Below are 71,248 nucleotides of genomic sequence, written 5' to 3' on the forward strand. Positions count from 1 at the left end.
TTTGAGCAGTCAGAGTATGTGCAGAAAGGGAGCTACTGCAAGGACTATGTCTTTTGTTCATGGCCCTCCCAGAAACTGGTTGCTCAAGTCTCAGGAAACTGAAATTAAGGCCTGCTCTCTGAGAGAAGACTGAGCAGCCTGTTATGGCATCTGCTTGGTCCTTTCACTCACAGAGTTGGAAGTAGGGAGCTATGCTTAGAAACATCTTTGAAGCCAGGCAGTGGTGCTGCATGCCTTTAATCCCAGCACTTGGGAGGCAGAGCCATGTGAATCTCTGTGAGACCAGACCTGGTCTACAAAGCAAATTCCAGGACAGGCACCAAAACTGCACAGAAATTCTGTCTCAAAAACAAAACAAAACAAAACAAAACAAAACAAAAAAAACAACCAAATAAATAAATAAAAAATAAAAATCTATGAGCTTCAACATGCTTTTTGTGCACCCATGGAAAACAGGTTTCCAAACTTGGAGAGGAACTTCTAGTACCATATAGAGGTTCAGTATTTTGCATTTAATTTTTACATGTAAGACCATGTAAAGATAGGTAATTTTGTGAGGGGTTATAAAAGGCAGCTCATGCATTGGGTAGCACTCCACTACTAAGATGTGATATAGATGAGTAGAGTTGGTGATTTAAAAGATTTATTAATGCTCAGGAGATAGTAAGTCTCACAAAATAGAATTTATTGGAGGGAAGACTCCCTCTAAAATACCCCGAAGATAAATATATACTAGGCAGGCCTGATAGAGAGTAGGGCAGTAGGATACACATTTGTTCATCAGAATTATCCAGACTTTTGGCTCCAAAACGTCACAAAGGGGCTACTGCTGATACATAACCAGTCACTACACCCAAACCTTTATCAAAGAATGAGATTATAATAACCTGCTTATTGAGGCATTATAGTGTCACAAACAATGGTAAGGCTTGGTGTGTCATTAAGTTCCAGTTTTTTTCTTAAGAAAAGCATATTTCTGCCAGATGGGCAATATGACACCAGGTGACAATTATTTGAAAAGAAAAACCCTGTTGTGTTAAGGACTGGCCTGATCAAGCAAGGCTTTCATTTAGGCCCTCAGTCAAGGAGGAGGAACATTCTTGGGAGAGCTAGTTACAGCAAGGGGCCTAGGTCTTGGGAACTTTCCATAAGTGCCTGATTTATTGACAATAAAACAGAGCTCCATCCCTAAGGTCAGGAATATGTTTGGGTGAACTGATAATGGTCTAGAACCAGGGCTTTTATGGTGGAGTTGCTTCAGATCTCACAGGGAACTATGGTTATCAATCCCAAGAGCACGGGTGGGCTTACTCAGTAATATTCTTGAGATTCCCTGTGTTCCCTTTTATGGCATTGTTTGATTAGCCTCCTCCTGAGTCTGAACCATTGTATGATAGTTTCTGCTGACCTCATAGAAGTCATCCATTCCCTTACATTCCCCCCCTAGAAGTAGTATACAAGATGATATTCTTCTAAGAAGCTTATATGACATGCAACATAGCTCATGCAAGACCTCCCCAACCTAGCCCTTATCTTTTCTTCCTTCCACTTTTCCCATCTATCTCATTCCCTGTCAGGTTCAACCCAGCACAATATCACTAAAGAATGACCTGCTATCTCAGGTATCTTGCATATTGAAGAAACAGTTCTGGGAATATATTTGCTGTCTAACTCACCCATTTGCCCAAATGACTAGACCTGTAAGTTGCCTGTCTCTATTTAAATTGTTCAAAGTACAACCCGGAGCATGAAGCTAAAAGACACAAGGATGACAGCATATGTTGAATGCAAAATATGTCAGGGCTGTCTTCTCTTTGAGCATTTTCCAGAGATGGATGCATACTATTATTAAAGGTATATTTCTTTATTAATATCCTAAGTGTGATTTCTCTTTGGGAAGCCATACTAATTCTAGGACAGCTACATTTCCACCCTATTAAAAAATGTTTCTGAGACAAGCTTTCTTACACTGGCTCTGGTGGCCTTGCTTCTATTCTGTTGCTCTTCAGGCAATGATCTAGCTGTCTTCTATACTATACCTTCAATATCTTAAATTAAATGACTGTACCACCTCAGAGTTTAAAATTATCCATTTGAGTCATGTAGTTGACTATTCAATGCAGTCACAGGAAAAGGTTTCACAAATAGAGCATTGCTTTTGACTTCAGACCAAATAGAAGGAATTGTGTACACTGCAGGGGGAAGCAGGGTAGGCAATCAGCTACTGGGGTCACTATTATGAAAAAGGACCTGACTGTGGTAGCAGGAGTTATTTTATAATTTCCAAGCATGTTTTAATTCATGTCACATGAATGATCACAGACCAGATAGTATGGGTATAGAGTTTGGGAAGGTTATCTTGAGCCACTGAATATTGAATTTGCAATTAGGTAAGTCTCCTATTCAGATATGTTCAGTCCTGCTTGACATAGTTATGTCAGCTCAAGGTTTGAGAAACAGGCCATTGACTGTAACTCTATGTGTCAAGTTATAGATCTCAGCAGCCAACATATGCATATGGGCAACATCAATCTATTGCATATTAATAACATTCCCTTTAATGGGAAGGGCCTATTGTTTTTCAAAATCAATATAGCTAAATTTTTTATCTTAAAAATACATTATTTTTATTATTTTAAAGGTCACTTATTGGTATCATTTTTAATACTTTTTTTAGTGCATTACTGCTCTCATTTCTATTTGTTTCTTTTCTCCAATGTCTCTAGGTAATCAATACCTTTATTCCCTTTCTGTCAAGTGATGTTGATTGTTGATTTCTGTGTAGAGCAATGTCTCCTATAGTTTAGGCTTATCTCATTCTATGTAAGTGAGAATTGAATTGAATACCTAATCCTGCCTCTTCTGCCCAGTGCTCAGAAAAAGTCCTGCAACTTCTTCCATTCTGGGCCTTGACTAGTCAGTGAGAAGGAAAAATAGACCAGTTAATTAGTAACTTTCAATCTCTCTGGCTTTTGGTGGAGACTTATAAATGAAAAGGGACGTGTGCAAAATTTGAGTTCATTGACCAAATTTGAAGCTGGTGGAGTCACAGTGCAGAGAGGGAGAGGCAGGATAGGGGTTGACAGATTTCCTGCTTCAACAGTACTTGAGATTAGAAATGTGGAATTAGGTAATCAATTTTAGATGTTCCATAAAAGTCCTGATTGGCCATTTCTTGGGGTCCACAGACAAGGGCAATCAAGAATCTGGATAAAGGACTGACCGTATCATGAAACAAAATTGCTATAGTTACAATAGTTCAATGAAAATAGATGTGGGTAAAATGTTGTGGCCATGCCTAATGGGACTGTTATTACTCAGGTTTATATGTACACCCAGAGATAACAGGTTAGAGAAATCTTTCATGTGCTCTAATACAAATACCTAGGCTATGGAGCACATGACCATAAAGTCTGTTTCAACTTTTCAAAATAATTTTTGAAGATCATAACTACATCATATCCACATTCTCTTTCCTGCCTCCAAGCCATACCATGACCACTCATTCTTTTCTAATTCATGGCATGTTTTTTGCCTGCTTTTCTTTAACAGCAGTTATACAGTAACAACAATTACTGGGTGAATGTGACCTTTGTTTGGGTACATGATTTCCCAGGCAACAGGTTGGCTGCACTGCACATTGATTGTATAATGGATTGTGTACACAAAGGAACCTGTGCTTTAGATGAGGAACAGGATATACTCTAGGAGAGTAGAAGAATGTCTACAAAAAGTAGAAACTCTCTAGACTAGGTCCCTGTCTGCTAGACTGGAAGGGCAGATCTGAAAGGACTGTGCTCTCTGAGTCATTTCATCTCTGATCACCCAGGAAGTTAGCTGCTAATATTCTGAGGCCCAGCTGGTTAGCCCTAGCCAATGAGGGCCTCTAAGAATGCTTTGCAATCAGTAGTAAGAGTGGCAGGTAGCTTGCAGATTCTTTCCTGGATTATCCTCTGCCTCCCCTGCAATGAGTTGTAAGGAGGACCACAATCTATGCCATGGTGAGTATAGGGTATTCAGAGAAGGTGTGTTGAGCTATTATTTTTGTTGCTATTTGGATGGACCATGAGCCAGACTGTGGTTCTATTGGTCCATGTGGTGACCTGGGCAGTGATCCTTATACTTTAAGCCTCAATGTGAATGGATTTCAGGGATGGGGAGACTGCAGTCTTGACATGGCAGGATATGATGCTTGTAATATCACTGTCCAGTGTGCACACATGGGCACTGCTTTTGGTGTGCAGTCAGAAGATGGATTGGAAAACTGAAGGTCTGGCTTCTAGAAGTTCTGAATATTGCATTCCACTTTCAGATTTGTCATAAATGTTTCCAATAGTTTAGAAAATGATAGAAAGATGGTGATGTGAATTGTTTTTCAGCAATAAGTGGTTAGAAAGCTTTTCACTTTCTGCTATCACCAGCTGCAATGGTGTGATTTAGTAAAGTTTAGTTCCAAGGGATAAAAGGAGTTTCTGAGCTGCAGAGGTTTCTCCAGTGTGCATGGTGTTGGCCAGGTGGATAGGGTAGAATCCACATCTTGTGTCATAATTCATGTGACAGAAAGCAGATTTGAAATTATTCTTCTAGGTTGTTTTGGAATAGAGCATCAGTGGGACTGAGTTTACCTGAAACCACAAGGAGGCAGCAAGAGATCACCTACATTTGCAGGAAGAGCTCTAGAGCATGGGGCTTCTATCTTTGTAAGAAATATCAGCAGTTTGAGGGTCACTTTGCATTAATTTTTTGTTGTAGTTCTAAAGTCTGTACTTATTTAATTTCTATACACATAGAATCATAGGTAGTTGGGTAACATTGGTCAAGATCACACTTTTGTTGGAAAAGTTTCCTTTGGTCTTCTGATTAATAGTTGACTATATTTTCTTCCTTTCTTCTTGGCTTTTTCTCTCTATCCTGTTTATTATTGTACAAATATTGTAACCCATTATTGATTGTTGTAGTTTTGTAGTAAATATGGTAGTTCTATATCAGTGTGTGTACTGTTTTTCATAACTCCATTGATTATTCTGAGTGTTTCCATTGTGAATATAGCTTTGTAATCAGCTTCCCTGCTATAAATTGTTGGGCATTATTATTAGATTGTGTTCATTTTATGCTGCAGATTTACCATAGGTAACGTCTTAATTTTGATTCATTATGTTCCCAAGGATCATTTAGTTGCTTCTTTATTTATTTAGGGTTTGTTGTTCTTGGTGTTGTTAATCTGTGAAAGACTTTTGGTTTATTGGATAAAAAGTCTTATGTGTCTTGGCAGGTGGCTCAGCACATGTTCTTCTTGGGGATGACCTGATTTCAGATACCTACACTCAAGTTGGGAGGCTCATAACTCTACTATTCCAGATTCAGGGGATCTGATACCCTCTTATTTTGTATGTCACCTGTATTCTTTTGGAAGACATTATCTCTGATGCACAAACATATACAAAAAATAGTGACAAACAACTTGTTTTTCAGAAGTGCTTGTGACTTATAAAGCAAGTAGGGTAAAACAAGTTGCTGTAGGTATACACTGATATATATATCTGTTATCTTGCATTTGGCTTGAAAAACTTTTCATTTCCTCACTCTGATGCAGGCTTACCACCAATCATCAGTCATAGGAAACAAAATGTTGTCCAACTGATCATAACAATTATCTTTTTCTTTCTTATAAGAGAATGAGATCCTTTTAATATTCAGTACTATTTTTCTACAAAGTTAAAACATCAGAAAGCTTCAAGCAAATTGCTCTAATTTGGTGGAACAGCTCTTAAAGCCCTATTAATTTTCTGCTATTGGCAAAGGACAGAACTGGAGTGCAAAGGGTGAGTGCTGGCCTGTGACTTCTTGTGGTTTAATTTTGATTAGAATGTTGTCGTCCTTGTTTAAGGAACCATAATATATATTTGTAGGCCTGTCTTTGTGTCTTGTTTTGTCAGTGGTGCCATCTATGTTGTTGATTTTATTAATTATAATCCAATTATATTGTTCATTTTCTGGAAAATGATGGAGCTTCACCAATTTTATATTTAGTACACTTCATATGTTATGAGTTCCTTGAGTTTTGTTGGTTTGGGAAGTTTCTGTGGAGATACAGTTTTAGTTTTCTCTTCTTCATCTGAGATGCTTGCCTTTTCCCATTTCCAGGCATATCTGTGTTTTCCAGTTGTTGTTATATTCATGAACTGAATCTACCAGGCTGGGCTGAATTCCCAGGGAGTCCTTGCCCTGGAGGAGATGAGAATGGGGGATGGATTGCCGGGAGGGTGGGGGCAGGAGGAGGGAGGACAGGAGAATCCATTGTAGATGTAACCAATGGACTTATTAAATAAGAAACACAGAGCCAATTCAGAGAAGAAAGCCAAGAGGTCAGAGCTAAGAGCCTCACCCTTCCTGATTCAGGGATCCTCTTCAGCCAAGAGAGCTCTCTGAAAAAGGGACCTACTTCCTGTGTGTGTGTTTATATAGTCTAGCTGTTCTGCCTTCTCATTGGTTGTAAACCCAAACATGTGACTGCCTCGTCACTGCCTGAATGTACCGCCCTCCAGGTCCTTAAAGGCGTGCGCCACTGCCGCCATGCACTTGCTATGGCTCTAATAGCTCTGACCCCCAGACAACTTTATTTATTAACATACAATTAAAATCACATTTCAGTACAAGTAAAATATCACCACATTTCCCCTTTTCTATTTTAATAAAAAGGAAAAAAAAGAAAAAGGTTATAACTAACAATACAAAAACTATATACAAAAGTACAATGACTATATACAATATATACAAGTAATAAATGTCTAAACAATGTCTAGTCCATTTGTATTTGACAAATTCAGAGAAAATAATTTCATTATCTATCCTATTTTGTTAAGTCCAAAATGTATCTAATTCACTTTCTATCCTAATTAATCTTCAACTATAACTAACCTTCAACTCCCTCAGAGACCCAAGAAGGAAATAATGTTAGCTAACAAAAATAAAAACAGAAAGTGCATGCAAGCAACTTCCAAAAAATTTGTGAGTTGACAGAAACAGCCAGCTGCCTGGACAGTCACCTGAGGTTTCTCCACAGTGTTGGGGCATCATCTTCAGCCTATAGGCTTAGCATATCTGACAGACCCATTTGTGAAGTAGGATGTACACAAGGTCATCAGTTCAACCTCACATTGGGTGAGAGCAGTCCATGTACCAGAAACACCTGAATTCCACTAGTGTCATGTCATGATTCAGGATTTTAAATTCTGGAAATTGTTGATGGTTTTTTAATTCAGCTGTCCATTCTTCTTGGCTGTGTATATATGGCTTTATCTCAGCATCCCATTCTTCTCCACATCCCTCTATCAAATGCCAGTCTACTATTGAGAGGCGTGAGCTTAGTTACTCTTTAAGAATAACTGTTTCAGCTGCTGTTCCATTGCACATCAGAAGCCATCGGCCCACTGCCTGTTCAGCTGCCTTGGAAGAAAAGGGCACTGTACCTTTTCTGAATTGCGAAGGCCACTTCAGGGATGGTGCCATATTGTCCTGGCCTCAGAAGATGCCTTTTGATAAAGCCATAACCACACTTGTTTTGGCAAGAATCAGTAGCCCTTTGTTTCATGTCCTGTCTGTCCATATTGTCAGCAGTTGATTCAAGGATACTTTGTTGTCCAGTGGCTAACTTTTGCCACAATGAAAGTTAACTCCATATGCAGTTTCTTCAATGCCCATATTTTCTCTGAAGTAGATTGGTACTGCCAGGAGCCGACATGTCTCATAATCATAACAAAAAAGAAAAATTTTCTAAGTTATTAAAACATTTTAAATGCCATATTCTGTAGATCTCTGAAGGGTTTGAAGATGACCTGTCTAAAATATGTCTGCTAAATTTTTAAAACATATGTAATATGACTACAAGTTCTATTGTAATGTCTAACTACTAACTTTCATTTCTTTATATCCTAATAGTTGGTAATAATAACATTCAAGGATCAGAAAATTGTATTGTTAAATGAACGGTATAAGCACAATTAGAGATATACATATAGCATTTTCTAACAATATCAATTTCTATATATATTATTTGTATACAATATAAAACAATCCAATCCAATGTAAAGTATTTAAAACTAGTAATTGTCTCTTTTTCTTCTTCTTTCTTTCTTTCTCCTTTTTTTTAAAACAAGAACCTTAAATCTAATCTCCTTTGCTTAGCCTTTTTCCTAACCCTTGACAACAACTTGTAACCAACTCCCTAAACAATGAAAATTATCCCAGACCCAAAACCCATTAAAAAGACCAAAAAACCACCCGCCCCACACCACCTCTTTGGGAATGTGGGCATCGTATTCTTAAAATTGCTTCCTGCTGGGTATGGGCGAAGTTATCTTTATCCTGAAAGAAAAATTTTAGGTTAATTGTCAAATTCTAGGAAAGGTAACCATATCCTTCATTATCCAGTCTGTGTATAATGCCAAAGTTCAGGGTTTATCTCAAGTCCTTATTCAAGTAGTCTTTGAGACTGGATCATCTCAGCTAGTCATCTCAAAATTGCTCTGAGCACCTTGTAGTTCAAAGCTGATCTGTATATGATGTTTGTCAGCTTAGTGATATTATTATTGTCCACATGGAATTGTTGTTGTTGTGGGGCCCCAACTTCTTCCTGGAGACTTCAGTTGATGTTAGGCCTGGCCGTGATTTCCTACAGAAAACTGATAAGAGACTCAAACACAAAGACATATATATGCAGCTAATTGAAGCCTTTTTTCTAGAATTAATTAATACTCTATATGACCATTCATATCTTAACAAAGGTTAAAATGTATATATATATCTATATATCTATATATATTAATCTTGTAAATTTTGATATAAAATTTATACTTTAAGAAAAGTTTTAAAGAATCAGAATAGAATCAAAGAGTTGAGATTAGTAATAGGATAGTCCCTTAGTTAATTTGGCTTTTCTCCTGTCCCATAGCAGAAGATGGCTCTTTTATTCTGGCATGATGCAGGGGGTTTGCATTTTCCTTTTAACAACATGCTTGAGTTTAAAGAAGGAGAGAGCCATTCTCCAACTCTAAAGTCAGCTTTAAATTTTAATTGAACTGGGACTATTAGAAGACCAATAGTGTTAAATTTTTAGAGAAAAGCAGAAACAAACATTTAGGAAGACATAAAATTTTTTAGATAATATATACCCATACGCCGTTTCACTCTGTTTCTTGGGATAGATGATTTGTCCCTTTTCTTCAGTTGTCTCATTTGTCCAGTGTTCTTCAGATTCCTTAACCTTCATTCTCCTAAAAGACAAAAACAAAAACCTTTCCCCAAGACTAATTTTGGGGATGTTCCTTTTTGGCAAGTTAATATCTGATTAAATGAAAAGACATGTGTTACTGGTATAAGTTAGTTTAAATTGGATGTTCATGCTTGTTGAAGAACTATCACCTCCTCTAATTAAGAGGTTTCTTTTGTTCAAATCGAACCTTTATCAATTTTGATGGTACCCACAACTTATCTTCTCCTGTAGAAACAAAAGCAAAACCTCGTCCCCAACGTAACATATACCCTGGTTTCCATTCTGAGGTCAGCACATCCTTAAAGTATATAGCCTGATTTAATTCTGTAGTTTTTTCTATTATCCAGTGTCTCTCTGCAACTGTTGTTCCTTTCTCATTGACATTGAGAAAATTCAAAGTTAATAGAGCATTATGCAGTCTGTTTCTGGGGGGTTTTGTTACCTCTTTCTGTTTATTTAGCATATCATTTAGAGTTCTGTTTGATCTTTCTATAACTGCTTGACCTGTAGGATTATGTGGTATGCCTGTAATATGCTTTATATTGTAATAAGCAAAAAACTGTTTCATTTTAACAGAGACATATGATGGAGCATTATCAGATTTGATTTGTGCAGGTATACCCATGATGGCCATAACTTCTAGCAAATGAGTGATTACAGAATCAGCTTTTTCAGAACTCAAAGCAGTTGCCCACTGAAATCCTGAATAAGTATCGATAGTGTGGTGTACATATTTCAGTTTTCCAAATTCTGCAAAGTGAAACATGTCCATCTGCCAGATTTCATTCCTTTGAGTACCCTTTGGGTTACATCCTGCTGGTAATGGTGTTTGATTGTAGAAGGAACAAGTAGGACATTTCTTTACTATTTCTTTGGCTTGTTGCCAGGTTATGGAAAAATCCTTTTTTAAACCTTTACTATTCACATGATGTTTTTTATGAAATTCTGAGGCCTCCAGCACATTTCCTATCAATAATTTATCAATCTCATCATTGCCTTGTGCTAAAGGGCCTGGCAGACTAGTATGGGATCGAATGTGAGTTATATATAAAGGATGACTCCTTTTCCTGATTGTATCTTGTAATTGAATAAATAGTGAAGTTAATTCTGAAGCATCAGGGATAAATTCTGCAGTCTCAATATGTAATACTACTCTTTCAGCATACTGAGAGTCAGTTACTATGTTGAGAGGTTCTGAAAAATCCATTAATACCAACAGAATAGCATACAATTCTTATTTTTGAACTGAATTATAAGGACTTTGAACCGCTTTACTTAAATTTTCTGATTTGTAACCTGCCTTTCCTTGTTTGTTGGCATCTGTATAAAATGTATGAACTCCAGATATGGGTTTTTCCCGTAGATTCGAGGCAAGATCCAATCAGCTCTCTTTATAAGATCAATTCTATCACTTTTGGGATATTTGCTGTTAATTTCTCCCAAAAAATTACTGCAAGCTCTTTGCCAAGGTTCACTTTCTGTCCATAATTTTTCAATGTCCTCCTTAGTTAAAGGTACAACAATTTCTGCTGGGTCTATTCCTGCTAATTGACAAAGTCTTAATTTTCCTTTCCAAATCAAGTCAGAGATTTTTTCCACATAAGTTTTTAATTTTTTATTTGGTTTATTTGGTAAAAATATCCATTCTAATATAATAACTTCCCTCTGCATTAATATTCCTGTAGGAGAATGCCTAGAAGGTAAAATAACCAAAATGCAATCCAGCTTTGGATCAATACGATCTATGTGCCCTTCATGTACTTTCTTTTCTACCAAGGCCAATTCTTTCTCAGCTTCAGGTGATAATTCTCTTGGACTATTTAAGTCCTTGTCACCTTCTAAGGTTTTGAACAAATTATGTAGTTCATCATTTTTTACCCCAACAATAGTTCTTAGATGAGAAATATCTCCAAATAATCTTTGAAAGTCATTAAGAGTCTGTAGTCGATCTCTCATAATTTGCACCTTTTGGGGTCTAATTTTTTGTAGCTCTATTTTTTATCCTAAATAATTAATAGAATCTCCTCTTTGTATCTTTTCAGGAGCAATTTGTAATTCCCAGCAAGGCAAAATTTTCTGTACTTCTTCAAACATTCTTTCTAAAGTATCTGCATTTGAGTCAGCTAGTAAAATATCCATATAATGATAAATTATAGATTTAGGAAATTTTTTACGTATCACTTCCAATGGCTGTTGTACAAAATATTGGCACAAAGTTGGGCTATTCAACATTCCCTGTGGGAGTACCCTCCATTGAAATCTTTTAACCGGTTGAGAATTATTATAAGTAGGCACTGTGAAAGCAAATCCTTCTCTGTCTTTTTCTTGTAAGGGTACTGAAAAGAAACAGTCTTTTAAATCAATAACTATGAGAGGCCATCATTTTGGTAACAGAGTAGGCAAAGGAATTCCACACTGTAGAGAGCCCATTGGCTGAATTACTTTGTTAATTGCTCTAAGGTCTGTTACCATTCTCCATTTACCAGATTTCTTCTTAATAACAAATACAGGAGAATTCCAAGGGCTGGTTGATTCTTCAATATGCTGAGCATTTAACTGTTCTTCTACCAGCTCTTCTAAAGCCTGGAGTTTCTCTGTTGTTAAAGGCCATTGCTGGACCCATACAGGCTTGTCTGTTAACCATTTTAAAGGTAGAGCTGTTGATGTCTTTGGAAGATCATCAGTTGTTGTGCCCTGTTCTTGTATAATACGGATGCCTGGTGACCATTCAGAATATTGCCTTCTAATATTTCTCTCAGAAACATGTGCTAGTTTATGATTTGTTTCTGAGATTGGAGGGATGTTAATCTGAGTATTCCATTGTTGTAACAAGTCTCGACCCCACAGGTTCATAGCTATGTTAGCCAAATATGGTTTTAATTTTGCTCTCCGTCCTTCTGGACCTATACATTCGAGCCATCTTGCACTCTGTTTCACCTGAGATAATGTCCCAATTCCTAACAGTTGAATGTTTACCTCCTGAAGAGGCCAAGTTGGATGCCAAAATTCTGGTGCAATTATGGTAACGTCCGCACCTGTGTCTACCAGACCAGACAACAAAACACCATTTATTTTTATCGATAATTTTGGTCTTTGTTCATTAATAGAAGTTTGCCAAAAAATTTGCTTTATGTTTTCTCCTGAATTTTCTATTCTCTCTGTTTCATCATCCTGACCAGCATGACTTATTCCAATAGGCATTTGGTTATTTAATTGCTCTGAGTAGGGGTTTCCTCTACGACTGCAGGAAAGGTTTGAAATGGATTTGCTATTGGGGCCTGCATGAGGCCCCTCTGGGAGTTTCCCGAAGACTGAGGCAAAGGATTACCCTGTCTGTACCGTGTTGATCTACACTCGTTGGTCCAGTGTTTTCCCTTACCACACCTTCTGCATACTCCAGAAGGAAGGGGCATTCTGTTGCCATTGTTTCTTGAAGAAACATTGTTTCTAGGAATGACCTGTTTACAGTCCCTTTTCAAATGTCCTTGCTTTCCACATCCAAAACATCTAACATTCCTCAAACCTTTTGAAATTGCTTCTCCTACCCACATATCATCATGCTCATTAGCTTCAACATTAACCATGTCTCTAATCCAATCTTCCAAAGGTGCAGATCTTGCCTTTAATGGCCTGATTATTCTTTTGCATGCTGCATTCGCATTCTCGAAGGCCAAAGAATCAATTATTATCTTACTAGCTTCTGAATCCGGGACCATTCTCTTTACAGCTGAAGCCAGTCTTTGTAAAAAATCTGTGAAAGATTCTTTGGGTCTTGTACAACCTTTGTAAATGACTCAGTTTTTTTTCCTGGTTCTTCAACTCTGTCCCATGCATTTAAGGCTGCTGTTCGACAAAAAGTTAGGGTTTGGACATCATATAAACATTGTGCTTGTGCTGAAGCATATTGACCTTCTCCAATAAGCTGATCCTGGCAGACTTGTATTCCTTTATCCCTCCACTGTTTTTCTATGTTTTTAGCTTCATCCTTGAACCAAGTTAGCCACTGAAGCCTTTGACTGGGTTCAAGAACAGCTTGTGCCAGCTCCCGCTAATCCTGTGGTACAATCCTATTATATGTTGACCAAGAGTTTAACATTTGCTTTACATATGGGGAATGCATGCCATAAGATACTGTTGCCTCCTTAAACCTTCGTAAATCTAACATTTCAATTGGAGCCCAAATATTTTGTGTAGTCATTTGATCAGGCAACTGTTGTACGGTTACTGGACAAACTAAGGGTGACTGTGTGAAAACAGGCTTTCTTTCTGTAATCCTATGATCCAATCTTGAAGCAACTTCACTGTTAGTTTTTTCTGTCTGAGTTTTTACAGGTTTATCAAGTTTTTCTAAAGCTGTCACCCTGGCACTTAAATTGACTATCTTTTTAAATAGTAAAATGAGAATAAGCATAGTAATAAAATGCATAATTCGGTCAGCATTAATCTTCTCATATAGCTGTTCCATTGTCAGACTGTCTAAAATTGCAAACAAAGCCCAATTTTTTTCCAATGAACACAGAAAACCCATTTTTTTTAAATGTGGAAAAAAAATTCTCTTTTAAATAGTTTCCTTTAAAATATTCGATATGTTAAGTGACTTACCAAGTCCTCGTAGAACAGTACAAATCCGAGGGAATTTCAAAACAGCCACCTAGTGTCCGAGGTGTGAATCCAGAGAGGGAGAGAGAGAGAGAGAACACCAAGAACCGTAGCCGCTAGTTCTGCCTAAGAGCTTGAGTCCAGCCACATGTTCCCGCTTGAGCCTAGTCAAGCCTTGGCTCTGGCTACCTTAAGCTCCAACCACGTGCGTTGACTTTACAGGCAGGGTCCCTGTTCGGCAGGCCAGGCCTGAATTGTCTGTAGCACCGGCTTTAAGCAAGTAGCTCAAAGTTAGTCCGGCCTGAGGCCAAGCCGACCTGGGCCCGGGCTAGGGAGCTGGCCGCCCTGGCGGGAAACGGGACCTGCCGGCTGCCCTGGCAGGAAACCGGACCTGCCGGCCGCCCTGGCGAGAAACCGGACCTGCCGCCAAGCCAAGTTAAGCGGTTTTTAATGGATTCTTGTCACGTTGGGCGCCAAATGTAGATGTAACCAACGGTCTTATTAAATAAGAAACACAGAGCCAATTCAGAGAAGAAAGCCAAGAGGTCAGAGCTAAGAGCCTCACCCTTCCTGATCCAGGGATCCTCTTCAGCCAAGAGAGCTCTCCAAAAAGGGGACCTACTTCTTGTGTGTGTCTTTATATAGTCTAGCTGTTCTGCCTTCTCATTTGTTGTAAACCCAAACATGTGACTGCCTTGTCACTGCCTGAATGTACCGCCCTCCAGGTCCTTAAAGGCGTGCGCCACTGCCGCCATGCACTTGCTATGGCTCTAATAGCTCTGACCCCCAGACAACTTTATTTATTAACATACAATTAAAATCACATTTCAGTACAAGTAAAATACCACCACACTCTTACTTCTATGAGATCTTAAGGCTTCCTTACAGTATTTATTGGCATTTTCAAAAACCAACTATTTACTATTGGCATGGCTTGATCAGCTTCCCTGAGTGACTTTATAGCTAATTGTAACAAGCATGAAACAAAATTGTGATAAACCTCAGATGGGCCCTGAACCACTTGAGAGAGTTGATCACCTGCCGCTTTAATAGGCATTGTTTTCCAAGATTGGATTATGGCAGTAGCTATTTGTGCATATACCCCAGGATCATAAACAAGTTGTGCCTCTAAGGCAGCGTACCCTCAGCTGGTTAGCATGACTAAATTCCTCTGAGGAAATCTGACTTGTGCATTTAAACGGGCAATTTGTATATACTTTTCCTGGTACTCTCCTCTACATAGTAAGTAATCGCCTCCAGACAAAACGGCATGGCATAGCTGCTGCCAATTGCTGGGTGTTAGGTTAGATGCCTGGTAAGATTCTACCAAAGATAAAGTAAAAGGAGCCAAGGCACCGAAACTGGATTCAGCTTCCTTCAACTGCCTCATTTCCTTGAAGGTGAGGGCAACATGCTGTCTGATTCTCTGATCAGGGATAGCAGGATCATCTGTCTATGACCGGGAATGCATGGGCACCTGATTTTTGGAAGGCTACTCCTTGATACTCTTTTATATTTGGCCATTTCCAATCATCCTCCTCATAATAGGCCGGAGGTAGAGGTAGCGTAGACAGCTGAGTGCCAACAGCATCCTCTTTGCCTGAACTTTCTTTTGGTTTCACTTTACATTGTTTTAATTTTTTTCCTTAACTCCTTGATTTCTTCCTCTAATCTCTCCTCCTCCGAGTCCTCTCCTTCTGATTCTCCATCTCTGTGCCCCCTAATATGTCTGATGTCTCATCAACAGTGCTTACAGATTCCTTAGTTTCTTCCTCTTGAACCTCTTTAAAAATTGTAGTAGCCTCAGCTAATTGTTCTTGTACTTTAACCTTCTCTGTTAGCAAGGCATCTTTAACTAATCTCCATAAGTAAAATGTAGCTATAGGTAAGTTATCTGGGCCCCTCTCATGAAGGGCCCTTTGTAAGTCCTGTTTCACTTGTTCCCAATCAGGGATGTTCAATCCCCCTCCAGTTAAAAACCAAGGACTGATTTCTGCAACAATTGTAACAAATGTGGCTGCGGTACTTTGCTTAATTTCTGTTCCTTGCTATTTTAAAACCTTAGTGATCTCAGTGGTCTCAGTAGCCATCTGAGATTTACTTGTAGCGTTCCCCATGGTACATACCTTAATTACTCCTGTTCCCAATTTACTCCGTTCTCTAGCCCAGGAGCGATCCCGCACGGCAATTGAGCCCGAAACCTGGCGGGGGAAGTTGGGATGAACACAACACACACCAGTTAAGTTGCGAGCATCAAGGCCCTTTTATTCTTTCTTCCCTATCTTATATACCTTTTCACAAGGAGGAACAAACAGAATTGTTTACCCAGGGTCAAGGAGTGACCAGCACGTCCCAGGAAGCCACAGCTGCCAAATCATGAGATGTACTGATCAGCAAAACATCCGCAGAACAGCCTGACCTCAGTGCACTCAGAACAGGGGAGGTGGGGGCAGTCTTAGAGGGGACAGAGCCATTCTGATCCCAACACACTTACCCAGAGGGCCAGTCCAGTTCAATGGGAGCTCCTCAGCTATTGATTCACAGTTTATGTGTTTCCACTAGTTTGGCTATTTCTCCCTGTGCTTTTTCCAATCATGGTCTCAATATCTCTTGCTTATATAATCCCTCCTCTCTCTCACTGATTGGACTCCTGGAGCTCCCCCTGGGGTTTGGCTGTGGATCTCTGCATCTGCTTCCAATAGTCACTGGATGAGAGTTCTATCATGACAGGGTGTTCGGCCATCTGATCACCAGAGCAGGTCAGCTCAGGTACTTTCTTGACTATTGCCAGTAGTCTATTGTGGAGGTATCTTTGTGGATTTCTGGGGACCTCTGTAGCACTGTGCTTCTTCCTATTTCCATGAGGTCTTCATTCATCATGGTATCTCCCTCCCTGTTCTCCCACTCTGCTCCTGATCCAGCTGGGATCTCCCGCTCCCCTAAGCTCTCTTTCCCCCGACCCTTGCCCTCCATTACCTCCCTCACCCCCCAGTTTGCTCATGTAGATCCATCCATTTCTCTGTTGTTGGGTGATCCCTGTGTCTTTCTTAGGGTCCTCTTTACTAGGTAGCCTCCCTGGAGCTGTGAGTTGAAGTCTGGTTATCCTTTGCTTTACATCTAGTATCCACTTATGAGTGAGTACATACCATGTTTGTCTTTTTGAGTCTGGTTTATCTCAGGATATTTTCTAGTTTCATCCATTTTCTGCAAACCTCATGATGTCATTGTTTTTCTCTGCTGAATAGTACTCCATTTTGTATATGTACCACATTTTATCTAGTGAATACTTTTCGTAGTTTCAATAGCAGGTCTTTCCAAGCCTTGTCTTACCAGTTAATTTTTCATATCTGGCACAGTTATCAAACTACTTCTTAAAGGATAAAATATGAATTACTAAACCGATAATAATTATAATCAGCATTCTGTCAATTCCAGTTTAGTTGGTCATTCAATTTTTACATTTTCAAACCATCCATTGTAGAACTGTACAGAGTCGTAAATGCCTGCATTGTAATAATGTTCTCCATTCTGTTCTCTCTTAACTTCTTTATTGATTCTTTGGGAGTTCTACATCATGCACCCCAATTCTGTTCAACTTCTGTCCCTCCAACTCCTCCCCTCACCCCTGCAGTGGAATCAAAACCAACCAAGCAAGCAAACCAACAAAAACAAGAACCAAAGAAACCCAAAACACCGATAGCATCAGCAAACCCTCTGTGCCCGCCTCCCCTGCACTTCTTGACTTGTCCTGGTGGCATTGGAGGCTTCAGTGTGGTACATTGCATAATCTTTTGTTCAGCCAGCTTTACTGGCAAGCGTTCATTGCAATGAGTCACTGCTCTGGTTCAAGGACTTTGGTTTCTGGTATGTCGTCCTCTCCAGAGCCTCACTAGAGCTCTTCTGGGATATCCTGTGGCCATCCCGAGTCTTGGACATCCTGCAGGTAATTGGTCTACAGGACCAGTTCTTTCACAAGCTCTGGCAGCTTGTAGATGGGATAGATGGTAGGGTGAACCAACCCAAGGCCCAGCTTTGGGCCTGGGTGATAGCTGATCTGGTCAGTCCATGCCCTCAGGGACAGTTCACCCTTGCCTGTGGTGAGGGTCGGGGCTGTCTCTCCTGTGTGCAGGGGCCAGCTCTTGCTACACAAACAGACTTTCAGGCCCATACCAGCACCGGATCGGGTCCCTTCCAAGTGCCTGTAGAAAGATCCTTCCATTGAACCAGAGGGTGATTTGCAACACGAACCCTGCAGTTCCTGTCTGCAGCAGAATCCACCGTTAAAATTTTTTAAATATCTAAAACAAGGAAAAGAATAGAATGTGGAGAGGAAAGATGAGTCCCTAGCTTCCCCCTTTTTACTTTAGCAAAATACATTTTTAAGGTATGATGGCAACATTCTACTATAGCCTGTTTCTGAGGGTTATAGGGAATACCAGTCTTACTAACAGTAGAAAAATCTTGACAGAATTTTAAATCCTGCCCCCACTGCTGTAGGCAGGACTATTATCAGTCTTTATGCATTTTGGCACTCCCATATAAGCAAAAGCATGAAGACAATGATTTTTCACATCCTTAACCTTCTCACCTGAATGGGCAGAGGCGAAAATTAGAGAGGAATATGTACTGATAGATACATGGACATATTGTCATTTCCTAAAGGAAGGCATATGCATGACAAAGGTCACAAAGATCCAAGAAAATCTCAGGCCACCAGGTTTCAGGGACAGTCTCACTCGTGGTTCTGTTGAAGATCTTTCCATTGTCAGCACTGATCACTGCCCAGGTCACCTGATGAGGTTGGTGTGAGTCCCTCTGGGCCGCAGCCAGAGCCAGGAAGAGCAGGACGGCCACCAGCTGGAGTACTGCCATCTGGCATCAGGATAGCACACAATTGCAGCTCATGCAGCCAGGTCCACTCTCACTTCTGCAGTTTGTGCTGCTGAATCTCATGTACTAGTGTGTAGAAAGCATCCTCCACAGTCTGTTGGGTCTTGGCTGATGTTTCAGTGTAGGGGATGCCGTAGCAGCGGGCAAGGTCCTGGGCTTATCGAGACTCAACAGTACAAGCAGCCTGGTCAAATTTGTTCCCCACCATTGGCACATCATCTGAGTCCTTCACCTGCTTAATCTGTTCCCTGTACTCACGGATATCTTCAAAGGACTTGTTGGTGGTGTTGGCAAACACACCGAGGCAACCCTCCCGTGTGCACATGTACTGGTCCCACATGGAACTATACTCCTCTTAATCTGCTGTGTCTAAGATGTCCAGCAGACATGTCTCCCCATCAATGACCACCTGTTTTCAATAGGAGTCCTCTATGGTGGGGTCCCTGCGGGTTGTAGGTGTTATTTTACTGCGCTTTTACCCTGCGAGGAAATGTCACGAAACATGACAGAATCCTCTAATAAGAGTTTCATTAAGATGAAAGGGACAGAATGCCCAGGCCTGTGGGAGATACGTGTGTAGAGAAGAAGAAAGAGCGGGGAATATGGGGCCGGCTTATAAAGGCTGGGCGTGCACAGGTTGACGTAACTACTCCATGCATGCGCGTAGATCACATGGCTATGTTGCGCGCTTGCGTAACCATGTAACGTCATGGATCCTGGTCAAGCGACATGCCTTGACCCGGAAATGGCTATTTTGACCTGGAACTGGTTAGGTGGAAGTGTCCAGGTCCGCCGGGCATATGCAAACATGCCCAACCGTGGGGGCGTGTTGTGAACCCTTCATCCCTGACTCTTTTAAAAAAAAAAAACGTGGTTGAGTGTGTATGGGGCAACGTTTCTCTCAAAGACTGCTTCCAGCTGAATAGTGGGCGTCAGTTGGCTCTTGGTGGGGAATGGGAGGGTAGCTTGTGAAGTCCTGGGATGATGGTGGGGAGGTCCTGGAATGATGTTCTACCGTCCCCTTGTTCTGCAGCTGTCCATCCATGCTGTGGCTGGGAACCTTCTGTTTGACAAGATACTGTTGACATAGAAAAAGCTTAGAGAAAAAAGAATCATTATTTATTTTTTATTTTTTGGAGTTGGCATTTATCTGAGGGGTAGATCTGGCCTGCCCAGATGGATACATGTGACATTTATCTGAGGTAGATCTGGCCTTAGTACTCTGCCTAATTTTTTTCTGAGACAAGCCTTATTAGAGGTAGTTTATTTAAGACACCTGTTTCCCTTATTAGGTTAGCATTTAGGAAATGCAGGTGATCAGTTACTGAGTATTCAACAATGATAGATTGTTGAATTATATTTTTCCTTACCACCTGAATATTTTTGATGGTCCTTTTTGCCTCCGGCTCTGTGTGGCCCTGGTTGCGAAAGGAAGGGGTGATACCTTATTCCTCTGGAATTGGTGACAAGGCAGTGGATCCTGATATCCTCTGGAGTTTGAGAGTGAGAGGCCCTGTTTGTTTCACTGTATATGAAGAGAGATTTTTTTGGGGGGGATAGGGGTGAGATAAAAGGTTTTAGATGAGACAGATGGACCCAGTGAGGAAAGCCCTTGAGTTTAGCAGCTGTAGGAGTCACAAGAATTACCTTGAAGGGTCCCTGCCACTTAGGGGAAAGGGGTGAAGGGCGCTGGCCTGGAGGGAAGAGAAGAACCTGATCCTCAATGTGGATAGGAGGTGGACAATTATTGTCACACGGCTGAGGTAATAAACAGTCTGCGTAGCTCCACAGAATAGACCTTAGTTGACATAAAAGCAGAGTTAACAGGCTATCTGGAACAGTTGGAGGGTTGGATGAAACACCTGGTGTTAGAACTGGCCTTCCATACATTAGTTCAAACTGAGAAATTGAAAGAGGCTTTTTAGGAAGAGCCCTGAGCCTGAGAAGAGCTAGAGGCAATAATCTTACCCAGTCGAGATGAAGTTCCTGTGACATCTTAGTAAGAATAGTTTTTAAATACCGGTTGGTATGCCCCACCTTTCCTGAGGATTGAGGACGGTATGGGATATGAAAATGCCAAGGAATGTTAAGATCCTTAGCTAGTGTCTGAGAAATCTGAGAGGTGAACTCTGGGCCATTGTCACACTGAAGAACCAGGAACCCCAAACCGAGAAATAATTTTTTGGAGAAGGAGGTCTGCAACTGTCTGAGCCCGCTTATTAGAAACTGGATATCCTTCCACCCAATTTGAAAATGAGTCTACCATCACAAGGAGATATTTAACTTTCCTGATGGTGGCCATATGGGTAAAATCGAGCTGCCAGTCAGTCCCTGGAAGGGAACCTCTAGCCTGGTGGGTGGGAAAAGGCTGACTCTTGTACTTAGTATTGGGATCTGTTTTTTGTCAGATCTCACAAGAGGCAGTAATAGTTCTTAAGAACTGTAAGTCCTCACAGGTGGGCTGCAGGTGAGCTTTTATGAATTGAGACAAAGCAAGATTATTAGGATGAAAGAACTGGTGTAGATAGGAAAGAATTTGTCTAGTGTCTGGTGTTCCCTGTGAGGGTGTAGGCTGTACTGTATGGATTCCCTGTGGTGGGTGAGGTGAGACTTGGCCCTGGAGAGCCACTGTCCTGGCTGCCTGGTCAGCCCGGTTGTTTCCCCTGGAGATGATCGAGCTATCAGTCTGATGAGACCGGCAGTGGACAATTCCTATAGCCTTGGGGAGGTGGGAAGCCTCCAGCATGGCCACCTCCCCAAGGCTATAGGAATTGAGTTAGATATGGATCCCCCTTTTGCTATGAGAAGGCCATGCTCCCTCCAAAAAGCAGCGTGGGACAGGAGGATATGAAAAGCATATTTGGAGTCAGTGTAAACATTTAGAGATTGTCCCTGTGCCAATTGGAAGGCACAGGTGAAAGCTATCAGCTCAGCCTGTTGGTTAGTGGTGTGTGTGGGTAATGCCTGTGCCTCTATTATCTCAGTATCTGACACTATGGCATAACCCACTTTACGAGTCCCTTCATATAAAAAGGAGCTGCCATCTGTCTACCAGGTATAAGTAGCCTGAGGAAATGTGCTCTCCTGTATGTGTGAAGGGGGAGGTAACAGTTCCTCTAAGGTTTCAGTGCAGGATTGAGAAGAATAGTCAGCATTAGGTTGAGGGAGGAGGCTTGAAATATTAAGAGGTGGACAAGTCCAGAAAGTGTGGCATCCTCTAGTAATGCCACCTGGAGAGAAAGAACCTGGGAAGGAGGTAAAGTTTGTAAGCCTTTATAAGTTAAAAGATGGGACAGATTATAATGAGAGAAAACAGTAATGGATGACCCAAAGCTTAGCTTTGATTCCCGAATAAGGAGCTCTGCAGCTGCTAAGGCATGGATGCAAGGTGCCCAGCCCTGACTTGTAAGGTCTAGCTTCTTTGACAGATAGGCTACAGGAGCAAAAGAGGGTTCCAGCTGATGCCCTAGATTTCCCAGGGCAAATCCCTCTTTCTCTGCTATATAGAGGGAGAAGGGACACGTTAAGTCTGGGAGATGGAAGTGCTGGAGCCTGAAGAAGAGCCTGTTGGAGCTTTTGGAAAGGTTTAGTGACAGGATGAAGGAGGGGTTTATGTGGCGAGCCCTGAGCTGCCTCTTATAAGGGGCGAGCAAAGAGAGAAAAAGATGGAACCCAAGACCGTAGGAAGCCAGCTATTCCTACGAAAGACAAAATCTCCGGTTTAGTAGAAGGGACTGTGAGGGACTGGATTAGACGCTTCTATCTACAGTAATAGCCTTGTGAGTTGGAGTAATGGATAGACCCAAATAGGTGACCTGGGGAGTTGACAGCTGAACTTTAGAAGGAGATACCCTGTAACCTCGGCTGGATAAGAAATTTAGGAGAGCAGAGGTGTTAGTTTGACTAACCTGTATGGACGGGCTACAGAGTGAAATACCATCTACATACTGTATTAGTTTAGATCCAGGGAGAGACAGAGAAAGCAGGTCAGAGGCCAGAGCCTGACCAAATAGGTGTGGACTGTCTCTGAATCCCTGTGGCAGAACAGTCTAGGTCAGCTGTGTGGACCGGTGAGTGTCAGGATCAGTCCAGGTGAAAGCAAAGATATTTTGAGACTGAGGACTGAGAGGAATAGAAAAGAAGGCGTCTTTGAGATCTAGAACTGAGAAGTGAGAGGTTCCAGAAGGGACAGTGGACAGGAGAGTATACGGATTAGGCACTACAGGATGGAGGGGGACCACTGCAGAGTTAATGAGCCAGAGGTCTTGGACCAGGTGGTAGGTTCCATTAGACTTTTTAACTGCAAGTATGGGGGTGTTAAAAGGTGAAGAGGTTAGGCGGAGCAGCTTTTTCCTGAGAAGGTCAGAAATGATAGGCTTAAGTCCTCTCAGGCTCTGGAGTGAGAGAGGATACTGAGCTTGGGTGATATACCTGGCAGGATCTTGTAGCTGGATAATAACAGGCTGATGGTGTCTAGCAATAGAAGTGTTTTGGGTATCCCAGACTTTTGGGTCTACCTGAGAGGCTGGTAGGGGAAAAGAATTGTTAGAGTCAGAAGAGTGAGTGGCTAGGAGGAGAAGCAAAGGAGCTGCTGGCGTGTCTGGGATGAGGCAAGTGTGTGGAGCGAAAGAAATGGACGGTCCTACCTTAGCTAGAAGATCGAGGTACAGGGCAGCTTGGCACCCCTAAGAATGTGTGTGTGAGAAGGATGCCTCTGAAAATGCAATTGAGTGGTGGCGTCTGATGAGGTAGGTAAGGCTGCCCCCCAACTCCGACAATAGGGAGATGAGCAGGAGAAGTGGGCCCCCAAAACTCTCTCAGGACTGAGTAGGTAGCTCCGGTGTCCAAAAGGAATGAGATGGGGGTGCCCATTTACTTTTATTATTACCCTTGGTTCCCTGTGTGAGATGGGAGTGGCCGGGGCAGAACCTGGGCAGTGTCAGTCCTCGCCGTAGGCCAAGCCTAGAAAGTCAGCCAGAGGGTGGTCTTTGTCTGGCGTTCCTATGTCACTTGGGACATTAGGACAGTCAGCTGACCAGTGACCCTTTTGGCAACACTTTTCACAAGGCTTTGTTGGTGCCCTTCGTGGGCCAGTGGTGCAAGCCCGGGCCAAATAGCCTTCTTTCCCGCACTTGAAATAGGGACCAGACAGCTTTCGGGGAGCTGGTCGGATGGTGCTTGCCAGCATCAGGCAGTTCCTTTTCTGGGCTTTTTCATCCCTCCCATGGTACCCCTTAAATGCTTTTGCCAGCACATCTGCCTGTGGAGTCAGAGGGCCATTCTCCAAGCGTTTAAGTTTATCCCTAATGTTGCGGAAGCTCTGTGAGACAAAGTGGGTCATTAGGAACCGCCTGCCCTCAGGGCTTTCCGGGTCTAAGCTAGTGAACTGAAATAGAGCCTTGGTGAGCCGCTCTAAGAAGTGAGACGGATTTTCGTCCTTACCCTGAATTATCATCTTTAGTTTTTCATAGTTTACTGGTTTTAGGGCAGCCTTATGGAGACCTGTCAGGAGACAGGTAACAAACCTATCTTTGGCTAGACAGCCACCCTGGGTGTTATAGTCCCAGTGTGGTTCTTGGTCAGGAACCGCCTCAGCTCCTGGGGGGTGTGAAAGGTTAGTCTGATGAATTTCATCTGCATGGGTCCTAGCCTGTTCCCATACCTGCCTGCGCTCCTCAGGAAGTAAATTATTAGAAAGTATTATGTATACATCATGAAACGTGAGACTATAAGATTGACTTATATATTGAAACTGTTTGATAAAGGAAGTAGAATTAGAAGTATAAGAACCCAGCTTACTTTCTATCTGAGAGAGTTCTTCTAGAGAGAATGGAACATGAACTTTAGTCAGTCCATCCACACCGGCCACCTCTCGCAAAGGGAGAACAGTGGAAGGTTTTGGATGGCTGGAATCAGGCAATTTAGCAGTTTGAGAACAGGTGGTAGGAGGAGTAAAGGTCGGAGCCAGGGCAGGACCTTTGGAAACAACCACTGCCGAGGGAGGAGCAGCCGCTGCCGAAGGAAGATCAGCTTTAGAAGGAGAAGAATCCGGAAGAGGAGCTGAAGGAACAGTCGCCCTAGGAGTAGGAGTGGGAACCAGAGGTCGAATAGGTGGAGGTTTTAGAGTCAGAGATTCCGGAGTCAGAGAATCCTTCGGTTTAGCCATAGCTAGGAGCATATGAGCAGGAGAGAAGGAATCCAGAAGAGACAGTTTAGCACTGAGAAAGAAGAAAGCAACTGTTTCCATTTGCCTGCTTGCTGACAGAAATTAGATAACTCCCGTAAAATATCGGGATTTAAGGAGCCGCTCAGCGGCCAGTTTTTGTTGTTTTCTAAAGCATATTTGGACCATTTCTTAGTACAGAGACAGGTCAGCTTAGGAATCTTTATGTAAGGCATTAAGCTGAGAGGTTTTAAAGCTTCAAGAAGACAGCCTAACGGAGAGGAAGGACTAATAGGGTTGGAAGCCTTGTTTGCCATGTCTGCAGCGGAGAGGCAGAAAAATAAAAAAATTAAAAAAAAACCAAACGTGATCTGGAGCCAAGGCCCCAGGTGTCCCCAAGGCCAAGGACAGATACCAGGCACAGGCCACTAATTGGCTTGTCAGCCACAGAAGTGGTGGTGGTGGGGGCCGCCACGTGAGGCAATGATTCCCTCGAATCCGGACAGCATTTGCCGCTTCGTCAAACCGGGTGAACGTGTCAGCCTCACGTGAATCCCAGGATGCACCCAACAGCGGTGGTCCCACTGTGAGAAATATCTCAGGCTGCAGACATGGGAGACGGCTAGAAATTTAGGCCTGTGATAGGGGCCAACTGTAGCCAATAAGGACCATGACCGGGGGTTCCCCTGGTTTCAGGAATACTTGTGAGGCGCCGGGCGCTCAACGGTTGTTCTCACAGATTCAGGAAACCGTTTAAGCTGGCCGAAAAGTGGGGAGACTCACCAATCGGAGAAGCGGTGTTGGATGTAATTTATGTGCAGCCAGGCGAATGGATAGCGGTCTGTCGCGTACAGAGCAGAATACCTGGTTTGTGTGTAGCAGTCGTCCCAGGTTTATGGGTTTCCAGGTGCAGGGTGCCCGGAAGCACCTACTTGGTCTTCGGCACCAGATGTTAGTTATTTTGCTTCACTCTTACCTTGCGAGGAAACGTCACAAAACACGACAGAATCCACTAAGAAGAGTTTTATTAAGATGAAAGGGACAGAGTGCCCAGGCCTCTGGAAGAGACACATGTGTAGAGAAGAAGAAAGAGCGGGGAATATGGCGCCGGCTTATAAAGGCTGGGCGTGTACAGGTCGACGTAACTACTCCACACATGCACGTAGATCACATGGCTATGTTGCACTCTTACGTAACCATGTAACGTCATGGATCCTGGTCACGCGAGACGCCTTGACCCGGAAATGGCTATTTTGACCTGGAACTGGCTAGGTGGAAGTGTCCAGGTCCACCAGGCATATGCAAACATGCCCAACCGTGGGGGCGTGTTGTGAACCCTTTAGCAGGGAATTCTCGTATGTTTTATGTGCCATTGTTCAAACAATTCTGTCTTGGTTTTACTGATGAAGCAAGGCCCATTGTCTTTCTTAGCATGGGTCCTAACAGGGTGGCCAGTATTGGTGAAATTATTAAGGCCACTCCACGTAGTTAAAAGGAGATTTATTTAATGGTGTAACTTACAAATTAAGGGATAGGTAGGTCGCGGGGTCTGGGGAGGTTGTATCGCAGTACAGCGGTGTTCTCTGGACCTCTGCTTGGCCCACCTCCACCGTCCAGGGTCCCAGAACAGAGAGAGTGCTGGCCCATCCAGATCTTGTGTCTCCAGGTGCCTTCGTTGGCCCCTCCTTGTAGGCGTGACAGTTGGCCGAAGTCTCAATGGGGGTTGGAACTTCCAGATCAAAGCTGGAATGGCTACCCACTACAGGCCAGGTATTGTTGGCAGAAGGTCGGGCTATTAGCTATTGGTGAAATTATTAAGGCCACTCCATGTAGTAAAAAAAGGAGGTTTATGTTTTCGGGTAACTTACAAGTGAAGGGATTGTTTACAGGGTCTGGGAAAGGTGTGGCGCAATCCGGCGGTGTTCTCTGGAGAACTCTGCTTGGTCTACCTCCAGCGTCCAGGGTCCAGGAACAAAGAGAGCTGGCACATCGGGATCTCAGGTCTTCAGGGTCCTCTCTCAGCCCTGCCTTGTAGGCGTGCCTGTACCGAAGCCTCAATGGGGTTTGGAACTTCCAGGTCAAAGCTGGAGTGGCTACCAACTACAATTAGCCATTCTCTGAGGTAATACAGTCAGTCCATTCAAGTCTTTGATCAGGTTGGGAGAAATTAAGGGAAGGAATAGAGAAGGCAAACTTGGCACAATCTGTGGGTTCCTACCCCACCGGGAACTTAGGTCTCCTGAGAAGGGAGACCTGGAACTGTAGCTAGAGTTTTCCTGCCTGGCCCACAGTCAGGACAAATCTCTCTCACCCGCCAGTCCCACAGCCGCTCAGACCCAACCAAGTAAACACAGAGACTTACATTGCTTACAAACTGTATGGCCGTGGCAGGCTTCTTGCTAATTGTTCTTATCTCTTAAATGAGTCCATTTCTATAAATCTATACCTTGCCACGTGGCTCATGACTTACTGGCATCTTCACATGCTGCTTGTCATGGCGGGTGGCTGGCAGTGTCTCTCTTCTGCCTTCCTGTTCTCTCAATTCTCCTCTCTGTTAGTCCCGCCTATACTTCCTGCCTGGCCACTGGCCAATCAGTGATTTATTTATTGACCAATCAGCAACACATTTGACATACCGACCATCCCCAGCATGGAACCGAGAGGTAAGTGCACTGCTCACCTGTTCTCTGGCCTTCCTTTTTCCCAGGAGACAATCGGACGTGGCAGGGAGCCAAGTCAGGCCAGGACTCATTTATTTTAAAACAAGCTCTTGTTAAAGTATAAAGAACAAAAGACCCAGGTTCTGGCGGGGGGGGGGGGCAGCAAATCCCCCATTGGGCCGATCAGCTTAAAGGTTACCTAATCATGTGCCTAGTCTACAGTATTTACAGTGTTGTTATGAGGGAACCATGTACTGACATTTTTCTTTTGTTTTTTGTTTTGTTTTTTGTTTTTGTTTTTTTTTTTTTTGAGCTGAGGACCGAACCCAGGGCCTTGTGCCTTCTAGGCAAGTGCTCTACCCCTGAGCTAAATCCCCAACCCACTGACATTTTTCTTGACCCGAAGCTCCAATCACATTTTTTTGTAAACTTGGGTTCCAGCATCTACACTTTCCCTTGTGGCAGCTTTACTAGCCCCTGGCTCCATTGGCCCTTCCCCACAGACTCTCCTTTTTATTTTATGCCCACCTTGGTTTAGGTTTGGGCACAAGGCACCTCTTAGGAGGTTCGCCCATGGCACCTCGGTTGAGGTTAGCCTTATGTTTTAGGGGGAGTCCTCTGAGTTGACCCTATTGTTATGGAAATGGAGAGACATAAGCTGTATTTCTTGTTTTTCGCATCTTGTGAGCCCAAATATCTTTCTCCAGATGCAATGCCCAAAGTTAAATAATAGAATTAGCAGGACTATTGGACCCAACAATGTGGAGACCAGGGTGGTTAACCAGGGGGACCAGTTGAATATTCGCTGATGCCAAGAATTCTGTTTATCTCTTTGTCTATCCTCAGTTTCCTTATGAATCTCATCTAAATTTTTGGTGACCTTCCCAGAGTGATTGACATAAAAACAGCACTCTTCCCCCAGGGCCTTGCATAGCCCTCCCTGTTGCAAAAACAAAAGGTCTAGCCCCCTATGATTGTGTGAGGCCAATTGTGCTAGCGAATCAAGGAACTTTTGAAGAAACCTAACAGGGGTTTCTAACTTAGCTAAGTTTACATCCATTAATTGTCTTAACTCTTGATATTTTTTGTTGTTGTAACACCATAGAGGGAGCCCCCAGGCCCGCTCTGGTGGCTCCCGTCCCTAAGAGGGTGGTCACTGTCAGGGCTGTCATTGGTTTTCTCTTAACATGAGGGCTCAATCGCGCCATGACCTTCTCATTATCGTGGTACAATACATGAGGAAGCATCAACACCATGACACAAGAATCATTCCATTGTGTTAAGAGTTCAGTGGAAACGCAAATGGACAGCCTGATCTGGCGGCAGAGCCAGAAGACACCTGAATCCTTAGGCCTCAGCCAGAGAGGGGTTGTGGCATTTATCTCCTTGCATCCCCTCCAGTGGACATCCGGAGCCCCCTCTGGTGTAATACAGGTCATAGTTGTAACCGCAGATGGGAAAGATAGCCCCCTGTGGTCCTCCACAGTTGGGTCACCCCACCTGCATCCGATAAGGCTATGCTCTGTCCAAAATTGTCCTTCTCCCTCTGCCTCAAAGAAGGGGGGCCGCCGATTAATCACATCCAGCAGGAGGCAGTGAGATCTGGCCGGGAATAGTTTTAAGCCCAAAAATGCCATTTGTACTGCTGACAGGCCAAGTCCCTCATCCTTAGGTAGTCCAGGGGGCCTGAGAGGGGCCCTTGTTGCAGGGGAGAAGGAGAGAGAGTTAATTCCTTATGTGGGTCCAATGGGGGAGAAGTGATCAGGGGTAGGATGGGTTGCGTGGGCCCTATTACCGGGGGCTCCTAAATTGGCCAGATGGTTCTCCTTGTGGAGAAGAGTAGCCCCTGGTCATCTCCCTGCCTGTATAAGTGAAGGCCTCACATTTTCCCTGTGTCCCAATCGACCGCTCTCTCTGTCCCATATCTGTAATAGTCATCTGCATGGGATTACTTCTATACTTGGAGCAGTGGCCATACAGGGGTTTGGATGCCAGAGGAGTCTGGGGAGCCCATCGGACCCTGATATTACCTCTTTGTTTTATCCAGTAGCCTGGCCAACCTAAAGCCTTTTGTTGGCTGGCAGGAGGCTGTTGCAGAGGACACACTCATTTAAAATACCCCTCCTGTCCACATCTGAACCAGGCCCCCTGGATCACAGGCTTTGCTGTTCTTTGACTCTGGGTTGCCAGGGCCTGTGAGAAATCCTCAGTCAGGGCAGCCATCTTGGATTGCAATGCTAAGGCCAGTGTTTGGGTCTGGTGATGTTGGGTGCCAAGATCCTAGGTGGTCTCTTTCATGCCTGTGCAGGCATCATGGTGTTCTGAATTCATTCCAGCCCAGCCAGAATTTTTTTAAGTTGGTCCTGGAGGGGTCCAGTCGGTAGTTTGTGATTAATCCTCTGTTGAACCCAGTCTATAAACTCTGCTAGGGTCTCATTGGGCTTCTGCCTGACTCTGGCTATGAGGGATTCTGTAGGTTCCTAATCTAGCTCACCCAGGGCCACTAGCCCCACATGTCACACCTGGTCTTAGTATGGTGTCAGGACTGCAGTCTGCTGGACCCCCATAGGGTACCCATCAGCAGTTCCCACCAACATCCCATAAGTAATCAGGATTGTGTACTAAGCAGCTCGATTGGCCTCTGCTCAGACTCTACATTCCTCCTTATGTGGGTGCACCATTTGATGTATTGAGTGCTTGAAAGGACAGCCTTAGCCAGGTCCAGCCAATCCTTGGGGACACAGGGATTATATGCAATATCCTGCTGTAGGGTCTGGGACCAAGGGGCATTTGAACCATCCTCTGCCACTGCCTTGTGGAGTTCCTTAAGGTCTTTGGCCTCCCATGGGTACCATTCTTGTGGCCTATTAGGGCTGGGGGCCAGATTAATGGGAAATGACTGGGGGATTGCTCTTGGGGCCCTGTGCCTTGCCTCCCTTGGGGCCCTATCTGGGTAATATAGGCCTCTGTATAATTCAGTTCATTGGCTGTCAGATTCCTGGCTGATCGCCGGTCCCAGGTACCCCAGTCACGTAGGTCCCTTCTAAGGGTAGTGTATGGCAAGCATTCCCCTATTTCTAGGATGTAAGGTGGGGGGCCCTGCTCCTTCGGGGAGCATGGCTCACAAGGCGTGGAGCGGGTGACTGTAACTTGTTCTCTTTACCTTCCTGGTCCTCTTTGCCTTCTTTGGCCTCCCCTGGCTCTTGGGGATTTTTGGAGAGGTTTCATTACCCATACTTAGGGTTTCATTCACTCTGCAAGAATGCTTGGCCTCAGCCAAACGTACTTTCGAGCCCCACTTTGGCCGCCAGCTGTGGGTTCTCACCCCACCAGGAACTTAGATTGCCTCTGAGGAGGTGGTCTGGAACCAAGGAAACATAAGTGTGCTGCTCTCCTGTTTCCAGCCTTCCTCTTGTCTGGAGACAATCGGATGCAGCGGGGAGTCATGTCAAGCAGGAACTCATTTATTAGGCAGTAAGCATCTTTTGAAGCTGGAAACTGCAGAACACAGCAGGTGGGGTAGGGAGGTGGAAGGAACCAACCAGTCGTTTTAAAGGTCACCCTCTACTCATTTTTTTCCTATGAGCTGTTTATGTACTGACATCATACTCATTCCTTTGTCTGATTTTTGCATCCAGTCTAATCTCAGTGTAAACAACTTAGGCTCCTTTTTTGTGGCCCGTGTGCCCCTCATGGGGCCACAAATCTAAGACCAAAATCCTCCTCCTTACCCTTCTTCCTGTCCTCCCCTCCTCCCACTGCTTCCCCATATCTCCCAATGTCTCAACCTACAGACACTGGCCTAACACCCCCAAATCTTCGCTGTTTTCTTCTTATAGTTGGTCTCACCAGACTCCTGCCTTCCCACCCATTTCATTTCTTAGCACCAGATGTTAGAAAAAAATTTAAAAGGCTGAGGAATATCCCCAAATTCATCTACAGGAATTGGTGGAAATGGCTTTTACAGTTTTTAATGCTCAAGAATGACAGCCAAGTTAACCTGTTAGACAAGGCTGCAACAGAATATGCTCTAAGCCCAAGCCTTAGCAGCTGCTCTGAGGCCCCCACACTCCCCACAAGGGGTACAAGGGAAGTCGGCCACAAGGCTCCATCCCACTGGAGCTCAGTCCAAGTCAACTCTGCCAAAAATTGCTTCAAATGTGGCAAGCAGGGCCACTGGTCACAGTATTGTCCTGACCCCTAGCTGCCCAGGAGGCCCTGCCGACAGACTGGGCACTGGAAATCGGAATACACTCGTGCAGGCTCGTCCTCTATGCCATGCCATGGAGGTTGAGACTCACCAACACTGGCAACTGAGAACTCCTAAGCCTGGCAGAGGACTGATGCGGCCTAGACCTGCTGACACCCATTGCCCTCTCTGAGCCTACGGTGACGCTGCAAGTAGTGGGTAAGTCCAATGACTTTTTTTTTTGGACATGGGAGCTACCTATTCTGTTTGGACATCTCAGTTCCCTCACCAGTTTCTGTTACAGGGGTGGACCAGATCCCTTCCTTCCCACTTAAGACCCTGACACTTCCCTGCATTCTTGCAGGGCGATTCTTCTCTCACTCTTTTGGGGGGCCACTCTCACCTTGGCCCCCACACTCTGCTGAGTATTTCACAGGTCCATAAATGGGTTGCTCCAGATATATTTCAGCCTCTGCACCAGCTTCAAGGACACCAACCAGGTGAGGATTGGCAGGTGGACTTCAATCACATGCGCAAATCTAAGGAATTTCGTTACCTCCAATGATTGACACCTTTATCCTCAAGAAAGGTTGAGAAGGCCAATGGACTCATCGAATGACAGCTCACCAAGCTCTTCATTGTACTCAGGTTATCTTGGCCCTCCCTTCTCCCCATTGCGCATACCCACCTCCAGCCCACCCCACACTCTCCTACAGTTTTTAGCCCTTTTGAGCTTCTTTATGGAAGGCTCTTCATCCTCAATCACCACCTCCCAGCCCAAACTCCTCCATTGGCGGGTATCTCCCCTACCTCTCTTTTCTGAGGTCCCTTTTCCATTCATACTGTGATCCTCACCACCCACTCGGCTGCCAAGCTTCTGGGATATCCATGCTGGTATCATCTCTCAAGCTCAAGTGGGCACCTATTCAGGATACATGGTCTGTCCAGCAGCTGGGACCCTCCACCCTCCAGTTTTCTAAGATGTTCCAACAAAGGGCCTATCTGCTCTTCTGCTTTTGTACATTCATCTACAACTAGGGGAGATGTTAATGATCTATTTTTTTTCCTAAAAACTTGCCGCCTTTGATTCCTCAAGAAACAGATGCTTGAGGTCTCCAGGATGACAGTTAACCAGATGCTCCTCCAATCACACCTCCTGCTGAATGTGAGCTCACCAATTCCTGACTCTTCCCCACGTCGGCCCTTGCCCGCAGGAAGTAGTCAGACTTGAACCAGCGTCCCTATACCTGAAGAATCTGGAATGTTCTGGTGGAAGATCCACCTCAACTCCCCTCCCCCATCTCTTTGCCCAAACCCACTCCTCCTAAGCCCACCAAACACAGCTCCTCCCCCAGAGAGGCTCAAGACCACTCCCACAGTTATATACTGTGCTGCATTCCAGAAAACAAACACGTGGTTCTTCCGGTCTCTTGTCCTGGTCTCCTCTCTGTGGGCCTGGGGAGTCACCCAGGAATGCTTCACCCATTAAACCTGGGCTTTTCCAATTCAGTCTGATTCAGTTTAATTTGGATTGCTGCGTCGCTGAAGAGGCCTTCAGTGTACAGAGACTTATCACCCCTCAAGCTTAGCACCTGTGGGGGTTACAGTAATTACCTTGAAGGGGCCCTGCCATTTAGGGGAAAGTGGTGAGGGACCTGGTCTGGAGAAGAGAGAGGGACATGATCCTCGATGTTGATCAGGGATGGACAGGGGTTGGCGTATGGTCAGAGTAGAGGAACCTCAAACTCTTAAGGACACACATGCTCCATTATCAACAGTAACTACCATTCTACATTCGGACACAACCTTTGACCATTATCCCAAGCCCTCATAACTCATAACCACACTTTGTCCTTTCTATGTAACTTTAGGGGCCAGAGCTACTCTGGAACTGGGTAGGTGTGAGTAACTAATGATAGCCAGCCAGCCCTGATCAAAGTAGGAGCTGAGTCAGAATAAGCCTTAAGAGATGTTTTCCTCACAGAGTAAAGCACAGCATCTCCTACCAGGAAGCAACGTGTCAACAGTCTGATGAACAGGTCGAGCCTGCTTTGAGTGAGCCACCACAGCTGGCTTCACAGCTCCCCTTGCTATGTAGTCATCATGGGTGTTTAGAGGGGAAATACAGACCCGTGAACCCCCACCATAAGCACAGGCTACTCTCCCTCTGCCTCCATGACCATGGCACCTGTTGAAGTGCAGGTCTGGACTCCCAAACCATAGAAGAGCAAGGGCTGGAGACTGTCTTGCCCTGTTTTCATCTACAGCAGGAGTGTGTGCTCACTGCTGATGGATGGGGGGCTTCTTGTGTGATGCAAATGTTCTAACATTGAGCCAGGGTGATACCGGCATCCTGCTGTAAATCTATACTTAGACTACAAGCAGTAAAGCTTTTTAAAAGCGTACAACTACACACACACACACCACCTCAAGACTCAGGAACTAACATGGAAGTGGGGTGAAAACATTGTAAAACTCAGGGCATCTGGAAGACTGCAGTGAGACTCTTCTGGACACCACAGGCCTGAATCACGGCACTAATAGACTCAAAGCAGCTGTGATTGCCTGCACATAATCAAGCCAGTCAATATTATAACATGGAGAAAGGGGGCTTATGACTTCCCTCCCCTAACTGAGGAGGTTCTGACTGCTAATGGTTCCCAGGGAAGGGAGTCGAAGCTTTCTTTTGAGGGTGTGACCCCTTGGAGGTCAACCACCTATGCCTCATCCTCCAAGATTATAACTTAATTGGCTGAGGGTGGGTTTTGGTGAGTCAGGATCTTCAGTCAGCACCCCAGGTGACTCTAAGCTGCAAACCCCCTTCCAGACCACCTGAGTTGGGTGAAGGAGGATGCTATTGTAGGAAATTAAAAATATATAGATTTTATTTTCTTAGACAAAGTCTCATGTAGCACAAAACTATGTGGCCTTGAAACAACTATGTTCAAAAACGACTTTGAACCTCTGAAGTGCTGGGATTACAGCCATGTACCACCATGCCTGATTTATGTGGTTCTGGGGTGTTGAACCATAGTACTAGGCAAGTACTTTGTAAACTAGGCTAACTCCCTCCCATGTAAAATTGATGGGTTTGTGAATGGTCTCTGACTCTCTGTAACATCCACAGTGGAACAACAGGAGTATCTTCTGTTAGAATACTTGACCTTGGTTTCTGAAACCTTTTTGAAGTATAAGACAAAGATAAGCAGACAAGTCCAGCTACACTTCAACTTGACTTAGGGTGACCACAATACTGAAGGGCTCATTACCACAGGAACCAGCCACGTGTTGAACTTTTCAGTCCCACTTCCACTTGACCTCCACGGAGGGAGGAAGGGCTGTCGCTCAAGTGGATCACTGGTGACCAGTGGTATAATCACCCATGCCCACCTAAAGAAGCCTTCATAGAACCTCCACCCCAAGTATGAAGCTTAGGATTTTCTTGTCTGTGAACTAGAATACTACCATATGCCAAGGGAGTAGAGTACCTCAACTCCTTGAAAATAAGAGACTCTGGCTGGGGGACCCATGTGAATCTTAGCATGCCTCTTATACTGGCCTTCCTCTGGCCGTCATGTGTCCTTGAGTACACCATAACCAGTTGGTAAATGCACACTAATGGGTTTGCTTGAGTTCTGTGAGCCATCTAGCAAACTCTGAGTACAGGAGGGCATTGCAGAAGCTTCCAAATTGCAAGCAACCAGCTAGTCAGAAATAGAGATTGCAGCTTGGATGTGTGGTTGATGCTGGAAGTGGGGGTGATTGCACAGATTCTCTGTTTTCCCAAAGTTCCTTGCATATCCTTTAAAAATAAAATGTTGGCAAGAATGAAGTTGCTTGCAGAAAAATGGATGCAACCAGGCTAACATAGTGAGTCATTCTCAGAAAGGAAAATAATGAGTTTTCTCCTACTTTGGATCTTTTATAGCTACATAAACTTGTGTACATACTAGTGCCATGAAGTGAGAAGTAGAGCTGTCTGGAGACAAATGCACTGATAGTCGGACATGCAGGCTATGCACCGAGAGCATTTGTATACTTGCATAAAAGTGGCTTTATGTAGTCCTGTACAACAATAATAAACTGTTAATTAAAAACCGTAATACTCATCATGGATTCCAGTAAGCCAAGCTAAAACCCAAACAGAGTCATGCATGATAAGATTTAAATGGACATGATGACACCAAATTGTTCATCAGACTTTTTAAGAAATCAGTGTTGAGAAGAAATTTCTGAAGGGGGGCAAATTGATTTGAGTAATAGTAAGTTTCCCTCTATCTTAATTCTGCCACAAAAGAGATCAACCAAGAACTGGGATTTGACAAAAGACAGCAAATCTGCTTGCCCTGCATAAGGCCATACGACTAATTGCTAACACAACAGCAAAAAGTACGAAATTCCCTAAATATAACTGGAAAATTGATAGTGTTTCAACTAATTCATTGAGAAGTTTATGTTCAAAAGCACTGCAGAACTGGACAAAAGTCTCAGAACCAAGCTGGTACAAGGAGTCATGCTTTGCATTTAGGAGGCTGAGGCTAGAAGATTGTTATGAATTGGATGTGAGCCTGAGCTATAAGGTGAGTTCAGGTGATGAACATAGACTACAAAATGAGACCATAGCAAAAGCCTATCTAAGGTTTGGATGCATTTGGTCTCAGCACTCAGGCAACAGAGGCAGGTCGATCTGTGTGTGTGTAAGGTCAGCCTGGTCTTGATAGTTCCAGGACAGTGAGGAATGCATAATGTGATGTCTCAAAAAAAAAGTTCTAAGAACTGTCAGAATAAGCAAAATCTGGAACATAGATACTGAAGTTTGTTTTTTTTTTTTTTTTTAAAAAAAAAAAAAACCAAATCTCTAGTGATGGACTGGATCATGTGCTATAAGGGATTCCTCAGGATTTCCCAGATGAAATTCAGTAGCTTGATAAATGACTTGAAGGATAGTATGACAGTAATAGGACACTTGCTTAGCATGTGTGAAGCCCTAGGTTCCATCACTTTGTCTGTCTGTCCGTCTGTCCATCTGTCCGTCCCGCACACATCAGAAAGCCAAGACTGACATTTTTAGACAGGGTCTCATTTTGTATCTCCTCTGACCTAAACTTTAAATCAGCTTCATAATGCTACAATTACAGGTGTGTGTTGATACGCTCAACCAGAAGTTCATCTTAAATGTTTGTGTTCACTGGTGTGTGTTCATTTAAATGTAGCTTCCTGGACCAGTAAGATGGGCCAGCAAGTAAAGATGCTTTCCACCAAACCTGATAACCTGAGTTCAATTCCCTATCCCCAGGACCCACATAATGAAGGAAGATAGCTACTCCCACAGGTTGATGTCTGACTTCCACCTATGTGCAATCTCTCTCACTGTCTCTGTCTCTGTCTCTCTCTCACTCACACAAACACATAAACGTCATAAAATTTAATCTAGATTCCTATAAGAGAGAAAACACTTGTCATTCTTATTTTTCATTACTGTCTCTTGTCTTTCCCTCTCTTAAGTCCTCTTTGACGTTCATTGCTCTTTAATGTTTGGGAGCAACCTGACCTAAAAACAGACACTTGGGACATTAGCACTGTGAAATAACACCCACCCAACTCCCCACCCTGGAATGGAGAAGTCTAACTGCAATCAAAATTGCAAACCACTGGTGTAGCTAGGAATAGGATGGAGCTGGGGTGGGGGTCAGACTCCAACTATCCCTTTCCTAGATAGAAATTTCTCAGTGATGCGATTGATTCCCAGTGGCCAATCTCAGAGCTTGGGTGGGAAGGCAACCACTTTTAAGAGCACTTTGCCACACCTGTAGCACTATGAGCCTAAGTAGATGCTGGCCTTGGAGAGATGACAACAGTCTGGCTACTCAATCTTGTGGGTGTCTCTGTAGTTCTCTCATCCATTTCTTTGAAGATTTGGATGTCTTGACAGCAAGAATTATGAGGTTTGGATTGGCACTCAAATGTAATTCTTTGAAACTGGGTCTTGTGTAGTCCAGGTTGGTCTTCAACTTGCCCTTTAGCTAAGGATGTCTTTGAATTGATCCCCTGCCTCTAGAGTTCTGAGATTACAGGCTTGTTCCTGTACTCAATTTACACAGTAGTTTGTGCATTCTAGGCAAGCACCAAACCATATCCCCAGCCCTCAGAACTTCTCTGTGCAAAGGTTGTAGTGAACTTGGAGGAGACATCCCCAATGACTCCTCCTAAGACTTATAGCAGCTTTTCATCTGCTGGAACCCAGGTCCATGATAAAGTTTGGTTCAGAGACTTAGAGAGGCAGGTGTGGTGTTGATCATAGTTAAAGTCTGGTGTCAGGGTCTTTCTGAGGGGATTTAGAGCAGAGATACACAGAACTGCAAACACCTGAGCCTACCAGGTGTCATGCCAAGCCATGGGTTGAGTCTGGAAAATGCTGTGGTTTTCTTCTGAAAAGAGGGCCCCTTCTTCCCTTCTCCCTTTTCCTCACCCCCTTTTTTGGGACAGGATCTTGCTGTAGATCAAGCTAGCCTCAAAACTCAAGGTAATCCTCCTGACTTAACCTTTTTTAAAAAGATATTTTACTATTATTGTGTGAGTCTCTCCCTACCCCGTGTGTGTGTGTGTGTGTGAACACAAGTGTGGAAGCAGAGGACAACTTTGGGGAGTGGGCTCTGGGGATCTACCATGTGGGCTCTGAGGCTCTTAACTCAGGGCATCAGGATGAGTGGCAAGTGCCTTTACATACTGAGCCATCTCACAGGTCCAACAACTTCTTAAGTCATGGTTTCAAGGCCTCTCTCCAAATATAGTCTTAGAAATTGGGGGAGGGGACACACACCTCAGTCCATAAGATATTGTCACCAGTTCCTAAGCACAGTTCTCTGGTCAAGTTGCATAAAAATACTAATGGCAAAAAGAAATGGTTTTGTGTCTTTTGCATATAACCCCCTTTAAAGGCTAATTGATCATTTTTTAAAATGAAAAGTTGGACTAGCTGAGGGGATCCCACTGATAGTAGCTTTTGCTATAAGAGCTTCAAGCCAAGTTGCTGATTGAAGGCCTGTGTGCACAGGGTGGGGAAGTCGTCAGGTGGTAGAGCACTCATCTAATAGGCCAGAGCTGCGGTGCCTGCCTTCCCCAGAGCTTGCCCCACGCCACCCTTGTCTGTGTTGCTTTTGCTTTGCAAGCTTTTAACAAACCACAGCAGCCAAACCTAATACCTGTCCAGTCCTGTGAGTAAATAGTAGGATTGGTAGAGGTGGTTCCCAGGACCCAGCAGCAGTCACGGGGGACTTCTGGTGTGTTGGTAGTGCCTTCTTTTTCAGTCTGTATACTCTTTATACAGTATGTGTCCAGCTAGAGGAAACTCAACATGTGTAATTATAACCAGACCATTTTTCTATAAACACACCATATTTCAATGAAAAGTTTAAATAAGCCAAGAGTGGTGACATACTCCTGTAATATCAGCATATAGAGTCTAAAGCAGGACTGCTAAGTCCAAAGCCTATCTAGGCAGCTTAGAACATTTTTTATTATTAAATTATTAAAAAATAAGTTAATTAAAAATTTAAAGAGTGGGGATTGCTGGAAAGATGGCTCAGCAGACAGGGCACCTGCTATGAGTTGGAATCCCCAGAAGCCACTTCAAAGCCAGAAGAAGGTGCTAGATCCTCACAGAACAATGAGGCACAGGTGAACCACATGAGCACTGTGTGACTGAGAAGAAGAAACCAGGACCAAATCTGGTCAGGCTTACAATCTCTGCGTATCCAATTAGTTCTTGGTTTCCCAGGCTATCCCATGAGCATTCAATGCTCAAGTCCCAACCCTGCAAGTTTCTTGCTCACAAGATACAGGTTTTAAAAGGAGCTGCACCATTAGAGCACTCACATGATGCAGAGTGCTGGGTGGCTTCCATTTTAAATCTCCGTGGCCAATCAACAATGTGCAGGCCTTTGAAAGATTCCCAGCGCCTTGTTTGAATTCGAGGGGGAGCAGAGCAAGTTTAGGAGCATGAAGACAGCAGCCAAAGCTGGAAAGCTGGCTCCAGCACCAGCTGACCTCTGGAAAGCCAGGGTCCAGGGAGATGCAGGTCCCAGTGCCCCAGTGGCTGCCCCACTGTTGAAAAAGATTCCAGAGGTCTTAGTGGACAAAGGCAGCAGGCGCCTTTATGTAAGGGGACGCTTTCTGAGTAAAGCAGGCTTTGTCAAATGCTTTGAGATCTCAGACCAAAACACAAAGGAGGTGTTCGCAGCCAAGATCGTGCCTAAGTCTTTGCTCACACCCTCCCAGAAGGAGAAGCTGTCCAAAGAGATTTCCATTCACCGCAGCCTCTCACATCAACATGTCGTAGGCTTCCACAGCGTTTTTGAGGACAGCGAATTTGTGTTTGTGATTTTGGAGCTTTGTCGGGAGAGGGTGTTTCTGCTGCGGGGCTGGGGTGTTCATACAGGGAATTTGCTGGCAAAGAGCTACTGATGCCTTGTAGTAGCCTATAGGAGTGCTTGGGTTTCAGGACTCTGGGTAAGGGCATGCATTAACAGGAGAGGGTCCTGTGAATGATAATGACCAGTGTATGGGCAGAATCATCAGGAGTCTGCCAAGACCTCCCTTTAATCCCGAGAGCTTAGTCCTGGTCCCATCCAGCTGGTCACCCTTTCCGTGGGCTTCAGTAACTTCTTCCTTCTTCCTCAGTCCCTCCTGGAGCTGCACAAGAGGAGGAAAGCCCTGACCCAGCTGGAGGTGCGCTACTACCTAAGGCAGATAATCCTGGGCTGTCAGTACCTGCACCACAATCAGGTCATTCACAGGAACCTTAGGTTGAGCAGCGTCTTCCTGAACCAGGATCTGGAGGTGAAAATAGGTGAGGTGCTGTTAGCAGGCTATTAGCAGCATCAACCCATTCCTTGTTCTTGCAGCCTTCAGAAGTAAATGTATTCTATTCAAAACAATTCTTTTCAGGGTAAGGGCATGGCTCAGGGTTGGAGCACAGGCCTAGGGTCCCCCAGTGAGAGACTTAGGGCATGGCTAAGGGTAGATCCCCCACCTAGAATCCCCCTGTGAGGGGCTGGGGTTGTGGCTCAGGGGTAGAGCCTCTGCCTAGAATCCCCCAGCATCACCCAGGTGTAGACTTTTATCAATTTCCAGACATTACTCAAGCTATTATTTCCTAACTCCCTGACTCTTCCCTTATCAATGATACAAAACTCCTTTCAGGAAAGAAAACCTGACTTCTGAGAAGAAAGGATCAATGCTCCAATACATCCCAAGCTCCCTAGCAAGGATGAATCACATCAGTGCTGTACTGTAGAAAATTGGGACCTCAGCTCCGGAGCATGCACAGAGGACCTGAAAAAGAGTCCAGGCCTCCAGTCTGGGAGGGGTTCAGGGAGTTGCTCTAAGGACCCCAGTTCTCTGGCTCGGATGCCTGTCAGCCCAGGCTCTAGCCTTGACCAGCCCTCGGGGGTGCCCCTAAATTTTGCCCTGCTGCAACCGCAACTCACCCCACGCCCCACTCGGAGGAGCATGCCAATTTTCTGCAAGGTTCTCAGGGCCTAGGAGGCAGAGAGGACCATGTATTGTCACAACTGGAGGGTGTTTCTGCAGGCAGCATGCCGGGTGAGTACCAAGCTCGCACTTGGTATCTTCCAGCAAAGGGCGGTGTAAGGGGGCGTGCCTTTGAGACTTCTCTCAGAGGCTCAGGCTTCCAGCCCCACTTGGAAAGCACTAAATACTAGCAGGAGGGGGGCCAGGGCTACCTTAGCGCCCCACCTCTCTCAGCTCTATGGAGCTGGGAAATGGGAAAGCACCAACCACAGGAGGTGTCTGTGGTGTGCCCTCAGATGGGGTGTGGCCTCAATACTAGAGGCAATCCTCCTGACTTAACCTCTTGGGGACTGGAATTCTAGACATGATCCACCGTGGCTGGTTAAACATCTCCCCTTAACAGAGGATATCAAATTTTCTTTATAGAGATGATGTAACATTTTAAAGTCATTTAAGTTGAGTTTCACGATCAAATCCATGATGATCTTTCCCAGTTACTGTCCGCACGTGATTTACATTTGTCTCCTGGATGCATGTGTTAGCCTCTCTGTCATTCAATGTCTTTCCAGATCAGGCATTTTCAGTGCCTCCTTAAACACCCCGAGTTCCTCATATTGTGGTGATCCCCGACCATAAAATTGTTTTCATTGCTACTTCATAACTGTAATTTTGGTACTGTTTTGAATTGTAATGTAAAAATTTTGGAACTAGAGGTTCATAAAGGGGTCAAGGCCCAAAGGTTCAGAACTGCTTCTTGAACTCCAGCAAAGTACTGTGGCCTTGAGCTTCACCCACTACCTTATTCCAGCATAGACTACGGTTAGTGTGAGTTCTTTCTGTTGTCTTTCCTCCCAGAATCTGCATGCAGTGGGTAACATTAATATGTTGAAATTGGTCTTGTTATTGCCACTGAAATATAAATGTAAGTTAAATTGACCTTTGCCAAACAAGAACAATATCAAATAAGGTACTTTAGGAAATACCTTGTGCTATGCACAGTGTTAGAAGTAAGAATAGCTATGTCAAAGTAATGAGCAAGTCTATCACCTAAAATTGGTATCTAAACCCTTTGCTAAATTCAAAGGATATTTTCTGACCTGTTTCCATGGTGTCGTTGAACCACTACTCTTTAGACACAATCTCACCATGTAGCCCATGCTGACCTCAAATTTGCACAAAAACTCATATTAAAAATTAAAGGGTTTTATCTAAATTTCATATTCCTCCCAGGGACTAGAAGTGTAGCATGCATGAGGCTCTGGGTTCAATCCTCAGCACCCACATAAACTTGGTACCTTCTACATGCCTGTAATCTCCTACATCAGTCTCCCAAACCCTGATAACCAGGTGTGAGGCAACAGACCCAGGGAACTGTAACTACTGCTGCTCTGGCGTATGTAACTTGTTCCATACACGATTCACCTGGCTGTTAAGTTGTAGCGAGGTCACACATGGACATTTCTTCCTCTGTAATTATTCATCCAGCAAGTCCCTAATGACCATCAACCGGGAAAACCCATTCAGTCTCATTTTCTTCTGCTCATGGTGTCTCCCAGCTTGCATGCTTTATTCAATTAATCAGTTCATTCATTCGGGTCCATTATGAGCACTGAAATCACAGGTTCTGCAGATTAAGAAATGGACATCAGCACCTAGTGAAAATTGTAGCTTTGTTAACCTTTGGATCTCCAGCTTTTAAAGGACCAGCCTTACAAAACCTCCTCATTGACTCTTTCAAGGTCTGCTTCATTCACAGCTAAGCCTCTTACTGCACTGGCATGTAAATGACATGGGGACAGTATCCTTACCAACATCCTTTTATCTTTGTTTCATTTTTAATTAGCTTACAAAGACTGGATGGTTGAAAGGCTTCCTCCAACATCTTTAGTTTTTGTTAACTAACCCTTGCACAGTTTACCCTCCCCGCCCCACTCTCCCCTACCAGCCTGCTGCCAGCCCCACTTATGCCTTTAACCTGGAGTGTTCTCCCCCATTCTTTCATGCAACCTGTGTTTACCATCCCTTCTGATTATATTTTTTACTTTGGCCGCAAGATATAGGTTTTCTTATAGCTTTTTCATATGCCCTTCATTCTAGTTAAGTCTTTTCCAGTGCGTCACTTTCCCATCCAGGTTTGAACCTTCCCACTCCAAGCATCCCCACCTCTACCTTGACTTTTTAACTATATTTTACTAAATCCACCTGCCCTCATGAATCCGTCCCCAATGGCCTGTCTCTAATTACCTGGCTTCCACATGTACTCCAAAAACACACAAAAGAAAATTTTCAAAGCAAGGATACCTGTGTGAGAGACAGTACATTTGTCTTAATGAGGCAGGGTTTCGTGTACTCCTGGCTGGCCTTTTACTCACTGTGTAGCAAGGATGTCCTTCAATTACAGGCAGGCAGCACCATGCCCTATTTGTGTGAGTGTTGAGGATGGAGCCCAGGACCAATTGACCTACATCCCTAGACTAGGGAAGAAACATACAATAGGAAGAAAAAAATTATGTGAACACTAAGTTTATCTTGTGTATTTTTTGAGGCTGATCTTTACTATGATGCCCAGGATGATCTTAAAGCCCCAAGTTCAAGTGTTACACCTGCCTGGGCCTCCTGAGTAAATGACACTGTGGGTATGCACCTCTACATGAAATATGTTTCTTGAGCAGATTCTTGGCATGGCTCCTCTGCACATGCATCTTTGTGAGCATTCATGGAAAATGCTTCTGTGTATAGAAAAGAGCAGATGAATGGGCCCCTGCTGGAAAGGTGGCAACAACTTCCCACTGACCTATGAACCCAATCTAGACCCTTCATTTAACCTGAAACTGCCTCCAGGAGCTGACAATGTTTGACCCTTGGTGCTGTGCTGTTCCATGCACACCTCGGCTTCATTTTTGTTTTGTGGGTTTTTTTTATATTTAGCATAGAACTGAGCTTCTCTGACATTTTTTATATGTTATGTTTTCATTTATGCTCTCACTACCTTTCCCACTCCTTCAATTAGACCTTCCCTCTCTCCACCCCAAACAGATTGACTTTCTGCGTTCATCTCATATACACCATTATCCTCTTTGCCTCCCTCCTCCCGTTAGGTCTCCTCCTCCTGTCTCATAGTCGCCTTTCTAGATGTGCACGTGTGTGTGTGTGTGGGGGGGGGGTCCAACCCCTAGATGGCACACTTTGTCACATCCTTCCACTGTCTGCCTCACTGTGGTCACTTAATCCTTTACATGACAGACAATATATAATTTACTGTCTCTTGAAACTATGAGAGAAAAGGGAGTTCCTAAAGATTTTAGTTCCCAGTTTCAAGTAGTCATGACAGGCTAAGGCTAGAGGTTATCTTCCTGATACCTGAGTCAATTCGCAATATAATGGTAAACAGATCTAATAATACACCTACTTTATAACTAAGCAGTCTGATGCTGAGATGGAAAAAAATCACAGTCTTGATCTTAACTCCCAGCACAATCTCTTCATACCACATTTAATCCACAATACAATTTCAGAAATGAACAAACAGATGCCAAGTTATCCTTTCACAACCTACTTCCTGTTACGCCCACATCATGAGCCCCTCAGAGACCACCAGGAGTCCAAGTTCATATGCAAAAGCAAAGAACCTTTCATGCAAGATCCAGCTTGGGCTCTTCATCCATTCCGACACAGTGGTTGGATCAGGGAGAGCATCGACCTCAGTTGAGGCAGAGTTTTTAAGGAGTAAAGGATGGGGGTTAGGGGAATTCTGGATTCAGATGGGGGTTGAACTCCTGATTGGGCAGGAGTGAGGTAACAGAAGTTTTGTCAAACAGTGGTTGGTACTGGCTGCAAGGAAATTGGCAGTCTATATACAAATCTAGTAAGTTATCCTTAATGAGCACTTAGTGCTGCGGACTGGGTCTCAGTAGGGCCACCAGCCTGAGGGAGAACGGGGTGAAGGTGCTCAGGATAATTGGGATTCGGCGATGACAGACAGACACAGACACCAGAGTATGCTGTGAAACTGCTGCAATTTTACTGAACATCAGGCTGAGATTTCGTACAATCTTAACAAGGGGCAAAAGGAAAACAATAGACGAAATCTTTTGTGGTCACACAATGTGGTTTTCAGAATGATTAATCCTTTCAGGCAGAGACATGCTGTGGCCTGAACCCTAAGAGCCAGATCACGTACTCAATAGCTAGTGATACATTTCTAGTAATTTATTAAAGACAGTTACAAAGTCCTCGCCAAGAGCCTTAGCCCACCTCTTTAGTACAGGTGCTATACCCCTCTGTTGCTTCTGCCTCAACCAGCAAGGAAGACGCAACACCAGGCTCTTCTCCAAGCAGTTTATTCAGGAACCTTGAGACAATCTTCTGACCCTGGGGAAAGCCATCTTCTCTCGCTGGGGAAAGCCAGCCCATGCCCTTTATAGCCACTGGGCAACCAACCCCGTAGTGCCACGTGGACAATGCCGATAGGGTCAGACATACGCAAGCAAGCCAGATTCCACGCCCAAGCCAAATAAGGAGTTGTTTATTCCAGAGAACACCTGCCATCGGGAAGGCGGAAGCCGGACGCCGGCGCCATCTTTGAGGCGTGGCCGTGCACGGCTCTCTACACCCCTCAATATAGCTGACCTTGTCTGCCTATCATATGTACACCATACCTTTCTGCTTCTAACCAGCCTTTCCATAAAAGGCAACTGATTCCCCAACATTCTTTTCCCCCATGATTTACCCAACCAATTCCCTTCATAGTCATAAGCCCCTGTAAAAGGGGGTGGATCTAAGTAATTTCTACTTCTGGGATTTCAACGAGGGGGTGTCCACTATTTCCCATTAATACGGTATTGAATGTACTTTCCAACCATTCTTGTGGGAGTTGCCAGTTTCCTAAGTTTTCTTTCTTGTGAGTTTGCATGAACTGAGTGAGGGTTACCTAACAATCTTTTTACTTTTACATTTTCTTCCTTAGAATCTGTGGGAACCTGAATCATTAGCTCTTTCTGTTCTAAACCATCCATGAGTGCCCCCACTGAAGTAGGGGTTTTTTGTGCTATCTGCCCAAGGGCTTGAATCACTGGGGGCAGTTCCAGTGTAACAGTTGAGGAGTTATCAGGCATGTCAAGCGAGCATCTACGGGAGTCCAGGCACAGGGAGGTTCGTCTATGGAAGTCCAGGCACAGGGAGGTTATTATTATCAGGAAAGAAGAAAGAAGCAGGAGTCTTGCCAACCATCCACGGAAGGCTGGTCTTTAGGGAACAATGTATCTAGGAACCATTGCTCGGGCTGATTGCCAGGGGACTGCCGGCGGGGCCTAGCCTCAAGAGACAAGTGCCCCCCTTCCTCGTGAGACCACCAGATCGGCATTTGTCACACGGGCAACACCGTCGCAGGGGTGGCAACTTAGTACTTGTTTGTCTCAATTCTGATTGGTCTCCTGCAGGGTACATTTGTGGCTTTTCCTGTTTATTGTAATGGTGAGACCTAGTTCTAATATTGTTAGTTTGCAGCCTGTCATGGCTGCCCTAATGTTAAGTTAGGCCTCTTCGCTTCTCTATAAAGAAAGTAACATTCAGAGGTTCCCTTGCCTAGCAGCACTAATAGACTTTCAAAGCAGCAGCCAAGGTCTGGAGGAGTTGCATGTGTTTACAAGGGAAGCTGTCAGGAGGTGTTTAGGAAGGCATTTAGGAATCAGAATACAGATGCTTTAGCATCAAAAGAGCATTGGAAGGAAATTAGCAGCTCTAGTGTTTGTCTGGCTTTTCAGCTTGCTACCCCAAGATTGAACTACCAGCTCCTCCCCAGCCTCTCCTCTACTTGGCAAAATAAAACACTTTTTAGATTGAAGGTATTGATTTGTTATAACATGGTGTCTTTCTTTCCCTTATTTAGTTTCTACTCGTAATAATAATCTTAACTATGCAATCCAGCTCAACTTCAGGAGAATGAGGAAATTACAAACCCAAAGAAGAGCAGCAGGACTCAAGGACTACAAGATATTAATAGCAGAAGGATGGGTGCCACAGTTGGATGGGTGCCCTCGGAGCTGCAGATGGATTTGGTGTTTAAGGTGTATGTCAGTCGGAACTGTCACAGCTGTCCCATAGTTGGCAGTGGTGAGCTTCTTGCTGAACTTGCTCTTCTTGGACCCAAGGTGCTCATGGCTTCAACAATGCTCATGTCTTCTTTAGCATTCCCAAGGACCATGTGTTTGCCACAAAAACACTGAGTCTCTGCAGTGCAGATGAAAACTGGAAATTGTTTGTCTTGGTTCATCATTTGCCATGGACAAAATACCAGGACCTGAACGTTCAGGATGACATTCGCATCCTTAAATTTCACCCCATAGATGGACTTCATATGAATGACTATGGCACATAATGTCACCACCCAGACATGAATCCTGGAATAATTCAGTGAAAGGAGAAACACTCGTAACCAAATACTTCCTTTCAAATGCTCAGAGCAGCAAAGTTTTCTTCTACCTTGGGAACTTTGCAAATAGCTAGAGGAAGACTCAGCTTAAGGGTGGCTGTCTATACCGAGGTTGAAGACCACTGTGGACTTGACCATAGATCTAGTGGCCACAGGGCACAGGGCAATCTGCAAATGCTCTTTAAAAAAAGTTAACAGAGAGGCACCGTTCACCAAAGGATGGAAACTGATGCAAACTCACAGCCAAATACTAGAAGGAGTTCAGTGAATCCTAGAGAACAGGAGGAGAAAGGATTGTAGGAGCCAGAGGGGTCAAGGACACCACAAGAAGACTAACAGAATCAACTAACCTGTATCTGATTAGTTCTTGGTTTCCTAGGCTATCCCACGTGCATTCAGTCCTCAAGTCCCCGCCCATCAAGTTTCTTGCTGCACCATTAGAGCACTCACATGATGCAGAGTGCTGGGTGGCTTCTGTTTTAAATCCCCGTGGCCAATCAGCAACGCACAGGCCTTTGAAAGATTCCCAGCGCCTTGTTTGAATTCAAGGGGGAGCAGAGCAAGTTTAGGAGCATGAAGGCAACAGCCAAAGCTGGAAAGCTGGCTCCAGCACCAGCTGACCTCTGGAAAGCCAGAGTCCAGGAAGATGCAGGTGCCAGTGCCCCAGTGGCCGCCCCCCTATTGAAAAAGATTCCAGAGGTCTTAGTGGACAAAGGCAGCAGGCGCCTTTATGTAAGGGGACGCTTTCTGAGTAAAGTAGGCTTTGTCAAATGCTTTGAGATCTCAGACCAAAACACAAAGGAGGTGTTCGCAGCCAAGATCGTGCCTAAGTCTTTGCTCACACCCTCCCAGAAGGAGAAGCTGTCCAAAGAGATTTCCATTCACAGCAGCCTCTCACATCAACATGTCGTAGGCTTCCACAGCGTTTTCGAAGACAATGAATTTGTGTTTGTGATTTTGGAGCTTTGTCGGGAGAGGGTGAGTGTTTCTGCTGTGGGACTGGGGTGCCCATACCGTGAATTTGCTGGCAAAGGGCTACTGATGCCTTGGAGTAGCCTTAGAGGAGTGCTTGGGTTTCAAGCAATTATGAAAAGGCTTCTAGTGAGGGTGATGAGTGGGGTTGAGAAAAGACTCTGGGTAAGGGCACGCATTAACAGGAGAGAGTCCTGTGAATGATAATGACCAGTGTATGGGCAGAATCATCAGGAGTCTGCCAAGACTTCCCTTTAATCCGGAAAGCTTAGTCCTGGTCCCATCCAGCTGGCCACCCTGTTCGGTGGGCTTCAGTAACTTCTTCCTTCTTTCTCAGTCCCTCCTGGAGCTGCACAAGAGGAGGAAAGCCCTGACCCATCTGGAGGTGCACTACTACCTAAGGCAGATAATCCTGGGCTGCCTGTACCTGCACCACAATCAGGTCATTCACAGGAACCTTAGGTTGAGCAACGTCTTCCTGAACCAGGATCTGGAGGTGAAAATAGGTGAGGTGCTGGACCTGCAGGTGCCTGGTGCCAGTACAAGAGGAGGCAAGGAGAGGGAATCTGGGAGAATGGGAGCCAGAGAAATGGAGGGCCGGTGGGACATGGAGGTGCTGCCCTCCAGAACGCCCTCTAGTCTAGAAATGGAGGGTGAGGGGCCCACACTCCAGTGTCTTGCCTTCAGATGCATTTGCTCTTTTTGTTTTTGTGTTTGCTGTTGCTGTCTTGTGTACCTCAATACAGTAGTTCTGAAAATAGTTTACTTGGGGATGCCTCCCCCAATTACTACCCTATCTCATAGCACTGAGCCAGGTGCTCCTCAGTCAGTTTCCTTTTTAAACTGGAGGTCTAGACGTATGCCATGGAGCAAGGCTGGCAGCATTCCCTCAGCTGTCTCTTTACTGAGCTGAAAAGTCCTGTTCCCTTGAGACTCTGATTTGCCTCAGTCCCTATTCCCATGTCACCTTTCTTACCTTGTCCATCAGCAGTCACGAAGAGTATTTCCTTGGTTCCCTAGTGCATCCAATTCTGTTGTCATGTGGTTTAAATTTCATTTATTTATGTGAGGGGTGGGGATAGAAGGTAACTTTCAGGAGTCAGTTGTCTCCTTGCACTGTGTGGGTCCCAGGGTCGACTCAAGCCATCTGTCTTAGAGGCATGCACCTTTACCTACAGAGCCATCTTGCCACCCTAGCCCTGCTATCTAAAAGAGCAGTGTAAAGGGCAGTGGGAGGCCAGCCAGCGCCAGCAAAGTAGAAAGGTTCCCGGAACAGAGACTTTGGAGTCTGATTCTCAATGGTCAGACCTGAGGCAGCTGTCTGCAACCACAGATGACCCAGACCTAGCAGCTGAGCGTCCTCTCTTCTTTCCTCTGTCCCAGGGGTTTTCAGGCTGGCAACCAAAGTGGAATATGAAGAGGAACAAATGAAGACCTTTTGTAGCCCCCAGAACTTCGTAGCTCCCGAAGCGGTGAGACTGGGAAGTTTTGAGGAGGATGTATGGTCCATCGGGTGCATCATGTAAGTTGGGAACGGACTCAGGAGCTATGGGTCTCAATGGGGCTTTCTGAGGCACTTCACCCAGTTGACCTTACCCTCTGGATCCTTCTTCTTTATAGAAAGGCTATTTCAGGGAGCAGATTGCCCACATGAAGCCCTATTTCCTTATTAATCTGGTGTAGGATATAGGATTTCCTGTCGCTTGGACTTATGGTCCAGAGAAGGGACGAGAAAGTCTCTACAATTCTTCCTCCAGCTCTTTGCTGTTTACTAAAAGCATGCACAGACCCAAACCATCAACACCTGAGAGCTTGTTAGGACTATGGACTCTTAGTTCTGAACCTGGGTTTAATTGTGTCCTTGGATGACTTTCAAGAAAGCTTTGGAAGCACTGATGAGCACTGATAGGAGAATCAGATCACCAGAAAGGCTGATGGTAGGAAGAAGTCCCATCATGGTGGCCTGTGGTGGATAGCAGTGGCCTCTGTGGTACTTGGAGTCCTCTATTACTGCAGCCCAGAGCTGGGGAATTCCTGACCCCTTAGTATCCGGGTGTTATCAGCTACATTCTTCTGAGGGCTTGTCCTAGCCAAGGTTACCGTGGCACTAGGCAGACTTGGAGACCATCCCCATCTCTTCCTAGTCAGTGAATCCAGCACAGCCCCCTTCCCCTAGACAATGACTTATGCATTTGGACTTTCCTGGGAGTTTGAGCAAAATTCTTCCTTGTACCTCCAGGTACACCTTGCTAGTGGGCAAGCCACCTTTTGAGACCTCATTCGAAAAAGAAACCTACCTCCGGATGAAACCAAATGAATACAGTGTTCCCAAGGTGACAGCAACACAATTTTATTTTGTTTCACCCAAAAGCTATTCACTGAGCCCAGCTATATCCTGAGGACAGAGCCTTGCCTCTAGTATAGCCACAGAGAATGTATGTGTGAAGGCTGGCCTTGAACTCGCTGCATGTTGAGTTTGAATGTCAAATTCTCCTGCCTCTACCTCCCAAGTGTTGAGATTATAGGCATGCAGCACCATGCTGGCTTTATGGGGTATACTGGGAACTGAACTGGGTTTTGTGCTTATAGGCAAGCACTCTGCCAACTGAGTCCCATGCCTAGCTTCCTGAATGGATGTAAAGTGCAGGGAGAAAATGGAGAAGAGGCAGACGTGCTTAAGCTTGGGACATGGACCATCTCCACCTAGCTGAGCTGTGTTTAGCAGATGATGGCTTGACTCTTGTGAACCAGGTTTCCCATCTACAAAGTTTAAGTTTCCCCAAGGGCTTCCAGTGACAAAATGACATCTTTTTTTCACAACCAATGGCATACATCCGTTTGAAGGGATAACCCATTTCTGGGGACTAGGTCTACCTGGGATATATGACCACTTTCAAATTGGTGTCCTTGACTTGTATATAGAGTAGCTATTTCACAGAGAATCAGCTCACTGCAGACAGCATGGACTGGCTTGAGCCAGCTGGACTGCTGTGGTATAAGTTCTGGCTTTATCACCTAGGCTGTGTGTATTCTCAGACAGGGGCACTTTCTCAATTCTGAGCCTGCTTCTTCATCTAAAGTGAGGCATAGTAGTGGAGTGAGTAGTCTTCACTTTTGTGAGGCTGAGGCAGGGGAACCTCAAGTTCCAGGATAGCCTGAGCTACATAGGGAGATCCTGACTCAAACTATATAGGGGGAGGGAGTCTTTTAGGAGTTTTTGTGAGGCCCAAATGAATTAATATACAAGACTGCATTCCTGATACATAAGAAGCCTAGAGTTAATGCTCTGACTGACAGGCCTGTTCTAGGTCTTATCCCATATACCAGGTGTCCCACGTGGTGGGGTCCCAGGTATGGTACTGCTCCCCCATTCTACAGATACGCCTTGGTGGGCCCAGAAAGCCCAGGCTATTTGTCAGAGCTGGAATCATGGGGGTGGAACTGGGATTTAAACACAGGTCTGGGGACCTGGAGGCCCCTCTAGTAGTAAATAACTAAATGTGCTTTGCAAGGGCAAGCTGGGGAAATCGTCCCAAGTTAATGTTGAGTGCCAAGTGGCAGGAAATGATCCTTCTCACCAGCAGGGTGACACTGGTCCTTGCTAAAGCTGGGGTGGAGGACCTGGTGGAGCTTACGGCCACTGAACTATGGTATATTTGAGATAGGAGCAGCCACATGTCAGGTGGGGTCCCTGTCTCATCTCACTTAGGCTCTGCTTCTCCCCTCCAGCACATCAATCCCATTGCTGCCTCCCTCATCCAGAAGATGCTTCAGGAAAACCCACTGCCCGCCCCACCATTGAGGAGTTGCTCAAAGATGAGTTCTTCACTTCTGGCTATATCCCTGCCCATCTGCCCATCACCTGCCTCACCATCCCACCAAGGTTGTCAGTGGCTCCCAGCAGCCTGGACCCCAGCAGCAGGAAGCCTCTCATGGTCCTCGAGAAAGGTGAAGCTTGGTCTTGGTAGGGTAGACTGCAGAGAGCCCATATTTCCAGGATGCATTTCAGGGTGCATGCACCTTACTCTGCCCCCAGAAGTGGGTCCTATCCTTGAGGTCTGGTCCCTGGGTTCTTCTGACCCTTGGGCTTGGCAGGAAGAACAGACTGAATCAACCCATTTGATCTGATAAGGAAAAAAATGGACTGAACACCAAGCCCATGAAATTATTTTTGATTATGTTTAAAAGTCTCTATCGTCACCTTTGCATGTTTTTGTTGAATGCTGGAACTTGTCAGGTATAGACATGGAGTATAACACGGCACCCATACTCATTCTCATTCTCAGCCATGGTTTACTCTGCACCTTTCACCCCTTTGAGTGCTTGTGTTTTGTCTGTCAGGAGAAGGTCTCTCACTGTCACCAGGCTGCTCTGGAGTCAGTCCTCCTGCCTAGGGCTCTGGATTACAAGTTTGTCAGCACATCTCACTTTTGAAATGTCACTACAGCCAACTCCAGCAGTCTGCCATTTTACACTTAAACTAAAGTACATCAGTAAGTTCGAGGCCCGCCTGGTCTACAGAGCGAGTACCAGGACAGCCAGAGCTGTTAGAGAAACTGTCTGAAAAAGAAAACGAAGGATTAAATAGGTAGAAGAATGAACAGGAAGCATCTGACTCTCTTTTCCCAGTCTGTTTACATTTCTTTTGATGTTTTCATCATCAATCCTCTATGTGTTTCTCTTAACTGATTAAGAGCAAACTTTGTTTCTTTTTGAAATTTATTTATTTATAATGAGGACACCAGATCTCATTACAGGTGGCTATGAGCCACCATGTGGTTACTGGGAATTGAACTCAGAACCTCTGGAAGAGCAGTCAGTGCTCTTAACCGCTGAGCCATCTCTCCTGCCCCAAGAGCAAACTTTCTTCTGTTAGTGCTTCTGTGTATACTTCTTGAAAACAGACATGACAGACATCAGCACAACCTTCAGGACTGTGAGCATTAATCCAACCCCATATTGTCTTCACAATTTCTTTTTCTTTTTTGTTTTCCTTCTTTTCTTTCTTTCTCTCTTTCTTTTTCTTTCTTTCTTTCTCTTTCTTTCTTTCTTTCTTTCTTTCTTTCTTTCTTTCTTTCTTTCTTTCTTTCTTCCTTCCTTCCTTCCTTCCTTCCTTCCTTCCTTCCTTCCTTCCTTCATTCCTTCCCTTTTTTTTGAGACAAGATCTCACTATGTAGCTCAAGCTGGCCTCCAGCTCACAGAGATCCACCTGTTTCTGCCTTCCAAGTGCTAGGATCAAAGGCGTGAGCCACCTCACCTGGTAGCATTCTTTTTTTTTTTTACTCCCTCCCTCCCTCCCTCCCTCCTTCCCTCCTTCCTTTTATTTACTTACTTATTTATTTATTTATTTATTTAATTTATTTATTTATTTATTTATTTATTTATTTATATATTTATTTATTGAAACAGACTATGAAGCCAAGACTGGCCTCAGGTTTGAAATCTCTGACCTCACTACCCCCTCTCCCCCCAGATGCTGGGCTTATAGGAGTGTGCCACTGTATTTAGAATTACTATTTTTTTCTTGCAGTTTTATTTGACCTTAACATATTTCATTAAGGGTTGTAGTCTTTGAGAAGTAACTTGAAGGACTTTGTTTCTCTGTGTGGCTATACCACCAATTTAATATAAAGTTCTCAGTTTGTCTGTTCAATTAGATTTACATTTTTAGGCAAATGACTTGTGATGATTTAGTTTCGGTTTTGGTGCTTTGAGACAGAGTCTCATGTTGTTCAGGCTAGCCTTGAACTGCCAAATGCTGGGGTTACCAATGTGTGCCTCACCCTGACTCAATGACTTGGATTTTTTGGAATAATTTTAGGGCTATACAAAGTGTTATAAACAAAATAGAGCTGACTTCCTATGTGCCCTTCCCTCAGCTTCCTACACTATCAGCATCTCTCTACTACAGAGTAATTACCAAAACTAAAACGTTAACCACAAGATAATCCTGTCAACAAACTCCAGTCCTCATGTCAATCAAACAGATTCCCCATTAACATCACCTTGTTCTGTACCAGGGTGCAAGTCAGTACCGCACATGGCATTTAGAGGCCTCAGCTTCTTAGTTTCCTCTAGCCTGTGACAGTCTCTGGGTTTTTCCTTGTGTCTTGTGACCTTGACACTTTCAGAGGGTGCTGATGAGTGTCTTTCCTGTTGGGTTTGTTGCTTCCTCATGATTTAGGGGAGATTCTCCATTCTGAGCAGGAATGCTGCAGAGGGGATGTGCTCTTTTCAGTGTGTCGGGGAGACAAGGCTGTCTCTGCTACAGATACTGTTTTTTCGGTCATTGATAAATATCTTGCAGGAAGTTGTTTGAAAAACTGCTGCCTATCAATTTTGGCACCCACAGGTGGGTCTTGGTGTAGTAATTATTTCTGTAATTATTTTCCCCTTTAAATTTTTGAGACAGTGTCTCATGTGGCCCAGTCTGCTTAGAATTCCCAGTAGCCAAGGATGACCTTGAGCTTCTGTTCCTTCTGCCTCTGTCTCCTGAGTGCTAGGATTACAGGCGTGGACCACCATGGCCAGTTTATAAGGAGCTGAGAATGTTAATTCAGGGCTTCACACTAGACAAGCACTCTGTTAATTGAGCTATTGCTGAGCCCCCTTTTCTGTTCCCCTTTCCTGTAGTGCTGGACTTGTGGATCCAATCTTATGGGGAGGCATTAAAATACTGTTCCTTTAGGATTCTTTTCTTAGTAAAGTAGCAATAAATGAAAATGTTTTATAGACATTTTCTAGATTATCCAAAGGTAGAGAATTGTATCATGTGTTATGTGATCCTGGAGTAGTCGTCCTCCATTTTCAATAGTTTTATTTGGACAAGTTTGATTTTACATATTCTGCAAACAGTCTCATTTTGTTTTTCCTGTGAATGGGTGTTTTACATGCATATGTGAATGTGTAGCACATGAATGCCTGGTGACCACAGAGGCCAGAAGATGGTCTTGGATCTCCTGGAACTGGAGTTACAGGTGGTTGTGAGCCTCCATGAGAATGCTGGGAACCAAAGCCAGGTTTTTGACAAGAATAGCCAGTGCTCTTAGTGGCTGAGTCATCTCTCCAGCCCCTTTTTGGCTAGTTTTAAAATCAGAGCTTGGATATTTTATTTCACACTTAAGTTCTTAATACAGAATGGTGGGATTGTTGTTTTTAATTGAAAATTTAGGGAATGTCCTGTTTCACTGGAGAACTGACACATGCTGGTTTGGGGAAGTGAATTGTTCAAGAATAAAGACAGCAACAGTGACCAGCGCAGCCCTGATCACCATAGGCCAACTAATGCTTCAGTGTGGATTTCATTAGACTCACTTATCTGTAAGCACACAAAGCAAAAGGCTTACACTGCGCTTCACCCATCCTTCCGCCTTCCTGGATGCACAAAGTGCCCTTCGTTCTTTGCTTGAATTGGTGCCTCCAGGCTCCCTCCCTGAGTGACAGCAACAGCAGGTGTCCTGGAAGGGCAGGCTGTTGGAGCAGAGGCCTGAGCTCCTGAAGCTTTGTGGCCTCTCAGTAAGCACCATATACCTGACACACCAACGCGGTCCTGACTCAGTTCCCACAGCAGTGAGAGCTGATGGGACTGTGGGAAGAGTGCTGGCTGTGGCAGGCAGGCCTGTGCTCCCTCCAGCGGTTTTGTGCCTGGCTAATGGCCATGTCACCTTCTTAGGTGTAGAGAGACCCTTGCCTGACCGTCCCTGGGAAAAGGAGGAGCCAGTGGTTTGGGGGACAGGTGAGGCCATCGAGTGCCACCTCAGTGACATGCTGCAGCAGCTGACCAGGGTCAATGCCTCCAAGCCCTCAGAGCGAAGGCTGGTGCGGCAAGGTGAGTCCTGCAGGGGGCTTCCCATCTGGAGAAGGCAGGGTATCTCAGTCAGCAAGCAGATCCCCCATTTCCTGGAGATCAACATCCAGATGAGTTAGCCTGACACCCAAGGCCCTCCTGGTGTGCCTTCTGCCTGTTTCTGCCCCATCTCACTCTGTAGGTGACTGATAGGTCACCTCTGCACAGCTGTGTCTGTTGTCTCCTTTCTGCCCAGGGAATTAATCCCTTGGTCCTCAAGAGACTCAGGTCAGCTCCAGCCTCAGGGCTTTTGTGCCCACTGCCACCACCCTGACTCCCACTGCCAGCACTTCCTAACCTGATGAAATTCTCCATAACATTTCTTCCCAACACATTCATGCATCTGCAGTTGGGACTCGGGTGCACTGAGGTGGTTCTAGTGTTGCAGGAATTGTTGGATCTGCACAGTTTCTTCAGCACTTTAATCTGGGGCACTAGGCTTTCCACCAGCCCTGATGTTAATGACTTTGATTACTCTTCATCCCTCTGGTTGGCATGTGGGTCCTTCTAGAAGCCTAGGGTTTTCTTTTCCTATCCACACCTACCACAGTTCCTGAGACACAGTAAAGGGGCCCACTTAACGAATTGGGACTTGACGTCCTGGGCTGCAATTTGGGTGTATAGGTTTGTGCCGTCAGAGCCCTCCACAGGCTTCATAGGGTGCCCCCCCAGCTCTGGGGAGGATTATCTGAGAAGACAGAAGAAGGGGCTGGCCTAACCAGTTCTCTGTTTCTATCCCAGAGGAGGCTGAGGATCCTGCATGCATCCCCATCTTCTGGGTCAGCCAGTGGGTAGACCAATCAATGAAGTATGGACTTGGTAGGTGTCTCCAGAATGTATGATGGGCAGGGGATGGTGTTGCCATAGTAGCCTTTGAGTGAACAAGTGAGTGATGTCTGTAATTGTGTGGCTGTGTTACCAAGAATTGTTAGGGCCTAATACATGCAAGCACTCTACTACTGAGCTATTCCCAGCCTTTGTCCACCTCCTCCTGCCTTTCTAAGATAGGCCTCCCCCTGCCCATTAGGGTATCAGCTCTGTGATAACAGTACAGGGGCACTCTTTAATGACTCAACATGCCTCGTCCTCTACAATGATGGCGACAGCCTCCAGTACATAGACCATGAGGGTATGGAGTCTTACCCCACCATGAGCTCCCACCCTGACTCCTTGATGAAGAAGGTGGGAACTGGCTACTGTAAGAGGGTGTGGCAGGGTATGGGGGCTGCCTCAGGGTCAGGCTCTCATTCTGGAATCCCTGCCTCAACTCTCCAACCAGATCACTCTCCTCCAGCATTTGCGAAGTTACATGAATGAACACCTGCAGAAGGCGGGGGCCAACAACACGGAGGCAGGGGCCAACACCACACCCCGGGAAGGTGATGAGCTGGCCCGGCTGCCCTACCTGAAAAAATGGCTCCGCACAAGCCACGCCATTGTCCTGCACCTCAGCAACGGCACTATACAGATTAATTTCTTCCAGGTGTGTAGGGGCCTGTACTTGAGGTGGCTGGGTGGGGTGGAAGTGCTGTTCCTTTCACCAGGTGGGGAGCCTTCCTCCCCTTTGCCTCAACCTCAGGCACCAGCTGAGCTTTTCACTCACTCCCTTCTTCCCTCCAAGGACCACATTATTCTGTGCCCCATGATGGCAGCTGTGACCTGCATCAAGAACCAGGACTTCCACACATCCTGCTTGAGCCTTCTGGAGGAATATGGCTGCTGCGAGGAACTGGGTAGACAGCTATGCTATGCCCACACCATGGTAGACAGGCTGCTGAGCTCAAAGTCTCCCAACAGCAGACTCCAGGACAACTCCTAGGCCTCCGTCCTTTGGGCTGGTGCCCCTTCACTCTGCAAGCTCTGCCTGGGGCTGCATTGCTGGACTTCTGGGACTGCTGTTCAGTAGCCCTATCCATGGGGCTGGGTGGGGAAGGGGCTGCTGTGTAAGTTATTTTTGTATATGTTTGGATCTGAGTTTATAACCTCTTCCCCTGCCCTCAGTCTACTGTATAACTTGTATAGATATATTTCTATTGAATTTGAGACTGTTCTTTCCTTGCCTTTATATTTATTCAATATATGTGCATATCTTTTCTTCTCCTGTGTTTTTGTGAGTACCCCGAACCCAGTGTATTTCTCTGTTCCAACAGCCTCAGGCTGTTAAACTGCTGTCCAATATGTTGATGCTCCCTAGACAAGGTTGAGCCACAGCCTTAACTCCTTGGTCCACCTTTGGGGCACCTGGTTGTCTCAGCTCTTTGAAATCTTGCAGGACCTCCCATCATCCAAAGTTGGTGACTAGTAGGGCAGGAAGAAGCTCTCAGAAGCACAGGTTCTCAGGGCATGGTGAGTGTGTAGCAGCAGCCTCGGGAAGCAGTGTGTGAAATAATGGATGTAGCCTGCAGGGACTTGGCCCACAGCCTGGTGTACTTCAGTTGGGAGCTTCCTATAGTGGTGCTTCTGGGGATGGTCAGGACAAGGACACTGACTCAGTTATGGCAGGCCATCCCTGATCCATGTCCCACCTAGGCTCTAGAACACAATTTATTCTTCATGACATGGAGTATGTCTTGCACTGATAATCCTCTTTTAGGACTGGAACCTTTTCAGAGATGTGGGTGGAGAAATGGGCTGTAGGGATAATTCACTGGGTCCCTTCTCTCAGGAAGAGACCCCTCCAAGCCTGCTCATCTGTTCCCAGGGGACAATCCAGTCCCTCTTCCCCAAGGCACTCTCCATCAGGGGCTGATCTGCAGCTTAGAGGACATTAGACAATGTCTGGAGGCATTTTGGCTGACTTGCCTTGGGAAGAAAGTACCTCTATCAACCTGTGAGGCCAGGGATGCTGCTAAGCATGCCACAGTATAACATGGCATAGGCTACAGGGAACTACCCACCCTTTCCCTGACAGTTTTCTTTTCTGAATCAGTACCGCCCAGGTTGAGAAACCATGACTTAGAAAAGGATTTTGTTGACATGGGTTCTTACTCCCTAGTTTAGCTCGGCCTTGAATTCTCTACTTCCCACTTCCTGAGGGCCAGGGTTACAAGCATCATGCCGGGTTTAGAAAATGACTTTTTAACCTTCACTATGCTTCACATGATTGTGACTGGATAGGTAGCCTGTAATTGTGGCACTCAGGAAGGTGAGGCGGGAGGATCCTGAGTTCAAGCTACATAGAAAAAAAGGTGCTGGTTCTCACTGTTCTGACCTAATGAGCTAGGTAGGACACAGTGTCAGTGTTTACCTAAGGTTAAGAATGTGGGGAAGTGAACTAATGTCACAGCAGTACAAAGGACAAAGCAGCACCTTCTGATCCTCCTGCCTCCGCTTCTCATGTTCTGAAGTACAGACATGCACCACCACGGAAGGTTCTGTGCAGTGCTGGGAATAGAACCCAGGGCATCATTTACACTAGGCAAGAACCCTACCAACAGGATTACTTTCCCAGTCAGGCTGTGGCACACCCCTTTAATACCAGTACTTAGGAAGCAGAGGCAGGGGTATCTCTGTGGGTTTGAGGCCAGCCTGGTCTATAGAGTGAGTTCCATGACAGCCAAGACTACAGAGAAGCCCTTTCTCAAAAAAACAAGTCTCAGAAAACGATTATGAAATACAAAGAAAACTCAGAACTAAGCTTCTACACTGAAGTCACTCAACTGCAGCAAGTTTATGTATAACTTCACTAGATTTTTATAAAACTTGAGAAAAAATTGTCAGATATTCATACGTACAAGCACTTATGGATTGGGAATACTCAGTTTGAGACCCATAGGCTTCAAATCCCTGAAAGACACCCAATCATCAAACACTCTAAAATTGTTCTGTAGGCTGGGCTAACAATATGAATACAGGTTAATGCATGTTTTGGAGGGAGGCTATATTGCCAAGTGGTAGTGACACATGCCTTTAATCTGACACTCAGAAAATGGGGATGGTTATACTGGCATTTGTGTTAAGGGTACAGTCATGGAATCCATGTGCTTAGCTTTAGAAAATTGCCCCAGGATTCCCTAGCAGATTGAGAATGCAGCCAACAGGGTGTTGGCAGCCTCCAGCCTCAGGTTTCCTGGCCATAGGAAAGTCACAAGGTTGGAGGCTGACTTAGCCATCTTATCCGGGAAACAGGAACCCCTCTGATCTGCCCTTGATGGGATACTGTTGCTGTGCTAGGCACCAGGGTGGGATGGCACCTGACATTGCTGCCATCAGCTGGCAGGTGGCAAGGATTCTGCATGTCTTGTGGCAGGCACAGGTGTCCATACACAGTCTATGCTAACATCAGGAGCCTAAGCAGAGTGGGCAGAATGCAAGTGGTGACATGTAGCTAGAGTTTTCCTGCCTGGCTCACAGTCAGGGCAAATCTCTCTCACCTGCCAGTCCCACAGCCGTCAGACCCGACCAAGTAAACACAGAGACTTGTATTGGTTTCAAACTGTATGGCCATGGCAGGCTTCTTGCTAACTGTTCTTTCAGCTTAAATTAATCCATTTCTATAAGTCTGTACCTTGCCACATGGCTTGTGGCTTACCGGCATCTTCACATGCTGTTTCTCATCGTGGCGGCTGGCAGTGTCTCTGACTCAGACTTCCACTTCCCAGTTTTATTCTCCTCCTTGTCCCGCCTATACTTTCTGCCTGGTCACTGGCCAATCAGGGTTTTATTTATTGACCAATCAGCAACACACTTGACATACAGACCATCTCACAGCAGTGACACCCTGATCCTTGCTCCCTCATGCATCCCTGGCTTCAGGAGCATGTTCAGACCCACCTGGGCATCCAGGATGGCATTCTACTCCTGGTCTTTCTGCTGGAGCAGCAGCTGGTGCTGCATCTCCAGCTCCCGTCCTGTAGCCTCTCCTCACAGCACATGACTGCCAAGTCCTTCTCATCCTTCTCCAGCAGAATCATGTTCTCTTCCATCTGTGGGTGCAAGACCAACTCAGGTGGGTTGGAGAGATGACAGAAGACACGCTGGTGCTCATGAGGTGCAGCTAAGCTACTCACACAGACAGCAGGGTCAGCAGCATCTGTGACTCCATCATGTCCATGGTCTGCTGCAGATCCTGCAGGGCCCAGCTGTTCAGTTCTCAGTAAGCCATGTTCATCTGACTCTTCCGGGTATGGCAGAACCCCCAACCTCTGTGTACTTTATAGGTTCAAATGGAAATAGTGTCAGAGGGGTTGGGGGTGGAGCCAGGTCTATACTTGCCTGGAAATTGTATGGGTATCCCCTACCCAACTCAGTATATGAACACACTCACCTGAGCAGGTCTCATGGGCACCACAGTCCTGGCCTCTGTCCTAGAGGAGGACTGGCTGCCTCTGACCTGAAGCCTTAGGTGCTGAGAGTCAGAACTACCCACTGCCCAATACCTCTGTACTTACCTGTCTCTTCTTGTAAAGGGTTCTCTTTCTCTGAGGGGTGGTAAAGGACTTGAAGTTGGCTTTCTTTGACATTGTCTTGTCTAGCTGGGGAGCCTCCCTGAACATGCTTTTGTCTAAAATAGACCCATTTTATTTATTTAAAGAAGAGTCTTTCACTTGGTTTTTGGAGATGTAGTCTAGGTTGGCCTAAGACTCAATCTTCCTGCCCCAGCTTGGGGCTTCAGGCTTGTGCCACCATAAGTGACCAAGAACATAACAGGTGCCTCTTGACTCATGACTCAGACTGTCACAAGAGGAAGATGTCACCCTCAACCCCAGCACCCAGGCCATCATGCCCTTTATGACAGAAGCACTGCCTGGGACCTGTTCCTGCTGCTGTCACTCTGCCTGGGACCTGTACTTGCTACCTCCACCCTGCCTGGGACCTGCACCTGCTGATGCCACCTCATCTGAGACCCACACCTGCTGCTGTCCTCCCACCTGGGACCTGCACCTGCTGATGCCACCTCATCTGAGACCCACACCTGCTGCTGTCCTCCCACCTGGGACCTGCACCTGCTGATGCCACCTCATCTGAGACCCACACCTGCTGCTGTCCTCCCACCTGGGACCTGCACCTGCTGATGCCACCTCATCTGAGAACCACAACTGCTGCTGTCATCCCACCTGGGACCTGCACCTGCTGATGCCACCTCATCTGAGACCCACACCTGCTGCTGTCATCCCACCTGAGACCCACACCTGCTGTTGTCATCCCACCTGGGACCCACACCTGTTACCACCACCCTGCCTGGGACCCACACCTGCTGCTGTCATCCCTCCTGGGATCCACACCTGTTACCACCACCCAGCCTGGGACCTGTACTTGCTACTGTCACCCAGCCTGGGACCTGCACCTGCTGATGCCACCTCATCTGAGACCCACACCTGCTGCTGTCATCCCACCTGGGACCCACACCTGTTACCACCACCCAGCCTGTGACATGTACTTGGTACAGTCACCCTGCCTGGGACCTGCCACCCCACCAGGCAGGAGGGAACTGGCCCACACTGTCAGTTGAGAACACACTGGGACCCACAATCCTAGGCCTGGTGTGCATGAAAGGCACAGATTCTTCTCACAGCAGTGAGTCAAACTGGCAACAAGGGCTTTCTTTCTTTTATTTATTTATTTATTTATTTTTTTAATTTATTTTGCAATACAATTCAGTTCTACATATCAGCCACGGATTCCCTTGTTCTCCCCCCTCCCGTCCCCCTCACCTTCCCCCCAACTCCCCCAATTCCCATCTCCTCCAGGGCAAAGCCTTCCCCACAGACTGAGGTCAACATGGTAGACTCAGTCCAGGTAGGTCTAGTCCCCTCCTCCCAGGCCGAGCCAAACAATCCTGCATAGGCCCCAGGTTTCAAACAGCCAACTCATGCAATGAGCACAAGATCTGGTCCCACTGCCTGGGTGCCTCCCAAACAGATCAAGCCAATCAACTGTCTCATCCGTTCAGAGGGCCTGATCCAGTGGGGACCCCTCAGCCATTGGTTCATAGTTCATGTGTTTCCATTCATTTGGCTATTTGTCCCTGTGCTTTATCCAACCTTGGTCTCAACAATTCTCGCTCATATAAACCCTCCTCATTCTCGCTAATTGGACTCCCAGAGATCCACCCAGGGCCTAGTCATGGATCTCTGCATCCAGATTCCTCAGTAGTTGGATGAGGTTTCTAGCACAACAATTAGGGTGTTTGGCCATCCCATCACCAGAGTAGGTCAGTTCGGGCTGTCTCTCGACCACTGCCAGCAGTCTGTTGTGTGGGTATCTTTGTGGATTTCTGTGGGCCTCTCTAGCACTTTGCTTCTTCCTATTCTCATGTGGTCTTTATTTACCATGGTCTCCTATTCCTTATTCTCCCTCTCTGTTGTTGATCCAGCTGGGATCTCCCGCTCCCCCAAGCTCTCTTTCCCTCAACCCTCGCCTTTCATTACCCCCACTCATGTCCAGGCTGTTCATGTAGATCTCATTCCATTTCTCTGTCATTGGGTGATCCCTGTGTCTTTCTTGGGGTCCTGTTTTCCAGGTAGCCTCCCTGGTGATGTGAGTAGCAGACAAGTCATCCTTGTTTCATGTCTAGTATCCTGCTATGAGTGAGTACATACCATGTTTTTCTTTCTGAGTCTGGGTTACCTCACTCAGGATGATTTTTTCTAGATCCATCCATTTGTCTGCAAACCTCATGATGCCATTGTTTTTCTCTGCTGAGTAGTATTCCATTGTGTATATGTACCACATTTTGTTTATCCATTCTTCAGTTGAAGGGCATCTGGGTTGTTTCCATGTTCTGGCTATTACAAACAATGCTGATATGAACATAACTGAACAAGTGCTCTTATGGTGTGGTTGAGCATTTCTTGGGTATATGCCCAAGAGTGGTATAGCTGGATCTTGGGGGAGATTGATTCCCAATTTTCTAAGAAAGCGCCATATTGATTTCCAAAGTGGTTGTAGAAGCTTGCATTCCCACCAGCAGTGGAGGAGAGTTCCCCTAGCTCCACATCCTCTCCAGCATAAGGTGTCTTCAGTGTTTTTGATCTTAGCCATTCTGACAGGCGTAAGGTGGTATCTCAGAGTTGTTTTGATTTGCATTTCCCTGATGATTAGGGATGTTGAGCAGTTCCTTAAATGTCTTTCGGCCATTTGAGTTTCCTCTGTTGAGAATTCTCTGTTTAGTTCTATAGCCCATTTCTTAATTGGACTGTTGGGCATTTTGATGTCTAATTTCTTGAATTCCTTATATATTCTGGATATCAGTCCTCTGTCAGATGTGGGGTTGGTGAAGATCTTTTCCCATTCTGTAGGCTGTCGCTTTGCCTTGTTCACCGTATCCTTTGCTCTACAAAAGCTTCTCAGTTTCAAGAGGTCCCATTGATTGATTGTTTGTCTCAGAGTCTGTGCTACTGGTGTTCTATTTAGGAAGTAGTCTCCTATGCCAATGCGTTCAAGACTACTTCCTACTTTCTCTTCTAGCAGGTTCAGAGTAGCTGGATTTATGTTGAGGTCCTTGATCCACTTGGACTTAAGTTTTGTGCACGGTGATAGATATGGATCTATTTGCAGCCTTCTACATGTTGATATCCAGTTTTGCCAGCACCATTTGTTGAAGATGCTTTCTTTTTTCCATTGTGCACTTTTGGCTTCTTTGTCAAAAATTATATGTTCATAGGTGTGCGGATTAATGTCAGGGTCTTCAATTCGATTCCATTGGTCCACATGTCGGTTTTTATGCCAGTACCAAGCTGTTTTTATTACTGTAGCTCTATAGTAGAGCTTGAAGTCAGGGATCGTGATGCCTCCAGAAGTTGTGTTATTGTACAGGATTCCTTTGGCTATCCTGGGTTTTTTGTTTTTCCATATGAAGTTGAGTATTATTTTTTCCAGGTCTGTGAAGAATTGTGTTGGTATTTTGATGGGGATTGCATTGAATCTGTAGATTGCTTTTGGTAAGATTGCCATTTTTACTATGTTAGTCCTGCCTATCCATGAGCATGGGAGATCTTTCCATTTTCTGACATCTTCTTCAATTTCTTTTTTCAGGGACTTAAAGTTCTTGTCATATAGGTCCTTCACTTGCTTGGTTAGTGTTACCCCAAGGTATTTTATGTCATTTGTGGCTATAGTAAAGGGTGATGTATCTCTGATTTCCTTCTCCGCTTCTTTGTCCATTGTATATAGGAGGGCTACTGATTTTTTTGAGTTGATCTTGTATCCTGCTATGTTGCTGAAGGTGTTTATAAGCTGTATCAGTTCCTTGGTGGAATCTTTGGGGTCGCTCAAGTATACTATCATGTCATCTGCAAATAGGGAAAGCTTGACTTCTTCCTTTCCAATTTGTATCCCCTTAATCTCCTTATGTTGTCTTATTGCTCTGGCTAGAACTTCAAGTACTATATTGAATAAGTATGGGGAGAGTGGACAGCCTTGCCTCGTTCCTGATTTTAGTGGGATTGCTTTGAGTTTCTCTCCATTTAATTTGATGTTGGCTGTTGGCTTGCTGTAAATTGCCTTTATTATGTTTAGGTATGTTCCCTGTATTCCTGATCGCTCCAATACCTTTATCATGAAGGGGTGTTGGATTTTGTCAAATGCCTTTTCTGCATCCAGTGAAATGATCATATGGTTTTTTTCTTTGAGTTTGTTTATATGGTGTATTACATTGACGGACTTTCGTATGTTGAACCACCCTTGCATCCCTGGAATGAATCCTACTTGATCATGGTGGATAATTGTTTTGATGTGTTCTTGGAGTCTGTTTGCCAGTATTTTATTGAGTATTTTTGCATCAATGTTCATGAGGGAGATCGGTCTGTAGTTCTCTTTCTTTGTTGTATCCTTGTTTGGTTTAGGAATTAGGGTAATTGTAGCCTCGTAGAAGGAGTTTGGTAATGTTCCTTCTGTTTCTATTGTGTGGAACAATTTAGAGAGTATTGGTATTAACTCTTCTTTGAAGATCTGGTAGAATTCTGCGCTGAAACCATCTGGTCCTGGGCTTTTTTTGGTTGGGAGACTTTTAATGACTGTTTCTATTTCATTAGGGGTTATTGGACTATTTAAATAGTTTATCTGGTCTTGATTTAACTTAGGTATGTGGTACCTATCCAGAAAGTTATCCATTTCTTTTAGGTTTTCCAGTTTTGTCGAATAGAGGTTTTTGAAGTATGACCTGATGATTCTCTGGATTTCCTCAATGTCTGTTGTTATGTCCCCCTTTTCATTTCTGATTTTGTTGATTTGGATGCTCTCTCTCTGTCTTTTGGTTAGTTTGGATAAGGGCTTGTCTATCTTGTTGATTTTCTCAAAGAACCAACTCTTTGTTTCATTAATTTTTTGTATTGTTCTCTTTGTTTCTATTTTATTGATTTCAGCTCTCACTTTGATAATTTCCTGGCGTCTATTTTTCCTGGGAGACTGTGCTTCTTCTTGTTCTAGAGCTTTCAGGTATGCTGTTAAGTCTCTAGTGTGAGATTTCTCCAACTTATTTATGTGGGCATTTAGTGCTATGAATTTCCCTCTTAGTACTGCTTTCATAGTGTCCCATAAATTTGGATATGTGGTGTCTTCATTTTCATTGATCTCTAGGAAGTCTTTAATTTCTTTCTTTATTTCTTCCTTAACCCATTGGTGATTCAGTTGGGTATTATTCAGTTTTCATGAGATTGCAGGTTTTCTGTAGTTTTTGTTGTTGTTGAAATCCAACTTTAGACCATGGTGGTCTGATAGAACACAGGAGGTTATTCCAATTGTTTTGTATCTGTTTAGATTTGTTTTGTGGCCAAGTATGTGGTCAATTTTAGAGAAGGTTCCATGGGGTGCTGAGAAGAAGGTATATTCTTTTTTGTTAGGATGGAATGTTCTGTAGATATCGATTAAGTCCATTTGAGTCATGACATCAGTTAAGTCCTTTATTTCTCTGTTAAGTTTCAATTTGGGAGATCTGTCCAGTGGTGAAAGTGGGGTGTTGAGGTCTCCCACTATTAATGTGTGGGGTTTTATATGTGATTTAAGCTTTAGTAATGTTTCTTTTACATATGTGGGTGCCCTTGTGTTTGGGGCATAAATATTCAGAATTGAGACTTCATCTTGGTGGATCTTTCCTGTGATGAGTATGTAATGCCCTTCTTGATCTCTTTTGATTGATTTTAGTTTGAAGTCTATTTTGCTGGATATCAGGATGGCTACACCCGCTTGTTTCTTAAGACCGTTCAACAAGGGCTTTCTAAGGCTGTGGGCCATCCTTACAAGCTCAGCTGCTGAGGGGCTAAAAGAAACCACTTACCATTGATGGCTGAAAGGTCTAGGTCAGGTGGAGCTGTGCCGTGCCCATCCAGCATGGTGGACTGCAGGTTTCCTCTTCCCATCATCACCTGACTGTCTTCTGCCCAAAGAATGCCACTGTCAGTGCCATTGGGCCTGCACCTCTTGGTACAGTACTGCTTGGGGCCCCCAGGACTGTTTCTTCCAGGGTGTGTGGGTGCTGGACTCTTGTGCCTGTGAGCCCCGTGGCTGAGGTGAGGGGCAGCTCCTCAATTCTCTTGTCCTTGTGCGCAGACTTACAGAAGCATGAGCTCAATAAGCCTCTTTAAGTGTCTTGTTTTTTAGGAAGTTATTTACTGTGGTGAGTGAGACTGTTGTGGGCTGAGGTCCTTCTAGGCTGGTCCTAGGGACTGAACTCAGGGCACCAGGCATGCAGCCAGTGCCTTTACTGGCTGAGCCATCTCACGGGGTGGGAGTTGGGTGGGTGGGGGGAAACTTTTTATTTCTTTAAGATCTATTTTTTTTTTTGCCAGGTGGTGGCACACACCTTTAATCCTAGCACTTGGGAGCCAGAGGCAGGCAGATCTCTATGACTTCAAGGCCAGCCTGGTCTATGGAGCTAGTTTCAGAACAGCCAGGTGTCATGAAAAACAAGCAAGCAAGCAAACAAACAGAGACTTACCCTTCCATTTTTTCTAAGATTTTATTATTAGATATACAGAGTTCTGCCTGCATGTATCACTACAGGCCAAAAAGGGCACCAGATCTCATTATAGATGGTTGTGAGCTGCCATGTGGGTTCGACAAGTTGAACTCAGGTCCTCTGGAAGAGCAGCCAGTGATCTTAATCTCTGAGCCATCTCTCCAGCCTTCTAAGATCTGCTGAGCCTTCTCTCTAGCCCCAACAAATTCTTTCTCAGAAGAGCAAATTACTGCCAAGCATAATTTAGTGGCCCACACCTTTACTTTTAGAGGACTCAGGAGGCAAAGGCAGTTGGATCTCTATGGGTTACAGGGCAGCCAGGGCCACACAGTGAGACCTTGTCTCAAAAACAAACAACAAACCCTGTCAACTCCCCAGGCACAGGCATTCTAAACAGACTAAAGGGACCATGGGTGCCATTAGGCTTAGTGTTTCTTCTTTGTGGTGCTGAAGATGGAGCCCTGCTGAGCAAGTCTTGGGATGATCATAACCCACAAACCACAACTTATAATTCCTAGAGATAAACATAAATCTGTTCAAAGTGGTGACCTATCAGAGAGGTAGAGAGGGGCTCTATTTTACAACCATGCTATGCAGGGAAACAGTTAAGAAATTTCACAGTACCATAGGAGCTACTGACTTCTGGAGCTATGAAGTTAGTAGTTCCTGTGCTCAAGGCCCAACCCAGCACTCAGGAATTCAGAGCTGCCCTCAGATGCAAGGCAACTTCTGGGCCAGTCTGGGCTACATGAGACCCTGTATCAAAACAACAACAAACAAACAAAAAACAAAACAAAAACCAAAAGCCAAAAAACACTGGGATGTGTTGGCTGGCTCAGCCCATAAAGGCGCTTCCTTGCCTGGTAAGCCTGATGATGAACTCAATCTGGGGAATGCACAGGAATCTGGAAGGAGAGAAGAACTCCACAGAGCTGTCCTCTGATGCCACATGTGCCAAGGTGCCAGGAACAACTACCTATGATGACAAAATGAAATAAAATAAAAGTAGTTCCTCAGCTTTGATACTGCTGACCTCTGGGCTAGTCAGGGCCTATCCAGGGTTGCTGTGTGTACCAAGGGCTCAACTAGCAGCTGTAGTTCCATCCATCAATGACAGAAATCCAAATAACATGTCTGCATACATCCCTAACCAGTCATCATCATTGTTAGATGAGCACTCTGTTTAATCCAGACAGGTCCTGGCCCCTGACTGGCCCAGCTTCAATCACAGCCCTCACTCAGTGACATGAGAAAATCCTAGACTCATGCGCTGCTCTCATCCCCACCTGGAGAATTTTTTGTTGCTTTTTTTTTTTTTTTGAGGTAGGGTCTCATGTGGCCCAGACTGGATTAAATCTCCCCAGTGTGGCCAAGGATGACTTTGAACTCCTGATCTTCCTATCTCCAACTCCTAAATGCCCAGATATCAGGCACCCAGCGGGCTCTAATTTCTGCAGAGCCCCTAAACCAATAGAATGCAGTAGCCAATCCCCACCTGGTCCCTGGTTCTGCAAGTAGTTCCTTGGACATATGGCTGTGCCCTCAGACACACTGCCCCATGCTCCCGTCACAAACACTTGAATCATATCCTTTCTGACAGAGACCCCTTGATGGTCAGTTTTCATTGCCCACATGACACTATCTAGGATCACCTGGGAAGTGAGGGGTTGTCTGGATCAGGCTGGACTGTGGGCATGTCTGTGAGAGGTTGTCTTGATTGCTCTGGGGGAGGCCTGGCAGCTCCTTCTCTGATGCCAGAATGCCAACCCCCAAGCCCCAGCCAGGCCCTGCCTTTGGTCCTTGGCAATGCGCTGGTCCTTCCTTCAGGTGGCTTTCCAGCAGCTGGTACAGAAACCCGTTATGGAACAGTCAGAGATCAAGCCACTTGACCTTTGATGTATTTGCTTAGAGGTCAGAGAGAGATGCAAGAGTCTTGAAACTGTGTATACAGGACAAGCAGGATTTGTTTAACAGGGGACAGTCACATTCATCAGACATGGGAAATTAATGGCACATCTGCTGGACTGCCTTCAACACCCAGCCATCTCAATGGGCCTGTGCTCCTGTGTGCTGTGGAGGTGCTGGCAGCTGACTTCCTATGGCATTCTCAAGATGTGCTTGTTTTCTATACATATTGCTTTGGACTTAAGAGGACACCAAATTTCTACACTGGCATAAGTCTTCAAAGCTTACAAACAGCAACAGCACAACAAGCAACAGTGGATGCCAGGCTGCCAGTTATCCCAGGTAAAGCAAGAAGGAGCACGATGGGGGTGATGTTGTGGTTCATGCCCTTCTCATTCACAACTGAATGAAACCCTCCCTAGGAAATAAACAGACAGCAGGGTGTGTACATGTAACGGTCTTATTAAATAAGAAACACAGAGCCAAATGCAGAGTTAAAAGCCCAAGTGGTCAGAGCAGTAGCTAAGAGCTGAGACTGAAACCGTCTTCTTACCCCTCGCTGCCCCTGCTATCCTTCCCCTGAGAAAGAGACCTATTTCCTGTGTGTCTGTCTTTTTATTGATTTTCTGTTCTGCCTTTTCATTGGTTGTAAACCCAACCATGTGACCTTCTCGTCACTACCTGTCTGTACAGACCTCCAGGTCTTCTATGGTTGGTATTGAGATTAAAGGCATGTGTCTCCATGCTGGATGTATCCCTGAACACACAGAGATCTGCCTGTCATGTGATTGGGATTAAGGGCGTGTGCTACCACTGCCAGACTTCTGCTATGGCTTGCTATTAGCTCTGACCCCCAGGCAACTTTATTTATTAACATACAAATAAAATCACATTTC

At 45.0% G+C, this 71,248-nt stretch overlaps 1 protein-coding gene and 1 pseudogene across 1 annotated transcript; one reads left to right on the forward strand and one right to left on the reverse strand.

The window, feature by feature from the left end:
- Positions 1-18,312: 18,312 nt before the first annotated feature.
- On the reverse strand, positions 18,313-19,202 carry LOC128119619 (GTPase HRas-like; annotated as a pseudogene).
- Positions 19,203-36,647: 17,445 nt separating this feature from the next.
- Positions 36,648-58,646, forward strand: LOC128119620 (serine/threonine-protein kinase PLK1-like). Its single transcript, XM_052752984.1, is given in 11 exon segments — positions 36,648-40,175; positions 40,452-40,620; positions 50,089-50,227; positions 50,945-51,038; positions 52,435-52,477; positions 52,480-52,653; positions 56,378-56,533; positions 57,293-57,370; positions 57,579-57,733; positions 57,831-58,034; positions 58,173-58,646. Coding segments are annotated over 11 exon segments (1,815 nt in total). The 5' UTR covers positions 36,648-39,770; the 3' UTR covers positions 58,371-58,646.
- The last annotated feature ends 12,602 nt before the right edge of the window (positions 58,647-71,248 follow it).

Source organism: Peromyscus californicus, unplaced genomic scaffold (assembly GCF_007827085.1).
Source record: "Peromyscus californicus insignis strain IS unplaced genomic scaffold, ASM782708v3 Scaffold_24__1_contigs__length_46423439, whole genome shotgun sequence".
Classification (NCBI taxonomy): Eukaryota; Metazoa; Chordata; class Mammalia; order Rodentia; family Cricetidae; genus Peromyscus; species Peromyscus californicus.